The 62,726-nt window shown below is 36.1% G+C and overlaps 7 protein-coding genes across 7 annotated transcripts; 3 read left to right on the top strand and 4 right to left on the bottom strand.

Moving 5' to 3' along the window:
• The first annotated feature begins 3,217 nt into the window (after positions 1-3,217).
• Positions 3,218-4,739, top strand: LOC147408658 (ornithine decarboxylase-like). The gene has a single exon (XM_086458891.1). The coding sequence runs from the start codon at positions 3,290-3,292 to the stop codon at positions 4,538-4,540; it is 1,251 nt and encodes a 416-aa protein (XP_086315017.1). The 5' UTR covers positions 3,218-3,289; the 3' UTR covers positions 4,541-4,739.
• Positions 4,740-8,349: 3,610 nt separating this feature from the next.
• On the bottom strand, positions 8,350-14,593 carry LOC147408659 (RNA-binding (RRM/RBD/RNP motifs) family protein). Its single transcript, XM_086420412.1, has 7 exons — positions 14,457-14,593; positions 14,332-14,351; positions 9,949-10,083; positions 9,771-9,870; positions 9,548-9,697; positions 8,841-8,910; positions 8,350-8,739 (listed from the first exon to the last, which is right to left on the bottom strand). The coding sequence occupies exons 1-7, from the start codon at positions 14,457-14,459 to the stop codon at positions 8,513-8,515; spliced, it is 705 nt and encodes a 234-aa protein (XP_086276538.1). The 5' UTR covers positions 14,460-14,593; the 3' UTR covers positions 8,350-8,512.
• A 3,347-nt stretch (positions 14,594-17,940) lies between these two features.
• LOC147408660 (uncharacterized) lies at positions 17,941-19,348 on the top strand. The gene is made up of 4 exons (XM_086420436.1): positions 17,941-18,214; positions 18,314-18,408; positions 18,545-18,790; positions 18,909-19,348. The coding sequence occupies exons 1-4, from the start codon at positions 18,109-18,111 to the stop codon at positions 19,083-19,085; spliced, it is 624 nt and encodes a 207-aa protein (XP_086276562.1). The 5' UTR covers positions 17,941-18,108; the 3' UTR covers positions 19,086-19,348.
• Positions 19,349-22,131: 2,783 nt separating this feature from the next.
• LOC147408661 (plastocyanin B'/B''-like) lies at positions 22,132-23,191 on the top strand. The gene is given in 2 exon segments (XM_086420447.1): positions 22,132-22,667; positions 22,669-23,191. Coding segments are annotated over 2 exon segments (498 nt in total). The 5' UTR covers positions 22,132-22,491; the 3' UTR covers positions 22,991-23,191.
• LOC147408662 (Major facilitator superfamily protein) lies at positions 23,002-33,479 on the bottom strand. The gene is made up of 14 exons (XM_086420423.1): positions 33,022-33,479; positions 30,480-30,591; positions 29,374-29,486; positions 26,775-26,897; positions 26,487-26,686; positions 26,138-26,213; positions 25,793-25,879; positions 25,592-25,672; positions 25,471-25,503; positions 25,256-25,309; positions 25,122-25,163; positions 24,814-24,892; positions 24,660-24,730; positions 23,002-24,423 (listed from the first exon to the last, which is right to left on the bottom strand). The coding sequence occupies exons 1-14, from the start codon at positions 33,181-33,183 to the stop codon at positions 24,334-24,336; spliced, it is 1,323 nt and encodes a 440-aa protein (XP_086276549.1). The 5' UTR covers positions 33,184-33,479; the 3' UTR covers positions 23,002-24,333.
• A 13,856-nt stretch (positions 33,480-47,335) lies between these two features.
• Positions 47,336-48,266, bottom strand: LOC147408663 (uncharacterized protein At1g76070-like). The gene has a single exon (XM_086458901.1). The coding sequence runs from the start codon at positions 48,119-48,121 to the stop codon at positions 47,426-47,428; it is 696 nt and encodes a 231-aa protein (XP_086315027.1). The 5' UTR covers positions 48,122-48,266; the 3' UTR covers positions 47,336-47,425.
• A 4,837-nt stretch (positions 48,267-53,103) lies between these two features.
• On the bottom strand, positions 53,104-62,633 carry LOC147408664 (DNA-directed RNA polymerase II subunit RPB1-like). The gene is made up of 14 exons (XM_086420455.1): positions 62,312-62,633; positions 61,959-62,222; positions 60,084-60,383; positions 59,834-59,992; positions 59,362-59,523; positions 59,060-59,280; positions 58,833-58,974; positions 58,415-58,750; positions 58,018-58,304; positions 57,677-57,935; positions 54,485-57,588; positions 54,085-54,156; positions 53,715-53,768; positions 53,104-53,592 (listed from the first exon to the last, which is right to left on the bottom strand). The coding sequence occupies exons 1-14, from the start codon at positions 62,393-62,395 to the stop codon at positions 53,490-53,492; spliced, it is 5,547 nt and encodes a 1,848-aa protein (XP_086276581.1). The 5' UTR covers positions 62,396-62,633; the 3' UTR covers positions 53,104-53,489.
• Positions 62,634-62,726: the final 93 nt, after the last annotated feature.

Below are 62,726 nucleotides of genomic sequence, written 5' to 3' on the forward strand. Positions count from 1 at the left end.
ATATGATCTTAAGGTGCACGTTAATAGGACCCTTACGAAGAATTAGTATGATCTAGGGCAATTTCAATGTTTGAGCTTTATTAAGTGCATCTAGCATTCATTGTGGGAGGGTCCGCATTGAATCCCGTGATGGGTTATTGTTATGAATCGTGATAAATTCATGCGGTAAATCATACATGGTCTAACATGGCAAAGGCACATAATCATAGATCTTTATCTTCAGGATATACAAGAAAAATGATCTAAGGTTATGTGCCCTTATACCACATCAGCTGCATACGATTTACCGCATGCATTCAAAAGGATTAGCCCAATTCAAATTGTTATATTTGAGAGTTATTGATGTGCATCAAACCTTTTTGGAGGGAATTCATTCGATCTTATGATGTGGTGGCTAGGTTTTCCGATTAAGTAACAGATCTAAGATAGAATAGAAATAAGAAATAATAATAATAAGATCCATTTGTGTCTTCTTGGTTCCTCAATTGATGATTCCAAAGCTTTTGCTCGATCTTTGATCTTGAAACCAAAATGATTAGAAGAGTCATGTTGGAGAAACATTGAAACTGACATCATTTGGGACATTGGTGTGCAGAAAACCATAGATGCTCCTAATTCATATCTTGATGAAAAGCATGAATGGTTATATAGACACATTCACGTCAGCAATGCCTAAAACGATGTCAATTTCAATGTTACTTCAACATTTTCTAGATTAGAAAGAAAACACCTAGTAAAGCTCTACCATTTACCCTCCTCACAATTATGTTATTCTGTGAGGGAGAGGATGGCCTCCACTTTAAATAATGAATTAGACTTTTAATTCTACCCATCTATGAATTAGGAAGAGTCTTAATTGAAAGAAATCACTCCAACTTGGTTTAAGAAATCACTTAATCTATGAAATGAAAATTTTAACCGATTGTTAATTACATTTTTTATTCTTGACCTCAATTACTTTTAAGCAATTAATTCAACTCCTTAAGAAAACGAACTTTGACAATAAAATTTCTAACATTTCTCGATTAAATTAAAATCACATAATTCCGAAGGATTAGTATGATTTGGTAAAATTGTCATGTTCGTGAGTTATTGATTTGAATCTAACCTTGTGAGAGTGTGCATTCAATATCATGATAGGCAATGGTTATGGTTAGGTTTCCTTAGTTGAGTTAAAATCAGACAATTCAAAAGTATTAGGCCCAGTGAGAGGTATTCATGTGTATCACACCTTGTCTGAGGGAGTGCATTCAATCCCCTGATGTGATGTTTGGTTTTCTCAGTTAAATTGAAATCATAACCAGAAGGGATCAGGGTAAAAACTTTGAAGTTAGGGCCAGCCCACTTCAAAATTTTGAAGGAACCACTTCATTGGATTACAAGTGGTGTCTTTTTTTAGGGGGTGTTTCAAATTTTTATGGAAATATAGGGGTATAAAATAAATTCAAAATGCCACGTGTATTATAACAAGGAGGGTTCCTATAAATTTTGAAACGGGATGCCCAGGACTTAAGGATTATTAGGAATGTACGATCCAACATATTTTCCATGATTGAGAGTTATTGATCTGCCTCTAAGCTCTAACCTTGATGGTTATGGTTAGGTTATGTTTTCTCAGTTGTACATTCAATCTCAGTTAAACTGAAATCAAATAAGTTCAAAAAGATTAGTATGATCTGGCACAATTGCTTAGCTAAGTTGAAATCACAGAATTGCAAAATTATCATTTTTTGAGAGTTATTGATGTGCATCCAACCTTGTCTAAGGTATGCATTATGGGTGATGGTTAGGTTTTTATCCACTAAGTTGAAATCACATAATTCCAAAGGATTAATCCAATCCAATCCAACGATTGCCATTTACGAGATCGGGTAATTGATGTGCATCCAACCTTGTGGGAGAGTGCACATTTACAATCCGGACTCCAACCATTGATCCAATCCCCCACCTTTTGGTGATTAACTTAGCAACTTGGATGTCTCTATCTCCATGCTTTGCATATCACGAGTTGTGAAATTCCCCAATCACCCAACCTTGTAATTTTTTTTTGTTCTAAATTGATCTAGTTCTAATATCATGTAAAGTGTTTAGAAATTCCAAATAATTTTTTTAGAAAGCTCATACCTTGACTTATTTTTAGATTCCCAAATCAGGTCCTTAGTCTTGTTGTTACCAACCCTCGACTCTTGGTTGGGAGCCAATTAATAAAGCCTAATTCTTCATCAAAAGTCATAGACAATTAGTATGGCTAATATTAAGTACTAATTCTATCCAATGTTAGTTTAAGGAAATAAAGAAATAAAGTAAATGGGCAAAGTGAAATAAAGGGTGGGATATGGCTTATCCCAAGAGAATAAAGAGAGGAGAAAGAGGTCACATTATTTGCCTTGTCCACAAGCAACCTTACCTTAAAGGAAGGAGAGATAAATCTCCTCCCAACACCACCACCACCACCACCACCAAAATAAATAAAATTGACGCAGAAAAAAATATCTCAATAATCAGCTAAAAAAATATCTGAATGATGAGCTACTTTCTTCTTCTTGTTCTTTTGCTTTTACTTTTTCTTATTATTTAAATTATAATATTTTTTTATATTGGGTATGTAAAATAACACATGGGATTTATAAGATCACTAATGTGGACAGAGTCTGATTCAATATGATTGTATCTGATTTTGGGTTTCTTTGAAATAATAGGTGGGCCCATTATTCAGTGGTCTGAATTCCACTATGTCTATGGCGTTGTAATTACAATATCTATAGTAAGAGTATCCTATTCTTCCCTTAAAAAAAAAAAGATGAAAAATGTAGAATCAAGATTTTGACACCTTTCCCTCTCTCTCTCTCATTTGCCAGTTCCGCGTTATATACGCGCTTCGAGAAGAACAGTTGAATTTCCTACACAACTGGGCCCATCTAAATATTAATCAAACCCAGACTATATGATTAATCGAACGGACCATATTTCCTGGAATCTAAATTGTTGAACAGATGAAACCCATCTTTTTAGACCAGATTTTTCTAAATTAAGGTGAACAAATTGAGGTTGGATTCTATGATATCACCTACCCTACTACAAAACTTTGTGCTGATTCTCCAAGACCACAAAAAGGCAACTCAATTATAGACCTCTTTCTAACTTTTCACCATCAAATGGCCGAGCAAAGTCACCCCCCACCCCCTTTCTTAGAATCTCTCCTATATATACTACTCTTCAATTAAACAAAACAACTTCCAAACCTGAAACCTCTTTTGTTTCTATTTTTAGTTTCTCTTTTTCTTTAGCCATGGTTTCGAGTCCAAAGAACCTTCAAGCTATCTTGGGTGCTCCAGGGGTGAAGGGTAAAAGGGTCACTAACCTACCAAAAGATGGCTTAACAGATTTCATTGTGTCTATAATCTCTAAGAAACCAGAAGTAAAAGAACCATTCTATGTTCTTGATTTGGGAATTGTAGCAACTCTTATGGACAAATGGAACAAAAGCCTACCTAATGTTAGGCCCTTTTATGCTGTTAAGTGCAATCCTGAGCCCATGTTCCTCAGTGCACTCGCGGCTATTGGGGCTGGCTTCGATTGTGCTAGTCGAGCCGAAATCGAAGCCGTATTGGCACTTGGTGTATCGCCGGATAGAATTGTGTACGCTAATCCATGTAAAGCTGAGGCCCACATCAAGTACGCTTGCAGCACAGGTGTCAATCTCACTACCTATGATTCTCGAGATGAAGTCGAGAAGATTCGAAGGTGGCACCCCAAATGTGCTCTCTTACTTCGTCTTAAGGCCCCTGATGATGGTGATGCGAGATGTCCACTTGGACCTAAATATGGTGCGTTACCTGAAGAAGTTACGCCGCTTCTCCAAGCTGCTCATGCAGCTGGATTGACTGTGTCCGGCGTCTCATTCCACGTGGGCAGTGGGGCCACGCACTCGAGGTCCTACCGTGGTGCCATAGCAGCAGCCAAGACTGTATTCGACACAGCCACACGACTTGGTATGCCTCGCATGCATATAGTCAACATTGGTGGTGGATTTACTGTGAGCACAATATTTGATGATGCTGCAAGCACCATTAAAACCGCTCTGCAAACCTATTTTCCAAATAACCCGGGTTTAGTTGTTATGGCTGAACCGGGTCGGTTCTTCGCTGAGACGTCGTTCACACTAGCGACCAACATCATAGGGAGGCGTGTACGTGGAGATCTGCGGGAGTACTGGATTAATGACGGTGTCTATGGGTCAATGAATTGTATACTTTTTGACCATGCGACTTTACGTGCAACACCCTTGGCATGTTCATCAAACCGAGGTAACCCCACGTGTCGAGGAGTGAGGATGTACACGTCAACGGTGTTCGGACCCACATGTGATGCACTGGATACGGTCTTGACTGGTTACCAACTACCGGAACTACAGGTGAACGACTGGCTCGTGTTTCCAAACATGGGAGCTTACACTGCTGCTGCTGGATCCAACTTCAATGGGTTCAACACGTCAGCCATATCTACACACCTTGCCTGCTCTACCTCTACTCCCAGCTAACACGGGTGAGCTGAGAATGAAACTTTTCATTTGATTGGGGGGATTGGCAGTTGGCCCAGGTAGCTTTTTTTTTTTTATGTCTGTTTGTCTCTTGTAAGGGAGAAGTTCCTTCTTGGTGGACTACAATTAGAATGGAATAATATTTTTACTTTTTTGAATTATTATAATATATAAAAATATAGTTTTAGTAATTTTTGCATGACTCTTTAATTACTTTTAAATTTTATAAGGTACCACAGTATACACTTTAAGGACTTTTCCAACCACAAACAACGTTTGAGGATCATAGACTTGTGTTCTAGAGATTTGTAAAGGTTTTCAAGAAATTAAATGTCATCTCAAGTGTTTATCTGATGGAGAGAGTCTTAAACGTGCAAAGTAAAAAAACTACCAAGGATGAGTCCCAAATGTTGTATCCATCAATGGGGGGGTTGGCTTTTCTTTCTAAATATATGGAAGTATAAAGATAGCAAAACAGGACCATCTGGAAATGTTAATCAAGAAGAGAGTAATGGCCCATTATTATATTCAAATGTGAGGCCCACCTTCTACACCTATAAAATGGACGGTTATGATCAACTGACCAGTTCATTACTTTCTTATCTTTAATATAGGTACATATATTTCCACTAGTTCAAACAGATGGCATACCCTTCGACCACAGTCTTTACTTAGGGAGCAGATCCTTTGTTGTAATTCTTCTGTAGTGATTTCTTTATAATTTTGATTGATCACTTTTAAAAATCAATAACATCCAAATCCCTCTTATTTTGTGAGAACATATCATATTTTAAAGAAAAAAACCTTTTCAAAATCACCATAAAAGTTTTGAAAATCAACTGCCACTGAACTCTTGAATCTACATGCCGTGGATTTATTATTGTGTTGACGTGTCCTAAATCTTAACCGCTTAAAACCACTAAACAGAATTTTCAAATTAGAAATTTTCACTCGATTTGTACTCGGCTGATGTGTCAAGGACAGAACTGTTAATCTTTTCTTTTTGTATCCCGAAGAAAATTTTCATGATTTTGTGCCTTTGCCACGTTAGCTGAGTACAGACTGACTGAAAATTTTGCAAGTCAAGGCAATCACAAGTCATTATCGAAATCACCTAAAAGCCCTTGCCCTTGAACCTCAACCGAAAACCATGATTTATTTTATTTTATTTTTTTCAAAAAAGACTATGGCCTCAACCTCCAAGGTAACATAGTTTGAACCTCATCTTCCGGCTTCAAGATTCCATCTCCTTCAACCTCAAGAAAAAGATAAAATTTTGAAATCGTCCAGGCGAATGCTTTTTATAACAGATTGAATACCATCTATTTAAGATAAAGTTGAAATAGTATTTAAAAGTAGAAGAAAGATTTAACCTATAAACTGAAGTGCTTGAAGAAAATGGGTCATTTTTTGCTCATAGCTTAAGATCAGTTTGACATTCCATGAATGCATCAGTAATAAGAGAGAAAGTTCTCTCTCCTGCCCATGGTGAAAAAAAAGAGGAAATTTTTTTATCTAATCACCTTGTGACATTTAAAAACAAGATATGATGTTATGGAGTTGAAGAGGACGAAATTATAGGAACTTTTAAAATAATTTTAAAAAAATAGTTAATTTTCATTATTGAATTTTATTTTTAAATTTGGGTGTTCGGTAGTAGTAGTCCATTTTCAACACCTTGGATCAAGATCCAAAAATAATTTTTTTTCATATATATATTTTCATGAAATCTAGAAGGTTGTGAGTAAAAAAATCACTTGAAGAAAATGTCATTTTTAGGTGGACATGGGGTCAAGGGATTTTTTTTATTACAGGCCAAAGGGAAGGGTATGTAAGTCATTTTATTAGTATCTCAAAAAGCACATTAAGTTAGGGAGCATTGTAATAAGGTGTAGTGTGCTATATCTAAAAGATTGGGATCGGATTAGATATGGATAGAATTTATCTATATATGTCATGGATAGAGTATACCTAAAGTAGGATTTGTTTTTCGTATAAATCCTATTAGGATAATTGTAATCATCATCAAGATATAAATCTAATCCTACATTTTCAAATTATTAAGTTCTAATACCATGTGAAAATTTAAAATTAAATATATATTCTTTAATGATGTTTACATGAATCCTAAGAAGATTTACATAGAAAACAAATCCTGCTAAAATATATTCATAAGATAAGTTTTATCCATAAGATAACAAATTTAATCTAATCTCAATCTTTTAGATAGGCAAATCTTATTACTACATAATACACTTTATTACAATGCTCCAGAAACTAATACTCTAAAAGATTGAAAAAAGAAGTGGTATCATGATTTTAAAACTTGCCCAAGACCAAGACGTATTGCCCAACAACAAGACAGACGGGCAAGTCAATGTATTGAACAAAATTTGAAACCAACATTCATTTTTCTCAATTTTAAATGAGATGTGAAAGACAACTCAAACGTATCGGAAAACTTGTCCGAGATGAGACCTCAAAACGAGTTTTAAAACCATTGGGGGTACATCTAAATTACCAAAGTGTTATAAAGGGGTTTTGAATGAGATGGCTCAATTGTTGGGTAAACTTTAGCATATGATGATGTCACCAGCCTTGTAATGCAGTACGGACATAGATTTGGAGAATACAAGGTTTCGCATGACACAAACACACCATGTATGAGGTCAATAATTGTGTTCTAGAGTTAACACAACTTCACCTACACTTTCTTTAGTTAAATTAGTTAGCCAACACATTGACCTAGACCGGTTTGATGGGCCACCCAGTACGTTCGGTTATTCCTAATGATTTGATTTTGGTCACAAAGGGCATGATAATGGACCACGATGGATATACTTTTGTTAATAAGTAGCCCATCTTTATTCTCTAAAAGGCTTTTGATAAGATAGAATCATTATAACTGCCTGTTGTAATCCAAGGGCTCGCAGATACTTGGACAGTAGTTGCATGCTACTTGTATGTGCAGAGAATAAACCTAGTACAGCGACCAGGAATCCCAAAATATTCCAAATTAGCTTTTTATAAAGGGCAAAGTTAACAATTATAGAAGGTATATATGTCAAAATGCGTTTCTGCCTGCCACTACATTTACTCAATCACAGATATAAGATTCCAGGAATGAGTCATGTTTGTTCCCACCGACAATTTCATAAGAAATGGCTTAAAAGCTTTAAGCGACTTTCCAGACAAATGTATACTAACGGTTATTATTATGGGAATAAACAGTAAATCAGATTTTAAAGGCACTGATGTCGATCCGAGCAAATCATAATCAAAAAGAAAATAAGCTTTTGAGCAAGTTCCGATAACAACAGTTTAATACAAACAAACCAAGGTCTCAAAGATCATGATCAACAACATCATCAAAACTTTGTCCCAACAACTAGACAAATCATTATCTTCTACACCTAAGGCGAATAATATTTCTAATAGATATCGACAATTTCTCTAGTGAAGATTATCTTACAACTACCCTTTATCATACGATGGAAGATTTACTATCATGTTATAAGTTGATTTCAGCTCTTCCAAGAGTGACCTGGGAATTCATGGAATACTTAAAAAGGGGTCACATCACATCCTATGACCGTGTCTCGCCTTTTTTCTTTGTTTCTTTCACTAGTGATACCAATTTCCTTCGAATAAATCACACATGTATCTAAAAGAAGACATACATCCATCCAGTAGCATCAGATGGTAGGCCAGTCCTGCGTGCATTTGGGCTGCTAGTTCTAATATAATGCATGAGATAAGCAAATAAATCCAAGACCAAAAATATTGAAGATGAAAACAACAGCATCATAGACAGTAGAATGTTTAATTGTTGGAATTATATTTCAGTTCTAAAGCAGTAGCATCAAATTCAAACAGAATAAACACAGACAATCTTACCAAAATGGGTCCCTATAATTTTGCAGTTCAAATCCAAGACTAGAAACTAGAAACTTGAACACTCATGGAACAACCTTATCTTGCATAAGCATTAGAACGACGACCATAGCCCCTACCCGGGCTATCATAAGGAGAATAAGAACGAGACCTAGACCGATCTCTTCTTGATCTATCACCATAAGGGGAGCGTCTAGGAGAATAATCCCGGCTCCCTCGACGGGGTGAGCGCCTTGGAGACCTCCGATACCCATAGTCATCACGGCCATTACCACCACGGTACCTACCACGATCACCACGATAGCCTGCCACAATAATTATAATAATAAGATGATCAAAAATGGTTATGATAATAAAACAAGAACTAAAGATGAAGGGAATAAATTTTTTATTTAGATATACTAACCGGATTCCCTGGTGCTTTTCAATCCAAGATAGTGTCCAGGTGTAGGTGTTCTTGGGCGTTTCCTCCTTGACTGAAAGGTAACAAAAGCATCTCAATTCTCTCTATGTTTTTTCCTAAATGAAGTTCAGTTCAGGCAAAAAGTTGCAGGGTGTCATCATGGCCAATAATTAATTGAGAACAAAGAGTTGCAACACAGGGCAGCAATATTACATGGTCAGAAATTAAGACAAGAATGAGAATGAAAAGGGGAAAATAATGTCAAGAGAGACCCAAGGAACAAAACCCACCAGGAGGAAAATGATAAAAGTATTTTTTTTTTTTTTTTAAACAAATATAAATCTCAAAAACATTTGCAAGCACATATGACTAGTAGCACCATCAAATGAATGCCAGGTGTGAGGTACCATAAATCCCCGACTAGACAGAGTTGTTGGTAATGTCCGTTGATTAGTTGAGAGTTGAATGTGAATCCTGAGGTTGTTTAGTTGGGCAATATTGATAAGTTTAGTTGATCATGAGAAAAGCTGTTAAGCTGGCCATTGATCAAGCTGTGTGACTTAAGTTGAAATGGATGAACTCATCATCTTTGATTGCTGCCAACATAACTGATGCAATGCCTTCTGAATATAACCAAAAACCTCCAAGTCAAAATAAAAGAATAACCAATCAAAAGCCCTTTGCCTCATCAACTCTGGGACAAGAATTACCTTCTCCACGGTAATGTACCGGCCTTCTAGAACTGACTGGTTGAGATATTTGACACAACGTTCAGCACCGTCAACCGTGTCCATGGTCACAAAAGCAAAACCCCGGGAGATGCGTGACCGAGGCTCCACAACCAGACGGCATGATACAACCTAACCAAAGAGGGGAAAACCATTAACATTAACATAGCAACTACAAACCACCAACTATGGGCCACACGCTAACCTTTCCCTCCTTTGATAAATGGTTCTCAAGGTCCCTTTCTGTGACTCTAGTGGATAGGCCAGTCACGTAAAGTGTATTCCCAGGATTTGTAGCATCCTCCCTGCATAACATCCCAGAGATCAGAGAGTATGTTTATTTAGATTAATTTAGACATAGCAACTTCAGAGATGAAACAAACCTGCCACGACTTCGGGATCTAGATCGAGATCGGGACCACTCCCTGGCTCTGGACCTAGATCTCGATCTGGTCCTGGATCTAGACCTCGAACGTGCTCTAGGGGAACGTACTCTAGGGGAAGGAGATCGTGAATACCTAGTCCATTCAGTACAATATAAGGTTAAGGATCTACGCAAAAAAATATGAAAGTGAAAAGGGACAAACCAAGAATGTCAAACAGATATTTCGTATTTTAAATTCAAGGGGTAAAAATTTGCATCTTTCTCTGTACATAGAAATCAACGTGTTTACTTGGGTAGGAAAAAACACCAAGTCCAAGCTACTCGTTCACAATTCCATCACAACATCTAAATTACATATATAATCTTCACAACTTTTTAATCATTATAAAAAGTACTTTATGATGCTTTTAATCTGATATAAGATATTGCTAGAAATGACAATGAATGAATAAGATATTGGTAATACCCAGTCACTCATAATCCGCAGACAAATGAGTAAGCATTCCACGATGCATAACATTACTGAATACCTAAACCTTGAACCAAATATTCCTACAAGCCCAACAGATCATGTTGAATATCCACCACTAACATCCACACGCACACACTAACTGAAATGTGAGCAAGTTTATACTTAACTGAAATCTTTAGTTCCAGTTGCACAAGAAATGATGCGGAATTTACTGCTAAGATTTCTCCAAAGAAACCTCTACTCACAAAAGAACCAGTCATCTTCTCTAAATAATACAAATCCCCAGGCATTGACCAATTGTCTTGGACCACCTTCAACCTTTCTATTCTCTGGATTAATCTTTCTACACTACTGATATTTTTTTTTTAATCCCTCAGAAGCAGAACATACAGTGGCTTTGAATTTCATGTTTCAAAGACTGAATCTTATTTTCCTTACAACTCACTAGTTCATTTTCTTCTACACTATTTTAATTTGAAATACAAGCCCTTTCACCAGATTGAATCCTGTAAATATCATCTCCACAAGACTCTCCAAAACATTGAAACAAAAAACCTTTGCATACGATCTGCATGAGGGCAAAAAAGATAATACACAAACAAGGGCATGCATGCACATGAACTCGTGAGTTGATTCCAAAATCTTCAGTAAGCTTTAAGAGGATGAAGATATGATTAGTATTCTTGCTAGAACCCAGGAAGGAATTGAATTCTACACATGAAAATGATCCATATATGTTGTCCATAAAAAAAAAAAAACACTTTATTGTCACCAAATTTCACGACTTAATGAAATCGCATTCAAATCATCTTTTCTCCTTCATTGATTAAACCACGATGTAATTGCAATCTTTTCAATAAATCTCAACTTTCATAAACTTTGCGATTAAATCGGATAAAACGAAAAAAGGAGTTGTAGGCATCAAAATTTTATGAAGGTCCTTACGAATTTTGAAAATCAAAACGAAGTCCTTAAAAACCATAAATAGGACCCCACATTCAAATTAGGCTATTGACAAGAAACAAGTCTCTTAAAACTAGGGTTGGGCTTTCGAAGATAAAGCCCATGATCCAGAGAAAATCCAAGTGATACACAATAAAGGGCCCTACACTCAAATAAATGAGTTTGAGCCCACCAACAATCCATAAAATCCTTAAAATAGGATTTTGACGAGTTTAGCCCTTAAACAAATCAATGAAAACTTTTTAAGTTGGGGCATAATTGAAAAGTTAAATTTACTTTTAAGTCTATAAATACCAAATCCACCCTCATTTCGAGGGGGATTGGAATCACTTTCTCTCAGAAGATATAATGGAACCACAAGCCTTCCTCCAGAGACGAGGCAAAGTTCTTCAAGAGAGACTTGGATTCTGATTCAAGAGAAGATCAAACTCAAAAACCTTTCTTTAAAAGTCAAGAAGTCATTCTCAACAGATAAAACGTGAAATTTGAAGAGAAAAAAATCTACATAAGCCTCAATAGAAGATTAAACTCAAAAACCCTTCTTCAGAAGCTAAAAAATCATTTTCAACCGATAAAACGCAAAGCTAGGAAAGAAGAAAATCTACGTACGCCTCTACAGAAGATCAAGCTCAAAAAGGCCTTGTACATCAGAAGCTAAGAAAACATTTTCAAACGATAAAATGCAAAGCCCAGAGAAAAGAAAATCTATAGAAATCTTTATAAAAAATCAAGCCTAAAGTCCATCAGAAGCCAATAAATAATTCTCAAAAGATAAAACGCGAAGTCCGAAGAGAAGAAAATCTACAGAAGATCAAGCACAAACAAAACCACTGTCAAGCAACATTTTCAGGTGATCATGTGTAGAGCCCGAAGATCATAAAACTACATATATTTTCATCAAAATCAATAAAATCATTTACGATCTTATTTCACGAATATCGAGGTAGATTTTGTGAAATTTTTTGCCTACAAGAGCATTTCGGTATTATTTAAGTAATATGGGGTACATTGGCCTAGATAAAAGTTCTGCCTTCCCAAATCCAATACCAGATGATGCACTAGGAAGTGAATATGGCATTGAAAAAGATGATGTTTGCAATTTTACCGATGAAGCATTAATGAATGAGGATGCAAATGAGAATGACATCGACTTTGATGACTTTTAATAGGTTGATGAATCGTAACTTGGATCCAGGATTACGGTCTTTTTTATCTTTTGAACAATAGAAAGTTAGAAACATTAAATGTGTTGTAGACCTTAGGACACTTTTTGCAAATGCATTAATGATATTTGATATGGGATTTGGTGATTTATTATTGTAGTTTAACATGTGATTTGATGATATAATAAGAGAACACCACCAATAGGAACAATTAAATCACCCCAATCATGATCAATTTTTTTGGATTTTTTGAACTTTTCCTTTGGTAACTTATTCTCAAACCGCAACTTGCTGAATACGGGCACCAGATCACCAATAGATGAAGAAACTCATAATTTTAATTTATAAGACCTCATTTCAATCCATTGTCTTTAACTCGCCCCAATCCCTTGTAGAAAATCTTAGAATTTTTTATTATCAAAAACTCTCATAATAATCTACTGAAAAAATCCAAACTTGTTCTTTAGGTTTGAAGATTAAAGTAGATTAATCTTAAAGGTTGAAAGAGAAGGCAAAAATATTTTAATCAAGGGGTTAAAGAAGACTTATTTTGAGACGAGATATCAAAGGGTTTTTAATTTCAAGTTAACGACAAGGCTATTCAAGTCATTTTGTAGTAAGTTTATTAGAGACGACCATGGTCAAGTGGGGAGTTTTGGTGAATATTTGAGATACCCTATGTTTTTAGATTTGTGACATTTTCCCCTTGACTTAGGTCTTCTCTCATGGACTATGGGGTCTAAATGCCATTTTCAATAACAAAAAACCTTAGATTTTCTTCCTCAAAACCAGTCATCTTCAAGGTTTTTAACCATACCGATTAATTATAGTTTGCCCCTGCAACAAGAAAATCTTGGTTTGGCCTCTGCAAGTACACAGCACACCTTGGATTCCATGCAAAACTATAACAAGCTCTAAAACAGCCCAAACAGGAATTTTTCCAAACGAAAATGGGAGAAAGAACATGGAAGTTGAAGGTTCAAAAAGTGATGGTTAGAACAAAAGGGGCATGGACAGGATATGATTGCAATTGAATTAATAGAAAATGACTTGAACACAATTGAATGGAAGAGTATGATTCATTCGACTAATCATACATTGTAAGGATAAGCCTTTGAATTCTTGTTGGATTGGTTTTGGATCAACCTCAATCCAAGATGAATCCCATCCACTAATGGCCTTACTGATTGAATCACCATTCATATAAAAAACTTTTTTTTTTTTTGTTGTCATGATCCACATTATACTCTACCCTAAGGCAGGGAAAACAAACAAATGAACCAGCTTGAATCCTTTAAGAACTTGAAAGAAAATCTTCCCAAAAAAAGTATACCATCCGGAAAGAACATATCTTTCCCATCCCCAAACTTAAAACATAATGATGATTAACTCCTATAATTCATGTTGCCAACCCAATATTTGGGATAAAATGTAGATTATGAACTCTTCCAAACATCACCTTCCATCCCAATTACTGAAATTCTTTAAAAAAATAATAATAATAACGACTTTCAGGAAAAGGGTTTGATATCAAAATAACGACTTTAACGAAGTTTGGGTAAACTTCTAACATCTGACACACAGACTATAAATTTTAATAATTCTCGATACATGCAGATCAATAAGACGTTGAAACAGATGCAAAAAAAAAAAATTGTTCAGAACCAAAACCCTAATAAGTTTCAACTAGATGTGAAGGTCAGAAGTGTGAATCTAAATATATTTATAAAAAAAAAAACAATAACAAAAGAAAATGGGAAGACGCAGGTTTGATTTAGGTTACCTTTTACGAGGGGAATCGGCCTGCAAAAAAGAAAAATCGAATACAAATAAAAGATCAAGTAAGGTTCAAAAGTAAAGATTTGAGGCTAAACAAACAAATAAAGGGAGAAAAAAGAGAGAGCTTGCCATTTTTCAGAGGTACAGAGATAAGAACCCTAGAGGACGCGAACGGAGGCTAGGGTTTTGCAACAGTGAGCGAAAAGAGTGCTCTGCACTTGGACGATTGGGATCTTTGTACTGCCAGCGATCCCCTTTGAAGGGGCGATTGCCTTTATTAAAGGAGTACAGTACTACCGTTAGAATCCTCCCTTGCCAAATTACGTAGCAACGTCATCCGTATGTTGGAACGGTTCACGAGATACTACTTACAAAGATCGATGAAAATCTAAGGTGCTTATTGTGGGACGACGTTACACATTTCATTTTTAGAGTCCAACAACTAGCCTTACCATTATATTGAGGATACAAAGCTTTAATAAGCCTCATCTACCATAAAAAAAGACTTCGAGATGCCTAACAAAAATCCTTTATCACAAACTCGAAGACTTATTTACGCATCTCGATGTCCTTTTTGACAATGGATGGGCCTAGTAACGCCTTTTTCTCACTATTATTGAAAGGGAAGGGTTTCTGTAATATTTACTACTTGAAAAACCCACAAAACTCTATCCATGGATGGGTCAACCCTAAAGATCAGGTTGAATCCTAATCCGACCGTAAAACCCTAACAAACCTTATTTGGATTAACCCTAGGCTAGGTCAATCTGGACTTGAGTTTCGAGCTTAACCAAACCTATTTTTAAAACAACATTGTTGATTAAAATTGTATGGGAACAATACTTCATTCCCGACTTGTATCTTGATGAAGATACTCCCGTTGATCTTTGTAAAATGTTCAAAAATTGAAAATGATTTCTCATATCAAGACCCTCCGAGGTTCAAGTTTGCAAAAATTAAATAGTGAAATTGAAAATATGTCCAAAGTCCTTTGCTTTAGTGCAATTGCCAAATTCACGAAAAATTATGAAATCTTTCTGATAATCTTGCAATTTCTTCCATTTGAAAATTTCATAATCTTATTAATTATTATTTCGTGTATAGCTAGGTTTCTTACACTTTCAGTTGATTTTTAATGCATCTTTCTTAAACTCAATATTTAAAGAATCCTATGAGGATCTTGGATCTTAATCAAACTCATGGGGGTTAAAAATCCCACTCATTATCTTAAAATACGTGATTTACTACTAAACTAAACCTTAATCTTAGTCGAGTTCCCTCAGTTACTATCTCTCTTACCTGTCGATTTGTTTCTCCTACTCGATTGAGTTGACACGTGGAACTTCTCAACATGGTTTACTCATGCATGCAATAGTGGACGAATGTTTTATCGTTGGTCCATGTACTTATGTGTAATTATTCACCTACAAAAATATGTTTATGAAAAATTGTATAAAAAAAAAAAGGTTGCTTTTGTTATTTACTATTTAAAAGATAATAATTTTACAAAAATCACCAACAACATTTAAAACATTGGCGAATTCAATGACTTCCGAAATCACTTGACAATCCAACATTTTGGCTTCCCAAAATTCTAACTCACCTAAAATAACATTTTTCTAATTGAAGTATTCATGACTCTTATAACACCAAATTAATCCTTGGGGCTCGAGCAATCCCCCTCACCTAGACGCACTAAGTAATTTATGAGATAAAACTCTTAGGGTAATTTTCGAAATCATTGGATAATCCAACAATTTATGCAGAGATAGTATAGATGAGAAGCTAAAAAGTTGGATACTCCAAAGATTTCGAAAAATGTTGGACTTTCCAACATTTTAAACGTCTTTTGATTATTTTTGAAAAAAAAAAGATTGTTTTAGTAATAATCATTGAATTCAACGTTGTTTGGATGATTTTTTACTATATTTTCATTATTTCCTTCAAGTTTTTTAGACTCGGCTTCATAATAAGATCATATTTGTTATAACTTATCATTCATCGAAAATGTGGGTTTGTGCTCTTGTTCTATTGGAGGAATGTTTACCCAAAGTTTTGTTCATGATAACAAATTTATTTGCTAGAAGAAAAAAAAAAAAAACTATTAGAAAATATGTGAACCAATAAAATTCATTTCTTCCACAGCCAAAATTCCACCATCAAATAAAATTCTCAAAAACGATAATATTTCAATTATCTTTCGGCCAAAGCAACAAAAAATACAATATTAATACAAGTAAAAAAAATGAATCTTGTATCATCATTTCTCATACCATCATATGATCTTCATGGGGTGCATAATTCCCATTTGATGACATAGACCAATAAGGTGCCTTCTCGTGGCCACTAAAGCAAGGCAACAAATAATCAAAAGGGATACATGTCTTGTCCTCAAGGTTAGAGGAACCATTCAGTGATAGAGAATTTCACCTGCGACACCCATTTCACACTTCAGCTGACTCCTTAAGGGGACTCAACCTAAACAAGACGTGTAAGTACTTGGCTTAGAATGATTGAGAGCGTAATTGGTAAATGAAAGATTTCAAAATTAGAAAAAAAGAATAAGATTGGATCTAAAGTGAAAGGTTTTCTAAGATCTACAATATCCTAACATGAAAAAAAAACCTATGATTCATCACAAAATCAATAAGATAAAGATGGAAAGATTTTAATCGAAAGGAGATTGGGCTACACATGCAAGATTTTCACAGAGAAAGGTTATCAGCATAAGAAAATCTCTATAAATACTATTTTCAATACATATGAAAATATATATTTTTTCTCATGTTTCAATTTAATGATTTTAATATTTTTATTAATTTGATCGTCGAGGGATCTTGAAATAAGAAATCTTCTGCGATTAATTTGAAATTTTTTGTAAAAACATGATAGAGATCAACCTCGAGATGGTGACCAAATGAAAAAAAAATCCATTTTTGAAAAAAAAATTAATAATAAAAAGAAATCTAGGTCCCTGCAAGGTGAAGGACGTCAAGTTAGCATTTTCATTAATTTTTAGTCATTCTAAATTGACTCGAAAAGACACTCACTGTCGTGGTAATGTGCGCAGAACATGGATTCTTTTTGGTGAGATGCAAATAAACTTGGTGAGTGTCCAGTGAGTTTCTTTTTGAGTCAAGTTAGCATTTTTTTTAGTGTTAGAAAACTTGACCAGTCATAATGAAGGGTAAGAATGTAAAATCAATGGCCTTGGTAATGATTGACAATAATTTTCTAATACCAATCGAAGTTTGATGCACAGCATCAGACCTATTAATCAAGGGTTTTGTTATATGGAAGGAAAAACAAAGTTTCCTAGAGATCAATTTTCCTCGAGATTCATTTCGTTGGACATTTTTTGGAACATCGTTCCATCCCATCCGTTTGTTTGATAGAGAGCCCCAAACGTAATGTTTTCCTCAACTAAACCGGTAAAACCACCTCAGTTAAGTACACCACTAATGCTGGAGTGACATTAGATTTAGTGTGATTTTTACATTCCTGACGTGGGGGTGCGCACATAACCGTAGATGCTGTTAATTCGTATCGCGAGGAAACATAATCTACGGTTATGTGCGCACCTCCACGCTACTTCTACAAGAGAGATCCCGCGCGTTAGCTTAACAGCATTTCCTGCAATTCGGACAGAAGAAATCAAAGAGATCCCGCGCGTAGCCTTGATACCATTTTCTCCAAGTTCGGATAACAAGAGAAAGATTGAGTGTGTGTGTGTGTGTGTGTGTGTCTGAGAGTTAGAGAGAAGTTGTTCTACTTCATCTCCATGGAAACCCTAACTGCATCTGCATCTTCGTCTTCGCCTATCTCGATTTTCTTACCAAAGAAGAATCTTTCTGCAAGACCTCTCCGATTCCTAATCTTCTCCAAAAGTACAATATTTTTTTTTCTCTCATATCTGTTCGTCTTTCTATAATTTTTCTCACAAAATCTTTTTTATTTTTATTTTTATTTTTTATTATGTGGGTTAGATAACGAGAACGAAGCAGATCTCCGATCCGAATCGGACAACACGAACATCGTTCCTCTTCTGAACGATCGCTTCTCCCTTTCCCCTCTTTCAAAGGTATTTGTTCTGTTCTAATTCAATAAATTCTGAATTTGTTTATTTATATATATATTTGTAATATTTCTCTTGTTTGTTTGTTTATAAAATTTGGGGATTTAGGGTTTATGTTTGTAGAATGTTTTTGTCCTATAAGGATGTGGCCATGGGTTTGGCTGTAAGTGCTGCAGTTGGTAAAGGTTGGACGACTGGTTCTGGAATGGAAGGCCCCTCCATTCCTGTTGACACCGGAACCGAAAAGATATCAACCTTTCCATGGTCTCTCTTCACCAAATCTCCTCGTAGAAGAATGCTCGTTGCCTTCACTTGTAATATCTGCGGACAGAGGACCACCCGTGCGATCAATCCTCACGCTTACAATGATGGTACCGTCTTCGTTCAGGTACAATCGTTCATCAACCCTTAAATGCAGTTTATATATCTCATTATCTTTTTCTATTTCATTTTTGTTAGTGTTTCTGAATTCTGGTTTAATGTTCAATTTTTTTTCGTGATCATAGTGTTGCCGATGCAACGTGTTCCATAAGTTGGTAGATAATCTAAACTTGTTTCACGAGATGAAGTGCTATGTTCTCCCTAGTTTCAATTACATCGATCCAAAAGGGGGTGTCAGCTTCAAGTATCTAGACATGGATGGTGATGACGACGACGACGACAATGTCTTGCCTATCTTATGAGGTGGAAGGATGGTTTCATATGGTTTGTACATTTATGGTCTTGCGTCAATCCATTGGAAACTTTGTTTTGTTTGCCATTGTATATATTGCTTGGTAAATGTTCTATGTTGGACTTCATGGTCAAGAAGTTAAAGTATTGGATAGATCTAAGTTTGCTCTTGTAAGATAGTAAGATTATTTGAGATATGTTGTGGAGAACACATTATTAGCTGGTATATATAATGAAAAACATGGGAAAAAATGGTTGGCTATATTTACATGAAGACTTCTGTCATTGTTTTCGAAGTGATTGTTTCGTGTTTTTTTGGTCCTCAACTTCTAATGTTTAATTTGTTCTAGTTTTTTAGATTGCCATTGAGTGAGCTTATAAGGCTTAAAATCTCTTCTTCATGCCAATGTTCCGGAAGAAAAATTACTCATAGATATTAGTGGATTACTAATGCTAAATGTTTTTGGGAGAAAGCTGTATGGATTTTCTGTTTGAATCTATAAGTGTGTGGGTTCTACTTTGTAGTTGCATTTCTCGCCATTGCTTTCACTTGCTTCCATGTGTACTTGGTGAGATGAATGCATGAATCTTGGGAAATACAGGTGTTTAATTGGGTATGATATCTAAAGAAGGGTGTGTGATTCAACCCAGTTATATTTCGCTCATGTGAGAATTTTCTCAAGATTTTTTATAGACTTTTTTTGTGTGTGTGTGCATGACAGTGAAACATATAGGAGTGAATGTTAGTATAGTGCAACATGTGTAGTGCAATTACATCTACTTTTTTTTTTTTGTTGATAAGTACATCGACTTCCTTCAAGGAATGTATTTTCCTTTGTGGTTATTTTACCGTATTCATAGTTTCATCCATAGCTCACACACAGGAGACCTCAGGAAGTTATTGAAACCATTACCCTCCGAATTGATTCCTCAATCATATTTTTTACTATACAAGCCTGCCTTTCTCTGCTTCACCTAAACAGTTGCAATTACTTCTGAAATTTTGAGTATGCCTGACGATTCCAAAGTTCATCATATTGCAATCTAACCTAACCTCACCTCGTACACCCGTTCTCCACAATTTTGGGAGTTGATAAATTGGTATTTGGACAGCAACCAACTAATAATTGGACACCATAACTCAAGCTTTCTTGCGTCAAATTCCAAGCCATAGTGGTGAAGAAATTCACCCTATACTTGCATGTTAGGATTTACTATGGCACCCATTTGCACATGACACCTTACATTCCTGTCTCACTTGATTTTGGAGACCATCTAGCAATTGTTACAATTAAAATTCCCCAATTACCGATATAACAGATTTTGTGGAGTTGGATAGGGTCTTTGTTGATGATTCTTTAAGGGTGATTTTGTCTTCCAGATAAAACAATTCTATGGCTGTTTGGTCTTCATGGCATCAAAGTTTCATGGGAATGAGGATAAGAGGAGTTTTAGAGGATTTCGAGGGAAGAATTTTGATCGAGTTTTGCCTCTTTGTTTCCTGTTTCCCCTTTTATCAATATATTATACTATTCAAAAAAGAAAAAATTTGATCGAGTTTTAGGCTAAGGGGTCATAAATATGTAGGTCCCCTGTATCTCAACATCTTTGACTCAGGTTAAGAAGGCAATGTCAAAAGTGGACATGGCGATGGAGTAGTTTGGGCTTTACAAAGCCTACCATCAAGTCAACTGGTCAAATGCCGAATAACTTGTTAGCGCTTCGGCCTGGTAGGTTAAGCATTAGGTAGTAGGGTCACGCCCCAAAATCCTAACATGTGTCCCCATGGTTAAGTGTTAGAATCCACTCTCTCACCCCTTGAGATTCTAACACTTAATCATGGGGATGAATGTTAGAATTTTGGGGCGTGACAAGTAGGCCTTGCAAGGTAAGTTAGAAACCCATTAAGGCATGCCAGTTACTACAACCAACATTGGTTAGTGACATGCTCTAGGTAACCTCTTCCTTGCCTAGACGGCCCAGCCAACCTATCAGGTGAAAATAGGTGTTACCTGTTGGGCAGAAGGGCCTTCCTAGATCCATCCGACCTTCATCTCATCTCGATCCCCTTGATCTGGATGAGTCCTTAGGCATCCATCTCAATGATGGCACCTTTTTGACAGCCTCGTCATCATGTGTTGCGTTGGCATGTTGAGAACACCATTTATAACACAACTCCAATAAAAAACCTGATGACCTAAAGCCCTTCCACTCGCTTCTAAACGCATTGTTAGCTCTATGATTTAGAGAAGCAGAGATGGTAATTTGAAAACAAAACACTGAGAAGTGAAGTTGGCGGGTGGAGGTTAACTGATTCAGTACAACTATCTGGAGTGGCTGCTATATTGTTCCAATTTAATGCTGGACAAGGAGACTCGAAGAGGGAAGAAGATAATTCGGTGTAGGGATCTGGTTTGAGTTAAGGATCTGGTGCATCATGTTACTCTAGGAAAGTAAACAAGTTATTTGTACCATTGGTGACTGGAATCATCATCAAGTCGTATCTGGTGCATTTGTGTTGCTTAAGGGGAATTTGGAAATGGAAACTTATATGCTGGAGGAATAAAAGGGAAGGCCATGACCTCCCTGGTGAAAAATAGAGGGTATATAATTAGTTCATCTACAGCATCAAGTGTCATCTATGTCTCGCATATTTCTAATTAATTAGCTGACTGTATTCTTTATTACTCCCATAAAATAACTCGTTTCTTATAGGACCAATAAGGTTCTCTTGCTTATGAAGTAATACTTTATTGCTTGCTTGAATTAGGTTTTATATATCTTTATTTATTTCCTAGAGTATAGAATCACAACTCTAGTAGCCAACAATGGAGCAAACCATGGCTCAACAAATGGAAGTTTAAAAAGCTATAATGCGCTGGTAGCACAGCAGATGTAGACCTCTCATATTTAAAAAACAAAAAAACATTTAATATGCAAAGATTAAAATACAAACCTTTTATATATTAAAAGATAAAATAAATCGATGTGCTACCAGCGCATTATAGCTGTTAAGTGATTAATTTTATTTTCTTTGTACATAGTAATGTGTCTCAGATCATTGGGAGACAATCGCCTGATCTGAAATCAGTTGCACACTTGCGCTACATCGGATAATTCCTCTTTAAATATTTCTGTTCTATGTATCCAACAATTTTGAAAAAAAAAAGTGTCTCGTCCTCTTCCACACATATGGAATCCCTCTCACCTTCATCCATGCCACGTCATCGAATGCAATCCATCTTCCCACCAATGAGAACGAGATAACATATTCTCTCTTCCCTCCATCATCCTGTCTTCACTCCTTACGCACCAAATTCAAACCACACACACAAAAGTCCACACCTCACGCTCTCAATAATTCTTTTCTTTCCCTTGAAACACTCCCCACAAAAACGTTACACCCAGTCAGAGAGCATGATAACTAATATGGCTAGTGTCACCTCTGCTACTGTTGCCCTTCCTTCATTCACTGGCCTAAAGGGTGCTGGTGCAACCACCAGAGTAGGGGGCTCCGCTAAGGTGTCAGTCTCTCCGACACCAATGGTCGGGGTTAAGGCATCGCTCAAAGAAGTTGGGATTGCCACTGCTGCTACTCGCTAGTAATGCGTTGGCAATTGATGTGTTGCTTGGAGGTGATGATGGGTCATTGGCATTTTTGCCGAACAACTTCTCTGTGAGTGCTGGAGAGAAGATTGTCTTCAAGAACAATGCAGGGTTCCCCCACAATGTTGTGTTCGACGAGGACGAAGTTCCATCAGGAGTTGATGTTAAGAAAATATCCATGAGTGAGGAGGATCTTCTCAATGGCCCGGGCGAGACGTATTCGGTTACCTTGAGTGAAAAAGGTACTTACAGTTTCTACTGTTCGCCTCACCAAAGAGCTGGCATGGTTGGCAAGGTGACTGTTAATTAAATTCTTTAGAGTTAGCCGGGGATGTCTCTTTTTTTTTTTTTTTCTTTTCTTTTTCCCCTTGAATATTCTTCTTGGATGTTGTTATCTGTTATTACAAGGTCGAGTTAACTCGTATTGAGGGATGAGAGAATGGGTAAAAATGAAATTAAATTTTGGGAATTACATTTTCTTTAACTGAACTGGTGGATTTTATGGTGCAAACGTGCGTTAGTATCAGGTTATTTTGTTAGAAACCAATTTAAAAAGAACTCTTTGGATTAATATATTCCATTTTTTTTCAATCTTTTCTCGTGAATTGTGATTACTAAGAAGAAGAAAAAAAAAAAACAGAAGACCAATGCGACTCATATCAACTTGGGAAGGATGTTTGATGACCTAATCCCTGAGTCAAACCCCTTAATTCATGATCCCAAACACAAACAGTTTTACTTATGCTGAGCTTTAACCATTGTTGAATTCAGTCTCAGCAGGAAGGCAAGCTTCAGCCAAGTTCTTGATTTAAATTGTAAAAAAACCTCAATGGAATAGGTTAATGTATCATGCCCAGGAAGATGACAAATGTGTGCCTTCGAGATACCGCAGGGGCATCTTCCCACTTAGGAATATATGCAGACCCAATCTAATGGTGGACCCATTATTCGGTATGATCTTGAAGGTGGGCGTGGAATCACTTCCAGTTGGAAATCGGATTAGGTGCATTATGACCCTTGGGGGAATGCTCCGGAGGTAATTGTGGATTTATCAAACATTCTTGACTGTTGTAAGTGTTTTTGTAGGTACCCTCCCCTCGAGCTTAAAGAAAAAAGATTCAAGATCATAACCAAATTACCAATCTCAAGGAGTGTTAAAGATTTTTTACTTCCACAATCAATATATTTTATAATAAGATGATCTAGATTACATATTTGGATTTGTTTAATTAAACTAGTAATAAGTTGTCTAGAATTCATAATTCAACTATTACATGGCCTACTAAAAAGTACAAAATGAACACCAAGGGAACTAACGAAGGCATTTATAAGCCAAAATTATGTGAAATAACTAAGTAGACAGTTACCACACGAATATGCTTCCAGGGCTTAGCATGGTGGATTCCTTCTTCTCTTCCCTCAGTAAAACACAAATTTCCAGGAAGGATCAAGCCTCTTTCAGCTGGGACGGACCAACAACTTCAGTTGCTTGGTCTGAAACAGTTTCGGTCGTCATCATACATAACCTGCTCAATGTTGGAGAGTCCCAATATACACATATGCATGTAAAAATAAATGAACTTAACATATATGTGCTTGTTCTCAACTTTCTTATATGTATACGAGGCTTCGGATTAATTAAAGTGCCAGAGGCTATGCCTCTGCATGACTGCTACTGCTGATTTTGTCGCTTGAAATAGGAGGAGCCGCCCTTATTAGAAAAGATTGTATAAATGCTATCATCTGCAAATAGAAGTTGTGTTTGTGAAATTGAGTCTACGAGTTAAGTAAACACTATAAACAAAGAAGAAAAATAAAGGAAAAACTCCAATAATCTGCAAGGCCAATTTATAAGTTGGATCCTAAAAGATCCAAGTATGTAGTCGAGCAATCCACATTGTTAAAGCTGTGATGATGTAAGTATGAAAAAAAAACATGTGTTGCTTTCATCAAGGTGCATGGTTCATAAATGTGCTTACCATTAGGAATCCAGTACACAGAATACTGAAACCTGGGAAGTGAAATGGTGCTTTTTCGGACAGAAATAAAGCTGAAGAACAAAATGGGTGATTGTTACTTGTTAGTTTACTATATGTTTGGGGCCAAATAACAAGATTTCAAAGAAATAGTTACCTGTAAGTGGAGAGAAAGCTAATGGAGATATAATGTTGGCGAATGAACAAATACTGGACATGCACCCTTGAGCCTTTCCCTGCAATGAGTTTAGTTTTGATCCGTTAGAAAAATCGAGTAGTGTTGATGTGCAGAAGGATAGATAACGAGACTGGGGCCCAAAACGATGTTGTATATTGTAAAATGGTTAAGTTGGTAACAATAGTCTTGAATCATATAGGATTTTACTGTTAGCAGTCAGAATCCAACATACAATTAACAAATAGTCCATCACCCATAATATTCGAGTCCCTCTGAAGAAAAATTACCTGCTCTTCAGGACCAACTTGTTTGGATGCAATGCTCCTTAACTGCACGAGTTAGAACCTTTTAGATGAAGAAAACTAATGCTTAAACCAACAGAACATAACTCATAATGATATATACAAAGTTAAGAACTCACACAAGGTTGTGCGAAAACACTCACAACAGTAACCATAGATCCAACATAAGGAACCTGCATTTTTTTGAACATCAAGGTAGCTAAGCAAGTTTCAACATTGTGTAAAACACATCAGGAAAAATTAAATTCTCCAAAATCAATGAACAAGGGATAGAGATTCTATAGAAATAACAAATAAGTACGAAACTCGCTGATTGATTTTCAAAGAGAATTACCCATGAAGACCACGCCATACTGTAGAGCAATGACTGCATCATTCAAGGCCACATAGATCAGTAACTCCAGACTTTACAAATATTTGGGCAATGGGCATCTGAATGAGTCAAAGGTACTTACAGTTACACAGCCTGCTAAGAGACCTATCCTAAGCAATATCTCCTCTCTTAAATAAGGAGCTAGTATGGGCATGAGAACCAACTGCAAGATTTGAGTTGAAAACATTTGCAAACTGGAATATTTGGGAAGAATGAATGTGAAAAAATAAAAATAAAAAGTTAGAGATAGCCAACAAAGTAGTGCACAATTAGGTAAAAATACCTGTGATGTGGCCCCACAAATTCCTCCTATCAGCATTAAATCAGCAAATTGGTCCTTGTTAAAGTGAAATTGGGCCTTTAAATAGTACTGCACAATTCAAATGGAAAGTATCTTTGAGAGGAACAACACATTTTATAATTATTGTTTTGGAATCCATTTGATTCTACACCAAAATTGCAATGCTAGAAACCCGAAGCAGATCAAAACTTGAAAATTCGAGAAATGTCAAAGTTATTAAATGATTGAAATTCATCTAAATGCATTTAAGGGTCAATCTAATTTCAGCTAAGAATCCTTTTTATAAGACCTCAGTAAGATTTCTGATTAACAAAGAGAGAAACGTACCAGCATTGAAGAATGAACACCACCATCTGCAAGACTATTGAAGAACGCAACAATTGCCGCTAGTGTGAATGTCCGGCTACACGACGAGTCTTTAGTTAATAACAAGATGATTAAGAAATTTTAGGTCGTTAGAGCCATAAATGTAGTCTGCAATTACAATACACATGGAAGTGTGCACATCCAAGTAACGATATTGGCACTTAAAACTGGATGATCACAACTATCCATAAATTGCATCCTTTCAAACAGTAGCGATTAAGAAATTAAAAAAAAAAAAAAAAAAAACTCAGATTCATAGTGAACAAGTTTAAAATGAGAAATTAAAATTTTAATAAAAAATTAAACTTACCTACTAGTCAACAAGATGATCATGTCGTGTAAAGATGGAATTGATTTACCAATCTGTAACTTCCGGCACGATGATTCCCCATTGGATGGAGAATTCTTGGTCTTGGAGAGTAGCGGAGAAGAAGCATCGATCTGACAGTTTGAATCTGGCAAGAAAATTCTCATGTAGAAGGTCGCTAGCACCACTAAGAACGCTGAAACCTGGAATCCGTAACAAAGAATTGATTATGTGAGGAAAGAGAAGTTAGAAATAGAGAATGAACAAAATAAATTGAAAAGGAGGGAAAACCTGGAAAGAGGAAGAAGCGGAGAGAAAGCGAGCGGTTAGGGTTCCACAGACGAACGCAGTGGATCCGATGCCCGATAGAATTCCGAAAGCCGAAGCTCTTTTGGCCTCTGGAACGTTGTCAGACTGTAGAAGTAGAACAGATCCATTGAGCTCTTGCAAAGTTGGAATTGTGGAGGGAAATTTGAATGGATGAAATTACCAAAATGCTTGCAATTAATTTGGTTGTGTCTACTAATCATACATGGCTAAAATAGTCCAAGCAAATATTTGATGCAATTAGTGAATTGCTAATGGGCCGGATAAGGGCTTAACTATCAGCCCAAGCCCGTCTAAAACAATGGTAACTTTGATTAAACGTGGAATAATGCTATGTTATCCAAGCCCAAGATCTATCAAAGGATCAAATAAGTTTTTTGGGCCTCACTAATAAGCTCAAACATGAGACTTGGGACCATGTTAACATGCGTAAGATATTAAAGTGTATTGGACCGGAAAGACCGTATTGACCATTACAACATTTCTGTATTAAATCAAATTAGGTTAAGATTGATTTGGAAATATTGAATTTTTCAGGTTCAGACCTACTTGTCATATTGGATCCGGTTTGGTCTTAAAAATACAGATCCAATGAAACCTGAATCCTTATCGGATCAGTATCAATTTGTTATTGATCCGAATCCGATTCATTAAACTGTCCCACGTTGGACAACATAATAAATAAATAAATAAACCAACCGGGTTGGGTTTGATGGTAAGTCTGGGGTGTGCTCCCCAAGTCTTGTCTTCGAATCCCCTGTCCACCACCTCGTGTGACACTTAAATGGATTTTTGTTCGTACCCATAAAACTCATGTGGAATTGGTCATACGGGCCCCTTAAGGGAGATTAGTCTGTCACGCATACTTGAGAGTGTTGATGGTATACTCCGTCGGTTACAAAAAAATCCTAAAAAAAGAAGTTGAACATAATAGAGATTTTGAACATAGAAAATCTATTGGTGGGGCCAGAGTTACAACTCCTGAATTGACGAAAGAAGATATTTTGGCTACAGAGAGGGCAAGAAGACTTAAAAAAAAAAATTTATATTTTGAAAATTTTATAGGTAAGTGGATTGTTGGTTGGACTATGTTTTTCTTCTCCAACTGTAATAAACCGTCGGCGTAAAGCGACTTCAACACTACCATCATTAAAAATTGACTACACTTAACTTCATACTTTTTGATGTAGACATGGAATCTTATCCCCCGGATATAGGGTTACGAAGACGACACCGTAACAAAAAAAAACCTTACCCCCAAAGATTTGGGATGTGGAGACAGGAAAAGCTAATGATAATTTCAGATTTGTGATATTTACTTCGATGGTGAAATGTTACTTTTATTATAACCCATACAACGAGACTTACAAATAGTAAAATTAATTATAAAATATTAAAATAATTCTATTATTTAGAAGTGTTATAAAGCGTATATTTGAACAATAACAAAAAATTAAAAACACAGTTTTATTATTATAGCGGATCTTTTAAATAATAAGAAACCCATGACGAACAAGTTCCATCGATAAAGTTAATATTCAACTATTTAAATGGGTAATGGTGTTAGGTATGGTGAGTATTTTTTTTCCATGGGAAGTTGGTCCACAACACACTTATACACATATTTGGACCAATTTGATTTTAATTTATGTTAAAAGATGTAAAGTTTTTACACCAATTAAATCAAGTTAAGTATTTTTACTATTTTGTCCTAGTTGATCCAAGAGCCATCAGTTGGGCCTTTGGAAGGGACACGATAGCTATTAATATTCAGATACTTTTATGATGGGTTAACTCCTTTTTGACTTTTTTTTTTTTTTAGGAATAAAATCATATCCACTTTTCTCTTGGATTTAATGCTAATCCAAGAAAAATCCTACGAAAAACTTGCTCATTCAAAGCACCGAAGATTCCAAGAAGCTACTATCGTGATTGACAATAAATCTTAATTACTTACTTTTATTATTCCATTAAGAGTAACCTACTCCAAAGTCCAAATAATTACATCATGGTTTTAAAAAAATCCTGATATTTAGTAGATTCGCTTTAGTCATCTCTACATCGTTCATGAATGAAAATGATACACCTAAATCAAAGCTTAAATTTATTTTTTGCTGAGTATTCCTGTAGACAATGGTTAGGGTATGTATCTGAGCTTCTGCCCACTCCATAGACCATGATCTTGTCCAAAGACCAATCCTTAGGAATGTGCAACGCCCGAACCAGGTAAGTGAACGTACGCTCTCACGGTTAGCCCCTGAGGAATTAATGCTCATATTAAAATTTCCATTGAGCCAACCCCTCCGAGTTAATAAGTTTGAAATGGTGTTAAATTTTGATTGAACGAGATGCGGAACCAAGATTTAAAACCATGAATTTGACCTGTGGTGCTAATCTTGAGGATAATAGTTTTTAACTTTTATCTACGTTCAGTAAATTCAGGTTTAGGAAAATTTTGGGTTAACTTTATTCTGGAGCTTTAATTGACGTTGTAACCAAACATGTCTTTAAAAGGTAACGCTATAACCTTACGAAGGAAGCAAAAGATAGTTTGAGACATTACCACGTAAGCAAGAGCGACGCACTGAACAGTTCCTTCGCAGAACATGGAAGTCATAATCTTGATCACGTAGAACGCGTAGTAGTAGTAAGTTGTCCTTTTATACGCCAATATAACTGCAACCGTTCGATGTCATAAATAAAACAGCATCAGAACCGACAACTATAAAAGGTTAAAGAAGAGTTATGATTTCGCAAGTGGTCCTTATTGATGAGTAGCATGGCTTGGTGGGTTCATTGAAAATGATGAGATCAGCAACATAGTAACTTTCCTCCTAGGGACCAAATTACCACGCTATCCTACGTAGGACATTTACATAGGGTGGAACCCACAAGAGAAAGTAAATAAAAGCAACATAGTGAAGGATCTCAGGACCTTCTGATATATAAAAATATTCAGAAAATAAAAGAATTGTTTGAATGCTTTTTCTTTACTTTAATTTTCTTTTTCTTCTTCAAAATTTCCTTCTTTTGATGATTTTAAAAATGTAAAAGAAAATCAATTTACAATTACAAGAGAATCCTCTTTTAGGTCAAAAAAATCATCCCAGTGAAAATCAGAAAATGGTGGGAGTCCTCATCTTTACCATCAAAGATGGACCTTATTCACTAAAAGGTTTTGATTATGAGTTGGCGGGCCATTGAATATCAACTGGGTGCAACATTAACTTACAACAAACACTCAAGGTGTCCTCCAAAATGTAATGTTAAATTGATTAGGTTTGCTCTTTAGATCATGTTTTCAAAATTCCATATGCCCTTCCACTAAGAAAGTGACTATTTAATGTTATACACGTGTCAGGTGGGATAACATATGCAACCTGCCAAAGCCCAAAAAAAAAAAAAAAAAACAGAAAAAGAAAAGGAAATGTCTTTTTATTTATTTATCAAAGATCAATTTGCTTAATTATTAATGAAGCTTATATTACAAAAGTGTCATTTTATCACTAATTGATCTATTTTCTTGGCTGAAAAATGATTGTGAATTTTTTTTTCTTCAAATAGATTATTCGAATTTAGATATTCAAAAGAGATAAATAATACAAAATTCACTTTTTAATTTATTTTTATTTTTATTTGAAGCTATGATTAATGTTGTAAGAAGGGTACCTAAGGGAATAACTGTGAGAGTCATAGGCAGACTGAGCAAAGCTTTCCTCCCATATGAATCAGAGAGATTTCCCACGATTGGCATCATCATCAGACTCCCCAACCCTGTGATCTGCACAAAATCAATTTTGTAACATTAAATCAAGTTATGATCCCAACACATCAATATATTAGGCCTTAATGTCTTAATATTTATTATTATTTGTCTTAAGAAACGTGGTCACTCTTTTCTTTTGATTTAGTGGTAATACGATGAACTTTTCAAGAAAAAAAGAAAAAAATCAACAGAATGGATGGCTATGATCATCAGCTTGTATATATATATATATATATTTCTTTGGCCTGGGTGATGGTGTGACCTACCCAAGTTGAAAGGTGCTTATATATGTTATGGGCCTACCCAAGTTGAAAGGTGCTTATATATGTTATATGGTTCTAGACGCATCATTCCAAACATTTGAAAAAAGTGATATTGCTATTTGCGAAGAGTCAAGGCATTAATCACTAGGTAACGAAGGGGGGAAAATACCACCACGGAGCCACATCTAATGTGGAAGCGGGTCCTTCGTAACACATCTTGTAACACTCTCCACTAAGGAGAGAGAGCCATAGTTGCTACAAAGCGCTACAGGATAGTTGTGCTACAGACGATCTCCTTTCCATCAAACGTTTGGCTGAGATAGGAAAATATGTCCATCGGACATTGAAATTGGATGAATTCTAAGAAGAATCACTAAGAAATATGTGCTTTTTTTTTTTTAACTTTAAACTTAGAATAGCTACAAGTCAGACCTTGTATAGTAACTTGTTGGCCCTCCTTAGAGCTTGACGGTTTGTCCCCAAAAGCAAAAGAGAAAGGATAATTTTTTTATATTGAAAATTATAATTATTTTTTCCAAGATAAACTATCTCAAAAAGTGTTGAATTTTAAAATATAAATTACAAGTATTTCAATTTTCTACTAATAAAAAAATATGTTAGTAAAACATAAAAACCTTAAAATAGAGGATGAGTGACCTTGAATATTAGCAAAGAGATATATTTTATTTACAGAAAAGTCAATTTGAAAATTTTCAAAATCCCACACCCACCAATTACACAAAATCACGTATGTATTGAGGGCATCCACAATTTACAAAATACCTTTGCTAGAATTTGTGAAACTAGTCATCTGAGATTAGATTCTGTGAGATTTTAAATTGACTTTTTTTTATAAACAAACAGTTTCTCTAAATAAATGAAGTTAACAACTCATATTGACTTTTCGCTTATGTTTTCGAAACTAAGTCATCTAGATCTTGATCGAAACGAAATTTAAGACATTGACAATGTCCGAAAAAATTTCTAAGTGGATTTGAAGTTGAAGTTTGACACTTAGAAAAGGGGTCCCACAGGGATAAGTAATTGTCAAGGTTGTGGAAGATAAAAATAAAAACATAAGAGAAAAACGGTTAATTACAAAGACCTCCACTCTTCCTTTACGCATGCGAGTTGGCTGCTTTTGGTGTCCAACATGATCTCACATTTAGAACTTGCATCATGTGAATATTGACAGTCTGTTCTCTTTGCTTTCTTTTCTTTTCCCCTGTTTTATAAAAAGGGGAACTGATTCCCAAGTTGCTTCATGTGTATCCATCCTTACATGTCACAATGTCATTGGTACTTGGGCACATAATAAAAAAAGCTAAATTAAAATTAATTAATTAAATTAAATTATAATAGTTTGATTGGAGATTTCAAATCAAGTTAAATTTTTTTTTTTTTTTTTTTTTGGGAAGGATTGGATGGTTTAGTGGGTCCAAATTACGTATGTATATACGTATGATCGCACAAGTAGCTGAGTGGAAAATGATTCGTTGGAAAAGAATTTTGATATTTCTAGAAAAATCTTTTCTCAATTGTGTACACACTAGTGCTATGTTCTCCTTAGCTTTAAGCAACAGAAGTGCTTTTAGGGATCTCTCTCATGAGATATGTATAAGAAGTCCCTAACAACAGAGAATGTTAAGGTCAACATCTTTGGAAAACATACTGATTTGTTTGGATAACGTGTCGACTGGTGAGCTGCTCAAGAGCAAATATGCTCCTTAATGTTTAGGAGCAAAGATCCACCATGTATATAATTATGTTAAGGAAAAAATCCTTTGTAACAGAACATCAAACGTACGGCTCTGATAGGAAGCTTTTTTTAAAAAAATTAGTGTATCTCAGCCGTCCGTTTGATGTTCTACCTCAAACCCCGTTTGAGACTAGATAGATTGAAACCCTCCTTCCACACCTCACCACATGCCACGTAAGTCGCAGACTTAACTTAGGTAATTTGTAAATTGGGGCTGTTTCAGTACACGCGGGCACATGTGATTGGGGGATCCCGGATTTCTATGACAAAAAAATTCTATGAACAGTACCTTTTCCTTGTTTCCAAGACTTTTCTAGGATGCAACGACGTTGGACACTCGGTATCCAGCGAAAGGACAAGAAATACAGCCAACTAAAGAAGGAAGAGAAGTAGAAGTAGAAGTAGAAGAAGGGTTGAACGTACCGCTTGTTGGAATCCACTAAGGTAAATAGCGAGTGAGCATTCGTCCTTGCCCGGGCAAAGTGCCGCCATGGTGACGTCAACGAGGGACGGAACCACAATAAGGGTGGCGTAGTTATACAGAAAGACTGTGACAAAGAGGTGTGTCAATCTCTTCAACTCCATCTCTCTCTCTCTCTCTCTCTCTCTTAGTGTCTCTCTCTTTATGTTTCTCTGAATGAGTGAAGAAAGCAGAAGTAATAGAAAGAATATCTAACACTCCTTACTCCCTTGTATTCTTATAAGGAAGACTTAGTACAGTAGAAGAGACCCTTAAAAGGAGCAACAGAACTATTACTGTTTGGGTCACAAAGCTCGTTGCTTTTGCTTTGAAGGTTAACGTGCGTGTGAGGTTACGCGAGAATGAGAGAGAAAGAGAGATAGAGAGAGGATAAATTGGATTCGAGGTCACTTTCGCGTTTTTCTTCGGTTTTAACCGACCAATAACGAAAGCAAATGTCGAATAGTGCAATCCCAGAGATTCTTCAGGATGCGTGGCTTCAAAGGATCTACAAGGTTCTGTTTCAAGTACTAAATGCCCCTCCTTATTTTCCTCGAATTACTTTTATATCCTTGATCTTATATTTCCACGCCAAAGGTTATTTATAGCACACCACTTAACTTATTATTGTATAACGCTGAATAGGAATATAGATTTACAATTCAATATTAAGGGTAAATTATCATTCTCTCAAAATTCAGAGCAAATAATAGATTGCTGGGATGGTGGGAAAAGAAGGGAAGATTGGTCGAGGAAAAATGGGCAGAGTTGGATAGATAAGACGAGATGATTAAAAATAAAAGGATGCTTAATGACTCTAAATGTCCCATTTAATTAGATTCAATGATTGGCCGTTGATGACAGAAGAAAAATGAGGACAAACCACAGAGTTGGATAGGTAAAAAGAAATAGAAGGGTTGTGATAATTAAAAATAAAATGTTCACATGCATTATAACTATAGATGCAAAAAAATTGCACTACCTTAAGATCTGTAACAAAGCTTTGCGATCTCCTCTCCTCCTATTTTTGGGTGTGCTTGCAATAACACCGTTCTGACGTTCAAGTGCCTTGCACCTATGTATTTATAGAGTTTCTTCCCTTAAATCTTCTTAGATTTTCTCTTTAATTTCAGTTTGAACGGTTTCATTCTTTTGGAGGTTTTCCTTGATTTTCACAAATATGGTTAAACTCCTTATTTTAAAGGATTCGAAACTTATGAACTTTTATCCTAGACCCTTGGAGTTCGATTGAAAGCAACAGCCGACCTTTCATCCTCCTCTGCTAATCTAGACGTTCGACTAGATCGTCTTATAATTGCCATGTGTCATTTTTTCAAAACATATCCTCCGCAATAATCAAATTAATAATTCAATTAGTGTGTTATAAAAAAAAAAGTTTTGAGAAATGAACTCACAATATTTCTTGCCCCAATGTAAAATGTAGCAAATTGACGAGCCACATGAATTCAGTTAGATGGTGCATTATGTATGATGAGTTCGATTGCATAACATTTTCCGTAATCAATTCCATTGAACCAACAAGTATGCATATTGATTGATCAAAACATCAGATTAATGAACAAAAAAATCAATAATTATTATCGTTAATTAGGATCATGTTGTTGCCATGGTCTAGATATAACACAATTATTTTTTAGTTTTATTTTAATTTTTTATAAATAACGGGGGATCAGATGAGCCAAGGCCAGAACCAAAGCATATGAAACCCTCCCCAAGCACGTGCAACACCCGCACATCAACGCCCTTGCGGGTGGAAATCATACAAACCCCTTAGGCTTCAGGGCTTGTTTTTCCTGCTTTAGTATATTTGATACATTAAGGAGGATAGATATGTCTTTTTGACAAGACAAGTTATTTTACTGTGCATTCACTTTGACAAACCATTAGAGGACAAAATAAACAAAAGTAAAGAGTGGGTAGGAAGCCTTAATTTCGAATTCACGTCTGCCTGCACGTTTCTAGTTTTAAAATCTTCCCCAACTCAATCTAATTCTCACTCCAAGTTAAAAGATTTAAAAACAAACAGTTTTTATTATATTTGTCATCTTCTTCTTCATTTTTCCATTCTCAACCTCCCAAGGAAGAATATATTTGTTAATGAATTTGGAGCCTAGTAATTAAAGTAAAATATCTAAAACCGGATTTGCGTCTCATTCGTGATTTGATGGTTGAGCTGTATTTCCGTGAAAAGAACTCAGGCCACGGACCACACTATCTCCATTACTTAACTAAGTTGTTAATGAAGGGGTATCTAAGGAAGAGGAAAGTCTTTAATTCTTTACAGACAGTGTTCTAAAAAAGTGAGATTAGATTATTTATTTATTTAAAGAAAGAGATTAAGGCAGTGAAAATAGATTTGAATACACTTGAATTAACAAAAGAAACATAGGGTCGATGAGGGAACACAATTGACTGAAGTGGATCGGATCATGTCCAAAGTCTGATCTGACCAATTTAATCTGTGAATGATTCTATTTGATAATTTTTTCAAATAGGTTTGGATCAACCATGTCCTAATCCAATAATTCATTTGAAAATTCTTATCAAATTTGTACCAATTTAATATTGACTTGACGATCATAATCTACATGACCCAAAAGTTTTGCAATAAAGCTTTTGTGGGGTTTTTTTTAGGGTTTCCACTCCTTGAGATGTGTGTGATTCTTGATCTAATTGATTGATCTGTAATTCCCTTACTCTACTTTCTTGGACCCTTGATATCTCGACCCTGAATCTTTGAAGGTTGAAGGAAAAAGAATGAGACCCAGTGTGGTGCCTGTCTAAGGTCCTTTGAAGATTAAATTAATAAAAGGTATGGAAGGTAAGAGAAAATGAAGGTGATTTAATATGGAGAAGATGATGAATGGTGAATTGCAAAGTGGTTTCTTTTTTGTGTGTGAAGAAAATAATTTTGAATTTGGGACAGGTGTTATCACACGGTTAGTCTAGGTATATTGCCAAATAGGATGTGAGCTGATTTTGAGTCGTTGACTTTGTCTTTGGATTTCGCACCTATGTCTCATTAATGCTAATACTTGAATTTGATTCAAAGTGTTTCAGCATATTAATTAGATTTGATTTCATGGTTTGGGGATTGGTGAGTCAGAGAATATCACTGTCAACGTTGTTTTGATAAGTACTTATGGATATTGTATTTAATGTGAAGATTTCACGGATGATTGGGCCTGAATGCCATAAATTCTTTGTATTACTATACCTGAGGTTTTCCACTTGAGCTAACAGAATTTCGTTTTGAAACTCTCTTAGTTGATCGGTACTTACTAGTCTGTAAGCTTTGTTGTTTGCTCTAGCTTGGATGTCTTGACTTCTAGACTTGTTGTGTAGTTTTCTGAGTATAATAGTTTGCTCAGCCATTGCTTTACTACCCAATGCATTGCAAATTTTGGATTTCGTCAGTTGATGTTTGATATTTAGACTGGACCCATTGAATTAGACGTGCCTTTATCTAAGGATGTGGCAGAAATGGGCTCCATACCTTTGATGACAGTAACAATGCAGCTACAAGGTGAATAAATGAGATAGCTTCAAGCCGGATGGCCTTTATTCAAGCCTAGCCCAAAATTTAAGTAGGTAGGCCAGGCTTTGTTGATAGTTAATGGACTTAAAGTTTTTAGCCCATGCTATAAATGGCCCAAATGCAGCTAATAAAGGTATAATTGGCATGATTTTATCACTCGAGGGCTTCCTTCCTCTAAAAGAGGTTTGATAAACCAAAACTAAACCTAAGGTGAGTAAAAGTGGAAATGTGAATCAAAATGCAACAAAACAAGAAGTTTAATGGATTTTTACAGTTTTGTTGTTTGTTGTAATAACACGATCGATAGATAACATGGTCTGGTTTGATGAAATCACATTAGAACTTGTAGGAGCCTGCATCAAACTAGTACACTAACCATCCCAAAGCCTTGGGCCAGGCTTGGATTTGCTATAACATACTACAGATATCTTCCGTGGGCTGGGCTTTGTCTTCATATCAAATTGCATACAGTTAGGTCCATAAAGAAATAGGCATCCAAATCAAATCAAAGAATATATATATATATATATATATATATATATGGGGACGGTTCAACAGCCCTAAAGTTTGCCAAGTTTGGTGCCAAACATTTTTCAAAATATGGGTTAGAAGCTTTGGAATGAGCTGATTTTTTGTGAGGATGATCTCTATGACGAGGAGATCATCCTCACCAAAAATCAACTTATTCTAAAACTTCTAACCCCATCAAAAGTGATTTACAAAAATTGGACGGTCCACGATTCTTCAATTTGTAAATTAGGCTTAGAAGTTTCAAAATGAGCTGATTTTTTGTGAGGATGATCTATTCACCATAGAGATCATCCTCACAAAAAATCAGCCTATTCCAAAACTTCTAACCCTATAAAAAGTGATTTACAAAAAATGTTTGGCACCAAACTTGGCAAACTTTAGGGCTGCCGAACCGCTCCCTATATATATATATATATATATATATATATATATATATATATATATATATATAGGGAAATGTTCAGCACCCTAAGTTTTACCACACACTTTAACAAACGTTTTTTGTCCTACATGGGTTAGAATTTTTGGAATGGGCTGATTTTTGGTGAGGATGATCTCTATGATTAGAAGATCATCCTCCCCAAAAATCAGCCCATTCCAAAATGTTTAGCCCCATGTTTACACGTTGAAAAATCGTGGATCGTCCATTTTTCGTAAATCATTTTTGATGGGGTTAAAAGTTTTGGAATGAGCTGATTTTTGGTGAGGATGATCTCCTCACCATAGAGATCATCCTCACCAAAAATCAGCCCATTCCAAAACTTCTAACCCATGTAAGACAAAACACGTTTGTTAAAGTGTGTGGTAAAGCTTAGGGTGCTGAACGGGACCCATATATATATATATATATTTGGGGGGTTTTGAATGAAAATACACTTTTTTCTTCCTATGCGTGTAATCTTTATTTATGATCAAAGAATTTTATAAAACATTCTTGGTGGAAATATATATCTAAAGGAAACTAATTGGAATATTCATCCATATAACAAAAAAGAGAGATGAAGACTCGAATCAACACATTACACATCAAGCATTATCTACACTATAGAAAGTGAAAAGAAGATATGGGCTACTTACCACCTTTAAAGTCACAAACTTAAAGGAATTTGAGGACTAGAACTAGGGATGGGCCGAACTTGAGTTGGGCTACTTACGTCCTTTAAAGTCACAAATTACGGTGGAAAGTGAAAAGAAGATATTAGTGTATATTGTTGGGACTTGGGAGACTTTTCCAACGTTAACAGTAAGCAAAGAATAAAGGAAAAAACAAGAGAAAAAAAAAAACAGAGATTTGAGATATAAAAAAGACGGATTTATCTTCAGCACCTCTTTCTTTCTGATATTTTCTTCACCTCTTTTTCTTTATCTTTCTTAGTTGAAAAGGAAAAGTTCTCAGCTCTCTGGAGAAGTGGGTCACCTACACCCAAAATAATTTCTAATTGTTAGATTTGCTTACCAAAAGATGATCAAATTCAATGGTTAAAAGTCACCTATATATGTGAATGCCACTTACCTTCCACAAGTTGGTTTGTCGGTGATAAATTTGGGGGTCCAACTCAAAACAAATTGGCAATGAGTAAAGGGACCGAAGAGCTTAGTAGGAGAGAGACAAGGCAATGCCCACAAAACTCAACATGCCGTGATGTGGAGAAGAGAAAGAAAGGCTTGCTCTGATACCAAGATAAGTTTGAGGGTCTCAAGGAGCGTATAAAGAGAGAAACAAGGCAATGAGTGTCTGATGTGGACTAAACTCAACAATGTGAGAAAAGTAAACCTTGATCGAATCTTGATGAATTATTACAAGACTCTAATACGGTATATATAGAGAAGAGAAAAGAAGAATCATGATCATATCAAACCAAATCTTATAAGATATTTCCTAATCAAATTTGATCGTAATCATAACTTAATATTTATCGTGATCCATGCATCCTACACTAAATATGATATAGTGTTCTAACTACACCTTATTACAAAAGATCATACTAATGCTCTAATAGTTTAGCATTACCTTCCAAAAAAAAAACAAAAAAAATTCATTTTCATTTCTATAATATGCAGCATGTAAGAGATAACCCTATTTGGTAATAGAATTTTTTTACAGAAATGGATCGAACTTGTCTTTATACCCTATATATATAATTTCAAATAAATGCAAACTTTATGAAGTATAAAAATAAATTTTGAAAAATGCAAGTACAATAGATGCTATTTCTTATTAAAAAAGCTTTTATTATCAAACAAAGGATATCCCATTTATGCCATGGTTTCAAATTTCGTTCGAGATTATCTTGGTATCGTTCACTCACGACAAGGAATTATCAATGTGTCTCAAACTCTACACATCTAGTTTGATAAACGAGATGATTCGGACAATATTTTGAAAATCTGGGGTGAGTCAATAAAACTCGGCCTAGTCAATTGGGATAATATATTTTTTATTAAAATAAGTAATTTTTATAATTTAAATATTTATTATCTAAATAAAATTATGAACTTATGATTAAGAACATTTTAATTTACCTTATTAATCTTTACAAAAAAAATTAGAGTTATTTACAAAATATATAAATAAATATTTATAAATTGAGTTAAATAAATATTTGAATCCAAGAAGAGATGAACAAGACATCAAACTTTGATTTGAAACCATGATATTTGGTTTTTAACAATACTTTTGAACTTTAGATTTCTCACGTGTCTGTTTTTTTTTTTTTTTTTTTTTTAACTTTTTTCCCTGAAATCAAAATGGTTGCAATAGATCATCCGATTTTATAAAACTCGTAGTTCAATCATTAATTGAGTGCACATTTTTTTTTTTAAATTCAAAATTTGAAAAATAGAAAATAAGTTAGTTAATGAGAAGATCTTTCAAATGGGGACTCCGATTCATCCCCCACTAATTTCATTTTCTTCTACTAGAATTTTGATTTTTAATTTGACAAGAATCAAGTTTAGAACTTAATCTTAAAGATAGCCAGAATCACATAATTTATGAAACATCTTTTAATCAAATCCCAATTCCCAAGCTCTATTTCTCTAGAATCACAATTTGTTTTTCTCTTCAATATGGTGCATCCAAATTCACCTAAATCATAGTCAATAACTAGTGTTTCGTGCCATGAGATCAAATCATTTGGCACCTCTATCCTAGGGTCCGGTTGATCGTCGACTCAACTTGTTGCACATAGGACTTTTTGAGGGGGCAGTGCGTGTGACCACGGGATTAGTCTCACCCAAAGGGTGGGGATACCCCCATATCAAACCAAAAAAAAATAAAAAATACAAGAATACTCAAATATTCACGAAAAGATTGTTTGTATGTCTAAAAATTAAAAATAAATAAATAAAATTAGGCAAGATTGAGAGCATAAACAAATAGGCTAAAAACATTTCTTCAAAATCTTATAGCGCAACACCACCTTCAAAATCAGATTCTCAAAAGTAGGTTGATAGAATAGCGAGTATCAGATTGATTGACCAGTATAAAAAGCATTGACATTTGAGTTCTAACTATATTCGCATTAGAGCCAACTATTTGTTCATCTATTTTATCCATCTCTTCAATTCTCCAAAGAATGTTTAAGCTCTGATTAATGGAAATTTCATCTTATTAATAAGATCTAAAGATAATACTTCAATAATTATTTATAAAGATCCTCCTAGCTTTCACGCTGTTATATTTGCGCAAAAATGGGCTTCAGCATGTGAGGAGTCGGTGAGTTTCCATTACTTTATTTAAATGAGAATCAACGTCGAATTTATTTAAGTATTAATGGATGATTAAGATATACTCCTCCATGTTACGAGGAATATTTGAGATACCTCCAAGTTTTTTTAAACTTAAGACATGCCCTTGACCTTTGTCTCTACTTACGGACTATTGAAAAAGGACCTGAACACCCTCATGTACATTTTCCAGCCAAAAATCCCTACAGTTTTCTCCCAAAAATATCTATGATAAATCATTTTTAGTTATTGAACCTCATCTTCAGTCCATCATTTCAATCTCTCCTTAACCCTTGTAGAAAACCCTTGATTTTATTTTTTTCTACCCAAGGGGGTAAAGATGGTCAGTTTTGGTAGGAAAAATCAAGTTTTTTTTTTTTTGCTACATGTTGATGATGAGGGCATTTCAGTCATTTTTCATTAGTATATTAGAAAAGACCAAGGTCAAAGGGGGCATGTCATCACCTTCAAAACATAGGGGGTATCTCAAATATTTTCCATAGCGTGGAGGGGTACATCTAAATAAATCTCCCTGAAAATTAGGGACATTTTGACTCACATAAGGCCTCACATGCTCAAACAAGAACATAGGGCATTTGTGTCATCTTCTAATAAAGTCAATCTCATGGAATAAAGGGTCGGTTGCCATTTTTTTAAATTGACCAACCCCAATAGTTTATTTAGATTCATTAATTGTTGTTAGTGAATGTGGGACCTTACAACCAGATAATTGAGGTGGTGTGATTACTATTATATAAACTCTTCTGTTTCTTAGAGCTTTGATCAAGAACAGTTTGATCTAAAAGCCAAACAAAGATGGAGTATAAGTTTATGGAAGAAAAGGGGTCTCCTAAGAGGGATTTCCGGTTTTCGAGAGCTCGAAATCAAAAGGGTATGAGGTGCAATCTACTTGAAACCATTGCACAAGTTCATGGCGGGGGTGTTGTTACTCGTAGCGATGAAGACGGTGTGGTACGGATGAAGATTGTGGTGAGGAAACAAGAAATGAAGCAAATGCTATTGATGATGGGAGGTAGCAAGAATCATAGTCTTCAACAAGCAACATCGATGCTGTCGTTAGAACAACGATTGCAATTTATGCGGAGGAAACAGCTTAGGCGAGGCGATCATGCCAAGGGAAGTACTCAAAGTCCTCCTTGGAGGCCTGTCCTTCAGAGCATCCCAGAGGAGCTATGAAGTTGAAGTGTTTCCTTCACATTTGTTTACAACAATCTAACATGTTCATAGTTATCATTGTGGAACTCACATTTTCCTTCTTGTTTCTATTTTCTAGTACTTAAAAGATCTACTTAAGCTGTTCTAAATTTCTAATAAGTAATAATTTTTCTTATTTTATATATATATAAATTTACATCCAGCTCTATAATTTAGAAGATTACTGCAAAATTGTACGTTTTACCCAATCAAAAAGTTCAAAGAGTCCCATCATGAAAAACAAAGAAAAAAATAAAATCCAAGGTAGAATTACATATTGCAAAGCTTGAAATTAACTTTTTACCATCAAGTAATATTTTTTTTTACGTGAACCCAAAAGAGGAAGATCCAACTTAAACTCTATAATGTTTTTTTTCCTTGAAATTAACTTTTTTTTTTCTAAGAACGAATCCTCGGGCCGAAGCCCATGATGACATGCTCAAATCCAATGAATAAAATTAGTGTGGGATTTCATCAAACTATAATGGGGCTACTATCCAACAAAAATGGAAATGAATCACGATCCAGAACGGTATCATGTTCCTATAGCAACATACAGTACTTATGTGGCATGTTTTGGTTGGATACTAAATACTTTGAGCTGTATACCATGTAGAAAATGGCTTGCTTAGGAGTCCAATGTATTTTAAAGTCCAACCAAAATGTGCCACTTAGACACCGTTGATCATGATTCAATGGACTTTTCTAGCCTCCATCAACATATCTGTTAGGATTTGAGGAAAAACACAGATATCCTCGAGACTAGTTCCAATCTTCTACGCACTAAAAAGTATCCATATCACCCCAACGGTTATGTTGATGGAGAGCATTTGGTGAGGCTAGCATGTTACAACTAAAATTGAAGTGTTGGAATTTTCTTACCTCAGATGAGGTTTGATGCATTTCCTTTGAGCATTTCTAAAGAATAGCTTTCCATCTCAGCTGTTATTTGATGATGAGCAACTAATGTGTTTCCTCAAGTGTGTTAGTAAAGAGTGTGTAAGCCACCAAATTTGCCGGCTTTTCAGGGACCACTATTTGTAGAACAAAATTATTTCTAAAACGGAAAGAAAGAAAATTTTGGGGTCATTTTGCAAGTGGAGTGTATTATTTTGTCCCCTTGTAAGATTCTTCACCACTTGAATTCAAATTCTTTTGTTGTTCTCATAATCTTTTGGTTGAAAATTTTGGCTGCAATGAAAACCTGGCTAAACTCGAATCACGATCAAGTCGAGTCAATATTAAAAATTGTGAGTTGATTTATAATAATAAAAATCAAATAAAAATATATTAATTTTGGATTAATGAGTTATTTTTGGGTTTTTACAACTATGATCTGAAAATGAGTTATTTTTGTTGTTTGCTTATAAGAGAGAGTGGTTGAAACGCGTATCTTGCAAACTTCATGATGCGGAGCAATATCTTTGATGTCTTGATGGGCCTGCCCCAAATTTCATACTAATGGAGCTCACCTAACCGCGTGGTTGTTTTTTATTATAAAAAAAAACAACTTTTTGCGGGGCGTATTGCTTGCGGCAGGAAGTGGCCACCAATGCCGATATGGAGCCCCACAACATTCATCGGAATTTGAAATATTATTCGATTGTGGCGCGTTGCCCCCACTTCAAATCATCATTATATTTAGAGATATTTATACCTTGCAGACCTATATTACAAAAATTCACTTACTTTATCAAATTTATTATCGAACAAACCTAGTATACTTTATAAATCAGTCTGGTACGACTAACTTAGTAAGATTTCAAATTGGCAATCTAACACCACACCCTTCAAAATTTTATGGAAAATCTCAAATTGAGAAAGAAAAATAAAATCATTTTTGAACTTAATCAATTGTGTTGAAAAGGATGGCTACCGAACTCATATATTTAAAATCAACTGTGAAAATTAACTTCCTTTTTTCGATTTTTTTAAAGTTCTTAGGATTTTGTCCTCTTTAAGGCCATGACATCTAATCATATTTTTAGATGTTTCAAATTTTTTTGGTTAGGATCCCCACTCCAAGGTTTGTTGAGTAATAAATTAATCACATCAATTTGAATCTTACGACATGGATTCCCATTCCAAGGTTTGTTGGGTAACAAACTTAATAAAGTAAAGTTCCCTTAGAGTTGTCAGAACCCCAAGAGAGTTTTTGTAATAAAAATTTAACAGACAGGTCTGTCCATAAATCACTTTTAATTTATTTAGAGAGATTCTATTGTCACACCAATTTTTTCTAAGAGCAGCCCAATTCATCATAGTATAAATGCCAAAGAATTAATAGACATCTTGGGGTGCTCTTAGTAAAAGTTGGTGTGGTAATAGAAGTTTTCTTTATTTATTTACTCAAAGATGGCATGTGCAAATCCAAGCATATCATAAAGACTTATTTGTAGTTTAAAATATTAATTAAAGAGATTTTGAAGATAACCTGGGACTTTTGTGTAGTTTTAAAAATTAAAAATCAATGAAATATGGAATTGCAATTGTATTGGTTTTAGAAAAAAAAATTTTAAAATGATCCTAATTGCATTAAGGTTAAATGAAATATCTTTACTACACATTGAGTAAAATTTTGACCCTCAGATGAAAAGTCTAGTGGTTTCTACCCATTCATAGTTTTAATAAAGAGGCCCATGGATGGATCCATTGTGAGTAGGGGTGGCAATGGGTTCAGTCATATTTATTGAGGTAACGGTATTCTAAAATTTACCCAACCTATTTAATAATCATGTCAAAAACATAAATTTGAATAATAAAAGCACCCTTCCATGCAAAAATTAGATAACCAAAGTTTTTAGAATTTTGTCCTCTACATCCCTGTGGTATCGGGTCATGTTTTTTATGTCACAAAGTAATCTAGTGAAGAAACTTTTCTTACTATAGTTCTTGGATCGATTTCTCTAGGTAGGAAAATTTTACCTAAAATATCTCAAATGACAAGGATAGACTTGATCGAGTGATCCTAATCATTGGTTGTATGCAGTTATTTTAGATGCACACGCCACTACGCTGTATAATGAGAGAAGGCCAAGGTTAGCATGGTTGACAAAACAGCGTTAATTAACTCTTTGAAAGTTTAAAGGGATTGTCTAGTTGCAAATCATCCATTACTAGTTGCACTCCAATCACTTTTAAAAATACAATTGCACTTCATTTATATGATTGCCCTCTAAAAAAACAAAAAGGTTACATACATGCTCTAATGTTCCAGTTCAAATATTTCCGTGGGTCAAATAGTTGGAAGAGAGGTTGAAAACCTTCTTTATGATCTAAGAGTTTGAAGAAGATCCTTTGGAACTAATCGCATTTATTTTTATCTTTTTAAAGGGCATTAAAGTAACTTTTTCGGGGATCTGTCATCGAAAAAACATTAGAAACTCACTAATACAATCGTACAGATGAAGAATTGAAGCCTCTTTCATACAAATTAGGCAACTGGAACTAATGACTTCTAACTACTTGATCCCTAAAATAAAACAAAAATATTCTTAATCTTTAAAACACAAGTAACAAAATGTGCAACGATGACAAGATCCGAGAGGAGATTTACCCAATCCGCATGTGCTTTGCACATGTCTCTGTCCTACTAGAAATATGGTGAAAGGATGTACTAAATAAGTAGACACATCGGATGGTTAGGATCATACAATCATGTTGCTTTTGACTTGTAAGACCTCAGCTTGCATGGGTCCACTCTTTGTAGACCGTCCATAATGGTCAACGGGTACTTCAAGGCTTCCTTGACAATATATTATGGCACAAAATGCGTGCATTCTTCATGAAAACAATGGCATGGGAACATACAAAAAGGGAGTGTCTCATTAGCTTTCTTTATTCCCTTTTGAGATTCACACTTTTTTGCTCCCTTCTTTCTGGTAAACTTGGCATCTCTGGATCCTTTATTAATAGATATTTATGATTAAATCCTTTAATCATAGATTAGCCTTGGTTGAAGGAATTGGACTTGAGCGTAAATTTCACAAAAAGAATCAAATATGGAAGAAAAATCATCAACAAAAAAATAAAATCATTAAAAGTAATAATTTAATGGTGCTCCACAATGTTTTGAAAATTGAAAATTGACTAAAATAGATAGCCTCATGTGGTCAATCACAAAACCGGCTTGTAAGGAGAGGATTTCCCCAGGTTTATATATGATCCAAAGTCATGATACCTAAGTGATGTGGGACTATCGCTGACACATCTAATCAAGTCAACTCAATGACTTTCGAGTCTACTATGGTGAGTGAAAGAAAAATAAACTAAATTTATTAAGTATTTATCCCCAAAAAGAAGAATATTAAGTGGAACACATAACTCGTCCAAATTTTTTTTGAAGCGGGCATCACACTTCAAAATTTTGGTTGAGCCCTTTCTATTGGATTACATGTGGTGTCTACAAGGAGCTGCACATTCCAAATATTAATGAAAATTAAGGGTGTCAAATAAATACAAAAATCCACATGTCACGACATGAGGAGGGTTCCTCCAAAATTTTGAAGCGGCTTGACAGGCAGCTTCAAAGTTGGACTCATAACTTTATAGAGTTTCTAATTCTCCATAGTTGAGGCTTCAAAAAGGATCAGGATCTAGAATGGTGTCCCAATGTCTATGTAGCACATTTTGGTTGGACTTTAAAACACACCAAGCTCTTAAACAAGCCGCTTTCTACATAACACAGCTCAATTAATGTGTTTGATTCCAATAAAAAAAATGTCCCATAGACACCATTTGTTGTTATTGTTATAGGAATGGGACAACATTCTGGATCATGACTCAAAAAAAGTGCTTTTAAATTCGAAGCTATGTAATCATCCAGATCTTATTAGTGTTGTTTATAAGACTTGGAATTTGAACATCAATAGTTCTCATTCAAAATGCGAGTTTCTTAATATCACATAAACTAGAAAAATTCAATCAAGTCAGGTCAACCCATTCGAGTTTTGAGTCGATATTACGAATTTTTAAAACCTCTATAATAATGTAAACATAGAAATTTCAAACCATGTTTATCATCATTAATAAGGTTACGGGTCTAATAAATCCAAGCATACCCACTAATAGGAGATAACCTTTAAAATTTTATAAATAAAATATAGGAATCATTTGACATCAATGGCTGAACTTGTAAGTCATTATTATTTGTTTGGTCAATCAAACAATTTCACCAAAGCAATAAAACATTAAAATTTCATGTATGAACATTCATGTAACCATGTAACATAGAGTTCCAACATTCCAAGTTACAAAAAATTCACCATTAAAAGATCTAAAAAAAAAAAAAAATTAAAAAAAGTAGGAATTAAGAGAAATCTAAGATTTCAACATCACTTTGGTTTGTCCATACCATTCAATTGAAGAGTCCTAGGAGGAGCCATGGTTCTTCTCTTCCACAAATTAATTTCTTTCTTTGGCTCCAAAGCTACTCCTCCACCTACCATTATCGGTGCAGAATGAGGGACAAAGACTTCATCTTCTTCATCACTCTCTTCTCTCTCCTCATCTGAATGATAATTCCGATGATCTGACGATATCTTTCCATCGTAATTCTTCCAATCAAAATCGGAAAATACATCCCGACCACTCGCAAACCGCTTCATCTGACCTAAAGATGGTGCTCGATCAGGAACCTTTGGTCTATCGGCTGAAGCATCAGATTTACGACCCGGTTTGGCAACACGAAAGATGTTACGGATCCTTGATGATGAATGCTTTGGCTTATCTTTCTCTTTGTTAGATTTGCAAATCTTCTTCTTGTGTTTGATCTGACCCATGCAAGAGATTTTTGGTGAAGTGGGTTCTTGTGCATCAAAGCTTCCATTCTTCGATTTCCTTCGAGCTTCCACTGGAATTATCGATATGATCGGACCTGAAAATCCTTTTGCAGCATTGGATTTGAGCTTATTTGAATTCTCTAATCTCTTATCTTTACCAGGACTGTATGGAGGATTTTGAAATGAAACAGTTGCTGTTTTTGGTAGAAATGAGAAAATTTTACTCTTTCGTCTACTAGATTTCTCCATAATATTTGATCTGTACTGTTGGATTGATGGATTCTCTCTTTCTCTTCTTTCTGGTCCCTCTCTCTCTATATGTATATACTAAGAGAGAGAGAAAGAGAACACCTTCTTTGGCCACCCGAATTTAATATTTGGCCGTTTGCTTAGATGTCTGTTTTCATCTTATTGTTATAATAGGAATTAAATTTGTGTTCAAAGTTTGAACTTTAAAGACGTGGACAAGTTCTAAGGGACTTACTTTTTCAACATTTTTTTTAGAATGACAAGCCTATCCTGCATGTAGGTAGGTCATGAAATGGGTCAGCCAGACCCACTTAGGATTTGTGTAGATTATGTTCTGGGTCTAACCCGTCAAAGAACATTTGGGTCAGATCCAAGTCAATTTTGAGGAGACACGTTACTTTTTTTCTCAATATATATATATAAGTATAAAGGGTAAAATGGATATCTCAACAAGACCTTAAACATGTCCCATTGAGAATAAGAATGAAACAGTAGGAAAAGAAAATTACAAAATGCAAGTAGTACATAAGATAAGTCAATAATTCAATTCTGCCCATCAGAAGGGTAGGACATGGATCGAAATCAGCCTTCGCTGATAGGATAGACTCAATAATTCAATTCTGCCCATCAGAAGGGTAGGACATGGATCGAAATCAGCCTTCGCTGATAGGATAGACCAAATCATAATATTTGTACTATTCTTTACCTTACTTGTCAAGCTCTGAAATTCTAGGAAAAATCCAAAAATTCTTAATATATGATAGGAAAGGTTTTATTTTTGAAGTAAGATCCCCTTGATCATGGGATCTTACGGGATTAAATCCCGAATAAAGAGGAAATCCTAATATTGAGATATAGGATATATAATGGAGGGAGGATCCAATGATAAAAAATTTCTATTTGGATCTTTAAAATTTACAAAGAAGAAGGACAACATTTTTTCGAGAATTCTAATTTTATCGTCGGAGAATTATTGACAGGTACCACATCAATGCTAACAGGATCAAGAAGCATCTTTGGAACAACAACAAAGTAGATTGAGGTAAGCCTAAATCTTCATCCACAATAAGTATTTGATTGTATCCATTATTTAGATCAGATCAAAACTAGATGTGATAACACACTTAGTTGATCCAAAAAATTCAACCTAAAGACCCAAGTATGATCCATTTCAGTCTTTAGTAATATGCCAATCCTGGAAGGGCATTTTTGCCTTTTCAATCAAAATCAATAATCACATTGATTTTCTTTCTATTAAGGCAGTGACTTTGGCTAATTCTCATAAAAATAAAAATATATAAATCACAACCACCTTGTGCGTAATGCCGGCGGATGAGGGGGAAGAAAAGTTTTGCTCCTCCATAAACCCATAAATGCCACGTCGACGTCTCCATAGGCCCACTGACATATCAACGTGTCAACTTCTCAATGAATCCAAGTCACAAAAGTCACACACAAGAGTGGTGATTCTAGTATTTATATATATATAGGTTTACTGATTATATCATATAATACATTCATTAGCGTGATACAGAGGGTCAAACGTGGGAATAAGTCTAATCGTCCCACATTGATTCAGTAAAATAATATTTTTTATATAAAATATTTTAATTAAAAATTAAGTATGGCGACCCAGTCTCAATAGTGGAGGCACCTGGACCAGGCTAACTTAGACGCGCTCTGACCCAACAAACATAGAGCCCATAGAGCACAACAATACTTAGCCTTTCGGCCGCTTCTCACATATTTTTAAGTGCCACCCTTTAAATATGTTAATGAAGCTAAAGGATTTCAAATTCAAAGGATGGGAATCAATCATCAATCAAGCTGATTTCAGTGTCTTAAGTGTACCTAAGGATCATTGGGTCCACACAAATTATGGAGATTAAAGAATGCTTTCGTAAATTAATAATGGGAAGGCTTATCAATAAAAGAAAAAAAAAATGGGGTCCTTGTGTTTATCACATGAGATGACAAATCCAACTTGTCAATAAAAAAATTAAAAAATGAACAGTTTTATTTTATTTTATTATTATTATTAATTATTACTAATCAAATAATTGTCACACAATGTTAAAAAGATCATCTCAACTTTTGTTTGGTGAAGGCATTTTTTTCTTCTATGAAAGGATTCAATCCGACATTTAAGTGACCTCGATTGATTCCTACAACTAGTGGGGTCTCTCCGTCATCAATTGTCCACAAACCTCATAATTGTAGTGTTGAAATTGTTTGGGGGAAATGGGCTAATGTAATCCCCATTTTGTCTCAACTAATCTAACCAACTGGTATCAATATTTTTACTTCTTCTAGTGAATTATGAGATGGGATGAGGGGACAAGAGCACAAAGATAAATGCTTTTGTTGAAGCTTTAAGTGAGACCATAGTGTAGTGTTGGGAGAGAGAGAGAGAGAGAGAGGGACAAGACTTGTGTACAAGTTATGGAGACTTAAATGTTTTTTCATTGTTTTAATACATGTCATGGAGTTTTAAATTCTCATATCAAGTTATTATTTAGATCACGAGAAAAATCAAGTCTATTTCAACCACAATAATGCAAATCTTCAACCATTCGAGATTAACATTTTGTACTGGTCTCTATCAAAAATTTTCAAAATTAATCAAGTCGACAAATGATGTGTGAACACAAATTTTAGGAGAGGGAGAGGAACTTCTAGCTATGGAAAGGAAATGACAGTAAATTAAGCAGATCTGGACTGAGGATAGATAAAATGGAGTCGAGTAGAAGAGTCGGCGTCAATCTCATAATATCGAGGAAAATGCCAAATTAGTGCTCTGAAAATGGTTCCCATTAATTTGTAATCAAACAAAGATTAGAGAAGTTCCAATACGCTGTTGATTATTCATTAAACCAACCCAAATCCTTGGGATGTAACATTGATGATGATGAAATAAGACCAGTGCTTGTATCTAAACCTCTTTGTCTATTCAACAATTAAGGTATTTGAGAGATTTACCCGGCAGACCTAACTGTTGCACTTTTATTACAAATATTCCGTACGAGTTCTAACAACTTCAAGGGAACCTTACTTTATTAATTTTGTTACCCACCAAACCTCATTTTACAAAGTTTGTTACCCAGCAAGCCCTGGAGGAGGACCCACATCATAAAATTCAAATTTATCAGGTTATTTTGTTATTTCACATACTTTGGAGTGGATTCCAACCCCATCAATTTGTGCCATCCAAAATCATGATCTGATGTGATAGGGTTACAGAGGAATAAATTCTAGGAACTTAAAAAAAAATGTTAATGTTCACCGTTGAATTTTATTTTTAAATTTGAGAGTTCGCTAACCATTCATTTTCGAAACCTACACCTACGATACAACTCAAAAGGTTATTTTATTTTATTGTTTTAGTGAGTTTTTCCGTTAAACATAGAAGGCTGTGTTCTTGGATTGCTACTAATTTTTGATCCATGGGGGCTACTGATCCTTGGTAAGATTTGAAAATTTACTAAATTTTTGTAGGAAAATTGCAACAAATAGGTCGGCCAGGTAAATCTCTATAATATATATATATATATGTGGTCTCGTTCCCCACCCTAAGCTTTACCCTACACTTTAACAAATGTGTTTTGTCTTACATGGGTTAGATGTATTGGAATAAGCTGATTTTTGGTGAGGAGATCATCCTCACCAAAAATCAGCTCATTCCAAAATTTCTAACCCCACAAAAAATGATTTAGAAAAAATGGACGGTCCACGATTTTTCAACTTGTAAACATGGGGCTAAAAATTTCAGAATGAACTGATTTTTGGTGAGGATGATCTTCTAATCATGGAGATTATCCTCACCAAAAATCAACCTATTCCAAAAGTTCTAACCCATATATATATATATATATATATATATATATATATATATATATATATGAGTCCCGTTCAGCAACAAACATTTTGGCAAAACATTTTTCAAAACATGGGTTAGAGGTTTTGGAATGGGCTAATTTTTGGTGAGGATGATCTCTACGGTGAGGAGATCATCCTCACCAAAAATCAGCCCATTCCAAAACTTCTGGCCTCAGTTTACAAGTTGAAAAATCATGGACCGTCCATTTTTTATAAATCATTTTTTGATGGGGTTAGAAGTTTTGAGACGATCATCATCACCAAAAATCAGCCTATTCCAAAACCTCTAACTCATGTTTTGAAAAATGTTTGTTGCTGAACATTTCCCTATATATATGAAATGTTCAACACCCTAAGTTTTACCACACTTTAACAAACGTTTTTAGTCCTACATGGGTTAGAAATTTTGGAATGGACTGATTTTTGGTGAGGATGATCTCTATGATTAGACGATCATCTTTCCCAAAAATCAGCCCATTCCGAAATGTTTAGCCCCATGTTTACACATTGAAAAATCGTGGACCGTCCATTTTTTGTTAACCATTTTTTATGGGGTTAGAAGCTTTGGAATGAGCTGATTTTTGGTGAGGATGATCTCCTCACCATAGAGATCATCCTCACAAAAAATCAGCCCATTCCAAAACTTCAAACCCATGTACGACAAAACACGTTTGTTAAAGTGTGGTAAAGCTTAGGGTGCTGAATGGGACCCTATATATATATATATATATATACATATATATGGGAAATGTTCAACACCCTAAGCTTACCCTACTCTTTAACAAACGTGTTTTGTCCTGCATGGGTTAGAAGTTTTGACAAACGTTTGCAAAGATTTACCATTACTACAAGTGTCACTAGACCATCCTAGGGTTATCAGTGGACCTTATTATAGCTGTTTGAAGCTTACCTGTTACGGTTAATCTGAGATCAAAGACCTTTCCCTTGCTGGGGAAAGACATTCAGTGTTTATGAGACGGGGACGGTGGTGGATTTATCAAAATCAGTGCCTTCAAACCACATAGCACCACCAGGGAAGAGCATGACTTAAAAAGGTCATTTTTTTATCAAAATGCAGCTGGAATGAATTAGCTTGTGAAACACAGTAAAAGTGAACACCATTCCTTCACTAATATTGAGCTGATACAGTAGTATGGTACATAATTCAAAGGTGGTATTAACACCATCTATCAACTCATATGTCGTCTATGGACATCGACAATGTGATGTTGCTCACCTTTTTTTCTCTCCTCTTGGTGGCATGTAGGTCACCAAGTATATAAATAGATAATGTATCCAATGTCCATGCTACTTTACCTACAAAGACTTGGACAGTATATGCTTGCAATCAAACGCATACAGAACAAAGAGCATTTCTGTAATGTCTAAAGACATTGAAGCTGTCTGTAAAAAGAAATAAACAAATAAAGAGTTTTGGGAACAGCTTTAGTTGATGCTTTCTCTCTCAAGCTCCAGGAGAATAGTAAACGTTTCAGTGAGTGCTCTCGTCATCCTTTTTACTCATTTGTGGGGTGTACTGGCTTGTAGATGAAGGTGAGTAGCCTGGTGCCGTTGGCGAATATCCTGCACTTGGACTAAATGGGAAAAGAGAGAATGAGAACAAACGGTTAGTCTCTCCCGTTACCTTCAATGTGTGTGTATGTGTGCATTGTGTTGTGTTTGTGGTGGTACTATGAAAAATACAAAGATCCCCCACCTGTATTGTGGCGAACTTGGGCTGTAGTCCATGTTCACACCAGAGTTGAATGGGCTACAGAAAATAAGATTGAAATCAGCACAGAAATAAAAATGCACCTCAATAAAATAAATCGACAATCTTCTTCTTCTAAAATGTAGTTTTAAGAAGGCAGGACGTTTTGGAAGCATAATGGCATATGCTCAACACCACAAATATCAAAATAATGCCAGCATTGTAAGGACTTAACATAAAGTGCAGTATAAAATGCCATATCAAATGATTTTTTTTATAAGAGTAAAATTTCAATTAAAAGGAAGAAATAAAGTACAAGAGGCCAAGTTAGCCCCTAAACAAGGACCATCTACATTTGAAATAGTGAAAAAGATACCTGCTTGGACTGTATGTAGGACTTGGAGGGGAATGAGATGGAGATGTCGGTGAATAAGATGGCGATGTTGGGCTGTAAAAGAAGTAACAAATATTAAATAAACACATTCATTGTGAAGTGTTTCTTTTTTAAAGGAGGCCATCGTGAAGTTAGAATAAGTCACATCTTGACTCGTTAAAATATGCCAATTCAGAGCAACCTAGCAACAAGGAATATAAGGAACAAACCAAAAGAAACCACCATCCAACTCAGCAGCAGCGAGACAGCTGAGTTGGATGTGCTCCAAATAGAGTCAAAAACTGTGATTTGACTCAACATTAAGATGAGTCGACTAAAATACCAGGCTGGGATACTGGCTTTTATACCTCAATAGATATGATGTTGACAATCCAACAGTTACCTGTAATTTGGAGATGTTTGACTGTAGGGGCTGGATGGAGATAGTCTTGGACTGCTTGGTGAGTATGCCAAAGATGGACTGTATTTTGCCGAAGGAGGATTATAACTTGGAGATGTAGGGCTGTAACTCGGAGAGGTGGGACTGTAGCTTGGTGATGTTGGGCTGTAACCAGGAGAAGTTGGGCTATAGGCAGGAGAGGTGGGGCTGTACGAAGGAGAGGTTGGGCTGTAAGAAGGTGAGGTGGGGCTATAGGAGGGTGAGGTGGGGCTATAGGAAGGGGATGTTGGGCTGTAGGAAGGCGAGGTGGGGCTATATGATGGTGAAGTGGGGCTGTATGCAGGAGAAGTGGGACTGTAGACTGGAGAAGTAGGACTGTAAACTGGAGAAGTAGGGCTATAGCTTGGGGAAGTAGGACTGTAACTCGGAGAAGTTGGGCTATAACTGGGAGAGGTAGGACTGTAACTGGGAGAGGTAGGACTATAACTAGGTGAGGTGGGGGAGTAAGACGGACTAGTGGGGGAATAAGCAGGGCTAGTTGGACTATAACCAGGAGAGCTAGGACTGTATGTTGGGGAAGTGGGACTGTAGCCAGGGGAAGTGGGACTGTATCCGGGAGATGTGGGGCTGTAACCAGGAGAAGTAGGACTATAACCCGGAGATGATGGGCTGTAGCCTGGAGATGATGGACTGTATCCTGGAGATGACGTAGGAGAGAAAGCCATCCCACCAACATATGGAGAAAACTGTGCATCTGATATGGGTGACAAACGGGCATTCGGGCTCAGCAAATAACTCGGTGACATCATGCCCTCGTGATATGGAGTTCCTGTAATTGGCGAACGAGAAGGCGTCATACCAAAATCCAGACCTTCCATATAACTAGGAAGTTGGAGCTCAATGGCTTGTTGGAGCATCTGATCATTCAAATACAAGCCACAGTCTCCTGTGCCAATGGGAGCAAGCTGACCAAGCATAATATTTTCTGTAACACCTCTGAGATAATCTGTTTCAGCATACACAGCAGCATCCAAAAGTATGTCCACAGTTTCCTCGAATGAGCACCTCATCATTGGTCCAGTATCATTCCGATTAATACCATGACGGGTGATGGCCATCAAGTGACCCCGATAGGTCATGGTGTCACACAGGATAGCCAAGTGCCTATAATTCACATAGGATCCATCGAAAGATATAACCACTCGTAGCTCGTCCAGCAAGGATCGACGGACAGCCTCAATTCCAAGAACTTCAATCACTTCAATCAAGTGATTACTTGTAGTCCTCTTGGCATCAACGTCTTCATGACACATAACAGCTAACAAATTAACGCCCTCGGTATCCAGCATCCACTCATTTTCTGGTTTAAATCCTTCATTTTCTGCGAATTTGTTTACTTTTCCAGACTTGATAAATACCTTGTTAATATCTGGGATGCCTCGAAGGGCCATTTCAGTCAACATGTTACCTTCAATTTTCTTTAGGAAAACATCATCTTCTGCAGATTCATCCTCCAACTCTCCCTTAGGAGCTTCATCATTCATGATACGAATACGGAGAATCAATTTTTCTGCATTATCATCATTAAATATACAGGTTAAATCATCGTCAAACTCAAGGTTGATCTTCTCTGCAATGTCAGCCATGCTCAATTTTTTATCCACCATCATCTCACGATTTAATTCTATCCGAAGCAGCCAAGGAGAAATTTTCTCAGGCGCAACCTCTTCATCTGGCATTTCATAGTAAGAGTTGACAAAATCAACATCCTCTTCAATTATGGTACTCATGGGATCTGGATCATACCATACTTCAGTAGCTTGCGTTACACTTCGCAAAGTAGTATACTCCAAAGCACACTGAACATTCTTAGCCCTTTCCTTAGTTTTGCTAACTTCGGGCTTGAGGTAGACAGAGAGTGAAGGAGTTTTAATTTTCTTAGCCACATTAATAATTTCACGCAACCTAGGAACACCTAGAGTGACATTTTTGGCACTCACACCAGCAAAGTGGAAGGTGTTAAGAGTCATCTGAGTAGCTGGTTCACCAATAGATTGGGCAGCAACACACCCGATCATTTCCCCAGGTGCCACTAGTGATTGTAAGAAGCGAGATTCTATCTCACCAATAACCCAATCAAATGCTTCACGGGTGAGCCTGTATTCTTTCAAAACCCTCTTACTAGCAAATGTGCTACGAAGCAAGATGTTGAAGAAAAGGGTGGCATTTTTCTGAGCTTCCATGCTCATTAAATCATCACCAGGAACAACTTTTAACCTCTCCTGAAGTTTATCGACAGCTTCCACAATCTCCATTGGGTGCATATCAGACGGCCTTCTCAAGTCAACCTTAAATGTCTTCTGTGCATTCCAGATAAGTCTCTTTAGGTTCACAGGCATGGGCCAGGAGTTCTCACCAGTGGTAGTAATTTCTGTGCCTAGCTGGAACCGATCAGCTTCCAGTTTCTGAACTTCGGCATCAAATACGTTGCGGAACTCACGGATGGTTTTCAGATCCTCAACATGTTCCGGTAACATGTAACTTGGGTTCCAATTTTCATTGTCAATCTCATATCTGAAAACCTTATCAAACTCCGATTTCTTCATTTTCAGGGAGTCCAGCTTCTGGTATTCAATCCAAACAGAATCCATGCCATCTTCACCATAGAGAAATTGAATAACATCACCTAAAGAGTTACGAACAGTCCCATCATACTTGACCATAATGTCCTCCATTGCCTTCACAAGGCGCCTCTGTATATAACCAGTCTCAGATGTTTTCACAGCAGTATCAATGAGACCTTCCCGACCACCCATAGCATGAAAGAAAAATTCTTGTGGAGTCAACCCACGCAGATACGAGTTCTCCACAAAACCACGACTTTCAGGCCCATAATCATCTTTAGTGAAATGGGGCAATGTTCGATCATTGAATCCGTAAGGGATTCGTTTACCCTCAACATTCTGCTGTCCCACACAAGCAGTCATCTGCGAAATGTTGATAAAAGTACCTTTTGAGCCCGCTGTCACCATGGCCTTGAGATTGTTACTTTCTGATAAGCTCTTCTGGGCACTACTTCCAGCATCATCACGAGCCTTGTTCAACACCTGAATGAGAGTAGCTGTGTTAGGAGGTCTATCACAGTAGTTACAAATCAAGTTACGGGAAAGATCAAGTAGAACTATTATTTCAAACCTGATTCACTCTATTCTCAAATGATTCCATCATTGTTCGCCCGGGTTCAGCCTCTAATTTCTTTTCTTGGGCAGCCCTGATGAGTTCTTTCACTTCGTTCTTCGCTTTAGAAATTGTTTCATTAATCTTTTCCATGGTAGCTGCATCAGCAATCGTGTCCCCAATTCCAATACTAAAACCATTCTGTAGAAGCCAATAGTTAACTAGCCACTGAGTGTGTCCCAAAAATTTACGGGCTGCATCTGGGCCAACCTCCTCCCTGTGCATACAAACATGCATTGAACCAATAAAATAAAGATGGCATGCAAATCTGGATATAAAAGTGTTCATATAACGCATACCAGATGACATGAATAAGACTGCCATTAGAAGTTCCAAGGGTCTTCTTGCACAAGGTGCCTGTAAGGACTTCCCCTCTTTCTATTCTAACTTGGGTATCTCCTGGGGTTATAAAACCAGTTTCAGATTCTGCATGCCAAGCAGAGGTTCGCATGAGATTTATCTGCTTTGGAATGATAAGGTTAAACACTTGTTTTCCTGTCCAAAGAGGTCTAGGCTTCAAAATCGCTGGGGCAGGTATTTTCCCATCGAAATCCTCCCACCACATCAAGATGTTCATAAAGACATCCTACAACAAGTTGAACAATAGATCGGAATGTCAAAATTCCTAGGATGAACCCAATATATTAAGACATTACAACATAGAAAGACAAAAGAAAAACTATGCGAAGCTATCACCTTCTCTATGAATGTATCTCTTTTGGTGATTTTACGACATCCCAAGAGTGTATCCTGGACAATACCCATGACAGGCCGATTTGCTTGAGGTGATACAATGCATTTTGGTACCATCATGAGCTCCAAGACTTCTGCCCTGGTTTCAAATGACTGAGGAACATGCATGTTCATTTCGTCTCCATCAAAATCAGCATTGTATGGGGAAGTGACAGATAAGTTCAGACGAAAAGTTGAGTATGGCATAATCTTGATTCTATGCCCCATAATAGACATTTTATGAAGACTAGGTTGCCGGTTAAAGAGAACAAAGTCCCCATCATTCAAGTGTCGCTCCACCTACAACCAAGACAGAACAAGTTCAGACATACTAAAAGAGCATAGATTGAATCAAGAGCTGAAGAACTTGAGGGAAACCAACCTTGTATCCAAGCTCCAAATGGTGATCACTACTTTTCTTCAAATACCGTAGATCAAGTCTCTGCCCATCTTCCCTTATGATGTACTTGGCACCAGTTTTACCCGGGGGAGGATGAGGCCCATATTCTACAAGCTCCTTCAACCTGGCAGGTAAGAGGAATTGCTTTAGAACAATGATAGAGCCAGACAGAACTTTATTTAAAAATAAAAATAAAACAGTTATAATACCTCTCAATGTTGTATGGCGTCACAGTTTCTGGGTATGTTAAATTTAAAGCAATACTCCACGGCACTCCCAGTTCATCAATGTTAATGGTTGGGTCTGGTGTGATGACAGTACGAGCTGAAAAATCAACACGTTTCCCCATCAAGTTACCTCGAATCCGACCTTCCTTAGCCTTGAGCCTACTGCATATAGATTTGATCGGTCGCCCTGAACGTTGCGTAGCCTGCACAGTATTACATCTCTCAGTTGTTTTCAAAAACAAGCATCAACACATTAATAGATGTTCTTTGTCATGCACACATACCCTTGGCTGTCCTGGAAGCTCGTTATCAAAATAAGTAGCTATGTGGAACTGTAATAACTGAGCAAACTCTGATATAATGTGCGCAGGAGCTCCATTTCTCTCCTGTCTCTTAAGGTTCTCATTGTGTCTAATGATCATTGCCAACTGATGAGTTAAATCATCCTGGTCCACAAAAGAATAAAATTAAGACAGTAGAACTTGCATATGAGACTGCAAAACAGGTAACATCATTATCAAAGAATCCATTAAACTATTTGACCCCGATCACCATCTTTTCTTTTCTTTTTTAGTTTTAAGTGTGAACGTAAAATTTTGATCCCAAGTCTGTGGAAACACCATACACAGACTTTACAACATCACCAAGGTGACACCTAAACATTTTCAGTGTGTAACATTATTACGACAAAGTGGAACCTGAACTATAATACAAGAACAATGTTTGCTCTTAAAAAAAACATCTTTAAAAGCTTGCCTCACTCCTGGCAGATGTGTCCATCATCACAGAAGGTCTCACGGGAGGTGGAGGGATAGGAAGGACTTGTAAAATCATCCAATCTGGGCGAGCATACTTGGGGTTTAAACCTAACAGAGTACAATCTTCATCACTTATTCTCTTCAGAACGCTTAAAACCTGGAAAACAAGCAACAATTAGTTTAACTGTACAATAAAGAGCAACAAAGAAAGGAGGAAAAAGACAAGAAATGTTTGCAGAATGAGATGCCTTTTCTGCAGAGAGCTGCTGTTTCCTTTCAACAGGTTCAGGAAGTTGTTCCTGGTCATCACTTTTCTTCCTCTGAGCCTTGTATTCTGCAATCATTTTCATACCTTCAATGGTAAGCTTTGGCTGTTGGGCCCCACAGCCCCCTCGATTCTTCTTCACTGGTTCTTCTGAATCTTGACCTTGGACCTCAATTTCATCACCACCATCACATTTTGTTTTATTCTTACAGGCATCCAAAATTTTCCTTAGTCGACTTTTTGGGTTTTTAATTCTCTGTGCTTGCTTGAACTTATGTTCCTCCTACAGAAATGTTAAAAAGAAAAATAAATAAACAAATAAAGTACACATGTTATGCTAGCAACCCAGTGAAAATAATTTTTTTTTTTATAAAAAAATGCCTGTAGGAGACAAGGCCCAGAAAAAATGGAGACTAGAAAGAGAGGTGTTATATCAAATTATTCACAACTACAGATCCATTTCAATAACTAAGTTAAGCTAACTTAAGAAACCATCTTCTAATAAATAGGCAATGCAAATAATTACTAAAACAAAGATATTTCACTACATTTACACAAATTACAAGCATATCTGAAAGCAGATATAGCATAGAAAGAAGAGTAATGCTTGAGTCAGAATGTTTTCCATAGGGCACCATCCTGAATCGATAAATCACCACCAAGCATATCAGATTCATCAAAATAATTATCAAGTCTCCATGTTTTGGAATCAATAGCAGCAAGCTCTTCAAGGAGCACTGCTGACATACTCCATTCTAAGGCGTCATGAAAATGAAAGAGAGAGAGTTCCGCACTCTCACGTGCACAAACACAAGTGCTGCTGTTGGTATATTTAAATGTTCTACACAAGTAACAATTGGTACCAAGGACTTATAGAATTGTGTTGTGTTTCCATCATGCTTCACTGTAGGATCTAGAAACTAACTTCTAATTGACTGCCTGCCAATGTCCAGAGGTAGAAGATTTTTGGTGTCCAATCCAGACTTAAGGATATACATACTCTAGGAATACTTACCTAATGTAAATCTTTTGGTTAATCAATGACTCCATCCCATTTTAAAGCCAGCATAAGGCTTTCTAGCATATTTATAATTTCTTTGGTGAAATGAATTGCACGAAGTTATCATGATTTGGAGAGAGGTTCTTTTCAATACATATTTTTTATGTGGACAAGATGCACGATCCCTCATTTGGGTAAACTGTCTTGAGTCTTTTAAGATGACCACTCCTAAAGGATACTTTGGTCAAGAGGATAGAAAAAAATAATTTTGATCAGAAGTTCTATGCCTTTGCTTCAAGCAATATAAAATCCATTTATCCTATCCACCCCGCAAGATTAAGCAGTCATCTAATGTGGTTCCACTCGGTAGCGGCTTCAAATAAAGGGAAGACATTAGCATACCAAAGGTGCCCAAGGCCAGCAAGGGCTTTTAGATGACCTTATGTGATAGAGGTGTCATAAGGGTAGGGAGGCTTTAAAGAAGCCCTTGTAAGTACAGTACTTTCGAAACGGATTGGATAGTCCATGTCAATGAGATTAACACCAGTTAAGCAGTCTACGAGTTGTGGGGCACAACAAGGTGAATGTGGGCATATATGTCAAATGAGGAGTTGGGTGAGGTGATTCCACTTTCCACTTAAACCAAGCCAATAGTTTTTTTATTCTTAGGTCACCATTTTAGATATTTGGAAGACCTCACCAGCAACATCCAAACGAAAGACTCTACCACTCATTCAAATTAGAAGTTCCAGTGTACATCAAATGTATGGGAATAAGGAAAAAGTTTATATTTTTCACTTAGCAAACAAATCCCCCACCTTGTTCTTAGCCCCAAACAGAAATGAACTTGAGAATTACCTCGTCTGCGAGGATTTTGGAGCAGTTGAAGCAGACACAACGCATGATACTCAGCACAACCTTCATGAACCCGATATGGAACATGGGTTTAGCGAGTTCAAGGTGCCCGAAATGGCCAGGACACTCTGCCATGTTCGCTGTGCAAGTCTCGCACTTCATCTTCCGGTCAATGGTGCCAAGTCGGGGATCGCTCAAGCCTCCCGGCTTAGGTTTCCCCCTCTCGGTCGTCTCACTGTGCTCGATCTGCACCACGGACATTTGCCTCTGCAGACAAATAATCAAATCGAAACCCTAAGTAAGAATTCTAAACAAACCCTAGAAAATTTAGAAACAAAGTGGTGATCGAAAATTACGATCTCATCGGGACTGAGGATGCCGAACTGAACCATCCGGACCTTGGCGACCTCCGCTGGAGAGTAGGGGAATCGCATATCCATGGCGACGACAGATTTACTGAAATTTCACAGAAAATTAGGTTTTTATAAAGTGATTCGATCAGTGTTTATTATCGATCCAAATGAGTTTACCCCTAAGGTTTTTTTTCTGTTTTTTTAATGTAAGATTTAGGTAGGTTTTTCCCTTAGCAATGAACGTAACTTGATTTGATCCCTCTAAGATCTATCTCTCTGCGAGGGAGCTAAGCTGAGAGAAACTCACAAAAATGGGCAACAAGTCCCTTCGAGGGGTATTTATATAGAAATAGCCACCCTAGACGACTTCTTGCGGATGACTAACGTGCGCTGGGTATGCTGTACGCGCAAAGCCCCC

The sequence above is a fragment of the Akebia trifoliata genome, chromosome 2 (assembly GCF_017979445.1).
Source record: "Akebia trifoliata isolate Shusen 1 chromosome 2, ASM1797944v1, whole genome shotgun sequence".
In the NCBI taxonomy this organism is placed as follows: Eukaryota; Viridiplantae; Streptophyta; class Magnoliopsida; order Ranunculales; family Lardizabalaceae; genus Akebia; species Akebia trifoliata.

Bases quoted from the DNA above. Each gene is read 5' to 3' on its own strand.
- LOC147408660 (XM_086420436.1), top strand. From the start codon at position 18,109: ATGGAAACCCTAACTGCATCTGCATCTTCGTCTTCGCCTATCTCGATT. The intron at 18,215-18,313 runs GTACAATATTTT...TATGTGGGTTAG, and splicing joins ATTCCTAATCTTCTCCAAAA to ATAACGAGAACGAAGCAGAT. The intron at 18,791-18,908 runs GTACAATCGTTC...TCGTGATCATAG, and splicing joins ATGGTACCGTCTTCGTTCAG to TGTTGCCGATGCAACGTGTT.
- LOC147408658 (XM_086458891.1), top strand. From the start codon at position 3,290: ATGGTTTCGAGTCCAAAGAACCTTCAAGCTATCTTGGGTGCTCCAGGG.
- LOC147408659 (XM_086420412.1), bottom strand. The intron at 9,871-9,948 runs GTTTGTTTCATC...GATGTTATGCAG, and splicing joins AGATCCCGAAGTCGTGGCAG to GGAGGATGCTACAAATCCTG. The intron at 9,698-9,770 runs GTTAGCGTGTGG...CTCTTTGGTTAG, and splicing joins ATTTATCAAAGGAGGGAAAG to GTTGTATCATGCCGTCTGGT.
- LOC147408662 (XM_086420423.1), bottom strand. From the start codon at position 33,183: ATGGAGTTGAAGAGATTGACACACCTCTTTGTCACAGTCTTTCTGTAT. The intron at 24,893-25,121 runs GTAATTTTTCTT...AACTCATTGCAG, and splicing joins AAGTTGGTCCTGAAGAGCAG to GGAAAGGCTCAAGGGTGCAT. The intron at 24,424-24,659 runs GTAAGCACATTT...TTCTATTTGCAG, and splicing joins TGTGTACTGGATTCCTAATG to ATGATAGCATTTATACAATC.
- LOC147408663 (XM_086458901.1), bottom strand. From the start codon at position 48,121: ATGGAGAAATCTAGTAGACGAAAGAGTAAAATTTTCTCATTTCTACCA.
- LOC147408664 (XM_086420455.1), bottom strand. From the start codon at position 62,395: ATGGATATGCGATTCCCCTACTCTCCAGCGGAGGTCGCCAAGGTCCGG. The intron at 59,524-59,833 runs GCAAGCTTTTAA...TTTGTGGACCAG, and splicing joins ACACATCTGCCAGGAGTGAG to GATGATTTAACTCATCAGTT. The intron at 58,305-58,414 runs GTGATAGCTTCG...AACTTGTTGTAG, and splicing joins GAGATACATTCATAGAGAAG to GATGTCTTTATGAACATCTT.